Source organism: Limanda limanda, chromosome 9 (assembly GCF_963576545.1).
Source record: "Limanda limanda chromosome 9, fLimLim1.1, whole genome shotgun sequence".
Classification (NCBI taxonomy): domain Eukaryota; kingdom Metazoa; phylum Chordata; class Actinopteri; order Pleuronectiformes; family Pleuronectidae; genus Limanda; species Limanda limanda.
The window spans coordinates 23,705,153-23,761,845 of record NC_083644.1 but is presented as its reverse complement, the minus strand read 5'-3'; the positions used below and the strand labels follow the sequence as shown (position 1 = coordinate 23,761,845).

Genomic DNA, 56,693 nt, shown 5'->3' with positions numbered 1-56,693 from the left:
CAGTGGACACCGAACCTCCTTGGGTCCACAGCAACACACTCACTGGGGTTGAAGGCAATCAGATGAGCAGCTGTCGTGAAATCAAAGGACAGATAGATAGAGAGAAGTATAGAAAGACCAAATTTCAAACTATTCCCTTAAGTGAAAGGAGATCAATGAGTGGTTTATGTATTTGATCTGGGTCATACATTACGACTGTATTAACCTTCACATGTCAATGCTTAAGGTTTCAGAGGTTGTACAGTTAGAGAAGAAATATTGTGTAATGTGCAGATATAAAAATTGGAGTTGTGTGTGGAGTCTGTTGACTGCGTTGTTTCACAGTTAAAGATGAAACACCCTCAGAACAAAGGCAGCCAAGCACATTATTCAACTGTTATTTTTCCTAGATGCCACACATGTTCATGACATGTATGCATGTTGCACAGCAGCTTTGGCAGAGCTCTTAGCACATTAAAGTGAATATACATAGAATAGAGTTTTCTGCTTTCAGCTCTTAAACTAACAAAAACTCTACGGTTTTAAAACACAGTTGCTGAATAGGACACTCAAATTACATATAATGGGTGTTATTTCTGCATCAACTCAGGCAGAAATATAATACTCCTATTCATCTCTGCTTGGCTGTTGACTCTTGTTTGCATGCAATAGACAAGTATCCATTACCATTCATTAAGCTCTAATACATCCAGAGACAGATGTATAGTTTTAATGAGTTTTCCTGATTTAAATTCCCTGTGTTTAGACTTGGCATTAGCAACCGTTGAACTGCCTTAGCGTAGCCTGTCCACAGCCGAGACGAGCAGCAGACATTTACCTCTCATAAGAACCTCAGCATGGTGAAGACCTCACTTCAGCGAAGGCCACTTCTTTGCCTTGGGCAGAATACATAAGTAGAACTTTTTATACCCCCATTTTTTAGCTCTTTTATTTGTATGATTAGATTAGCTATTTACGTGCCAAATACTGGACTAGTGCCCACTAACGCATTTATTTTTCAGGAATGTTTCAACAACCCCTTAAAAAACTTAAACTAATGTTTTTATATTGATCACACAGAAAAGTATGGCAAGGCAAGAAAAGAAATACATGTGTGTGTACGTACGCTCAATATTTCCACATGGAGAAGGACAGTACACTCTGTTGGCTCTGCTGTAAAGTGTTTATTTTCTTTTGTGCCACAAACTGGACATTCATGGGCCTTTTCTCATCTCTCTATCTTTATTCGAGAGCGGGTGTTTTGTTCGAGAGCAGGACTCATTGATTTCAGCATTTTATATTGCTCTCACTCAAATCCCTGCACTCACACTCAAATACACCCGGCTTGTGTTAAGATTTCCTGTGGCCCTGCTTCAGCTCTTCTCCTTGACCTCCATCTGGTTCTGTACGCAAGTGAAACATATGCTCTCAGATTTTTTATTCTTCTCTTTGATTTTTTTCTTCCTCTCTAGGATTTATCTGTGCAGCAAATCTTTCAAAATTCATCAAACAATAGATAGACAGATGTAGTGTTGACAAGTGAAATTGTCCCGCCCTCATTGTGGGTGTGTCTTGGCGAGTCCCTTATGATCAGTGATTTAAACCAGGTTCATGCACTCCTGCCCTTCACAGCGTTCACCAGCTTCTTGTTGGTGTCCTGTAGATTGCTGGTCAATGTGGAGCAGCAAAAAATGCACGCAACTATTAAAACAAAAATACATACTTTTGGTTTTCCACTTGTATTTTATGGAAAAAAAGTACCAACAGAAAAAGTAACCAAAAGGAAGTTGGGGTAGTTTAATTTGCATCACTGCACCTGGATATTGAACAGACTTGTTGCACAAAAACCTGTGAGAGCAGAATAAGAAGTCTGAGAGCAGAGGTTTCACACATGCTCAGAAGCAGTGTGAGGATAAGAGCTGAAGCTGGAGCAAAAGAAAATCGAAACACAAGCAGCGATATTTGAGTGAGGGCGCAGGGTTTTGAGTGAGAGCATTATAAAATCTGAATGTGAAATCAGAGTCCTGCTCTCAAACTGAAAGACCAAACTGTTTAATAATGATTAGGGAAAATATAAATAGACGTTAATGTAACCACAAAAGTCAAACTCCCGCATGTGAAATTTTTTTGGCCATGACGTGAAAACTGCAAATGTTCTGACTCCCTCCTGCTGACAGATAATGGCGATGCAATAAGGTGTTCTGAGTGGTGCTGTACTTTACAATAACTTTCGCATTCTCCAAAAACATACACTGTGTTTGTGGCACATTTGCTTTTGTGAAAGAGCTGAGGCGTAAACTGTCGGGCTGCTCCATCGTAGACTAACTCACGCTGCATAGCATTCATCCATAAGTCTGTGTTCTGCCAAATGGACCCTGACTGTTAAAATCACACCGAGTGTCAAATAAAGTCGTTCTGGTCTCACTCTGTATTATCAGGCAATACTGTCGAAATACACAACACGAACAGACACAAGAAGGATCCTGTAACAATTAATAAAAATAAAAAGATAAAGTTGTTTATAGAGTCATTGTGAACATGGCTCCAGATGGTTGGTTGTATGGAAGTGTTCAAAAGTTCATTATTATCTAATGTTCTGTACAATTTTTATTGATACTACTTTGAATAGGATTTTGTCATTTGTTAGTTAAGGGATTCACATGGGACGTAGGTCCACCCCCTTGTCCAATATTGTCAAATACAGAATTCTGAGTGTGGGTTACTTACTTTTCATGTAAGGGATTTACATCGAACACTCATGAAACCCCATGAGATACAAAGCTTGATACATTTCGACAAAATAAATTCAATGTGCCTCCAATGTGTTAAATTGACACATTGGTTTTTTGATCATCTCATCTGCCCCCGCTGTGTTATTCCTAACCTCCTCTCTGTATTCACGCTTAATTTCAAGCATCATGTTTCTCCAGCTGGACCGTTGACATTTCGGGGAATTATCTTTCCAGACACCGTGACAGAAGAGAGGGTAAACACTGCAGGGAGGGATTTGATCTCAGGCTGTAGTGTGGCCCTGTGTGTGGCTGCAGACTGATGCAGTGAACCAGCTCTGGACGCCGTGTTGTCTGTGGAAAGGATCAGCGGGATTTATGGAGATGGGGGGGGGGGGGGTTGTTCCGTGTTAACCCCTTGCTAAGAAAGTTGTGTGTTGTGTGATCGGGGAAGTTTTGTCATTTAAACGGAAAGTGTTAGTGGAATTTGTGTAAACTTCAAGAACAATAAACGCAGTGCAAGGACAGCACTGGTTCTAAGCCACATTCAGCATCAAGCTGTTTTCAGACATGAACTGTGGAAAATGTACAGAGTTTAGCATATTCGTCTTGGACCTCTACGTGTATGGCTGCACTTTTTCATCCAGAGATATATGCTTTTTTGGGTTGTTTTTTTTTACGTCTGTCACGTGTTTGAGACTTTATCAACTTGCTTGCAGAAGATCCCCTGCTGTGTTCTCTTTGGGACATTCTCCTGAGGGGGGCTGGCAGGAGAAACTCAGCAGGAAGTCCAGAGGCTCCCACTCGGACGTTTGCGTTCTCACATACAACCCCTCCGGAGAATCTCTGGAGTTCAGTGCATGTCTGAAAGCAGCTTCACTGTGATGAATAAGCCAAAGACATTTTTCTGTGCCAGTTTTTACTTTGATAGATGGGGAATTGTTGTTTATTGATTTTTTTTCAGGCTTCAGTTTCCACATATTCAGTGCTGTACTGTGAAGTGTCCTTTATCTGCAAACTATGAGCGTAACAGAAATAATTAGCCTAGAAGTGCTTGAAGATGGTTTTTGTCATTTCATCCGCTGTTGTTTCATTTGTGGCTCACTGACAGCTGTAGTGTGTTTCTACCACAAGCTTTCATTCTGTTGCCAAACAGTGTGTTTCCACAGTGCTGAGTCATATTTCGGTTGACATGTATTATCTCCTATCTAACCTGCTGTGTACACAATACTCAACTGTACGACCTTTTCTGGTTTGTGTTTACATATTAGTGGCTTCAGTGTGACTTAGATATGTTTCTCAATGGTAATGGTAAAGTCCAGTGCAAGTGTTAAGATTGTACTCCTCAACAGAGTAGTGTCCTGTGAGTGGGGTTATTATATTGTCATTATATTTTGAAGATGTTGCTTTTTCACCTCCATTGTCTACATTTCAACCCTGATGACCATGCTATTTTCATACCTATTGTTTCTTTTATATCTGAAATGTGCATTACTACCAAGGACCAGAAAATATGAAATAAAGATTTGCTTTTTCAGAAATGTACATCAGTGCAATTTTGCACGTTTAGTGTCATTTGTTTAAAAGGAATTCACCTTGAAGCTATTGTGGTAGTTGGACTGAATTGTTTTATTAGTAAATGTGCCTGACAGACAATGTCTTAACTGAGCTTCTCTTTGTACAGCTCCAGAGCTTTGTCAAAATAAATTTGGGACCAGATGAAATGAATAATATGAACTATTATGGAACTGCTGTATTCATAAACCACTTACAACCTGCATGAGAGAAATTAAATCACTGCTGATCTCCAGAGTTGCACCTGAGCAAAATATTTGAACCATTTATCGGCTGCAGGTTATTGCCCTGTTAGAGGAAAGGAGCGGAATATATTTTTCACATATAAAATCTAAACTAATTGGGCCTGAGTCCCTCTTCAAATTCAATTTTACGTGTCCGAAATTCAATAAAGGATGTTCACCTAAAGGCAAAGACAAGTAACATGATTGGGTTTCCCTTCTGAAAACTGTTTGCCCACAACCATAAATAAATGATGCGATTGTGTTTGTCCTTTCACCACAGAGGCAAAACACAAGTCTCTTCACTGAACATGCACTGTAAGACACATTTTAACATATCCAACACAATCAGGGTTGTGAGTGTGAAACACATGAGCATAACACATCCCTAAAGAGGCTCTAAATGAAGTGTAAACACATCAGTTCTTGATGTTGTTCTCATGAAAATTGGCAACAGTTATATGCACAGTAGAAGGAGAGACCAGCCTTCTGCTGCAAAAGTGCTGACCCTGCAGAAGGTTTAAAGATGTGGGTCTGTTTACAAATATTGTCGGCCAACAAATCAAGTTAAACTAATCCTGAAGTCGACACAGTGCAGTTCACCTTATCGACCTGACACAAGTCACACAGTCTGCAGTCGTGAGTTCATGAGTGACTGATGACACATGGTACACCAATTTGACTTTCCTCAAATTTGAAAATGATCAGTTGGACTCACAGATGAACTGATTAGAACGTGTTGGTCAAACTTCAGCTTCACAGAACATGTTATTGGTCTTGTGAACACAAGATCTCAGTAAGACCCAGAGGGAATTTGTTCAAATTTGGTACAAACATGCACCTGGATTCAAGGATAAACTGAATACAATTTGGAGGTAAAAAACACAATACTTTTTTCACTTGGAGTTGAGGTTTATGAATTTAAAATTGGGTGGTCAAAAGTCAAAGGACAAGGTCACAGTGGCCACACACCATATTTTTGGAATCTTGAACACATGAATCTCAACTCCTCGAGAGATTCCTTACAAATTTGGCACAAATTTACTTAGAAGCACAGACTAAATGATGAGATTTTGGTGGTCAAAGGTCAAGGTCATGGTGGTCTCACAAAACATGTTTTTGTTCCTCTTAATCATGATATCTCAATTCTGTCTTTAGGAGATTTCTTGAAAATTTTGACCACTTGCCACTTGGACTCAATGATGAACTGATTAGATTTCAGTGGTCAAAGGTTAAAGGTCACGGAAAATGTGTGTAGACTGAAACTGCGCTGATAGGCAGAGGCACACAACTACTGCGGTATTTCTAGTTCAAGTAAGACTAATCTGAAGCTTAAGCAGGCGAAAAAGATACCGTACAACTTGTGGTAAGTTCAAAGATTAGTTAACTTTTTAAAGGACTATGTAAAGTTTTTTAATTGCAATAACCAAAGTTCGAATAAAGCGCCTTTTAAAGTCGAGAAACAATGCTAGCAAGTTCATCACATTGCTCTTCAGTGATGGAAAGTTTTAAGTCTTGTTTTGCTTCTAAGAATAAACAGATAAAACCAGGGGCAGGGATCAGGTGCAGGCACCTCTAAACCATGAGTTTATCTTCCAGGTCCTCATTGAAAACTCTGCAGTCGCTCTCTCTAAATTTGATAAGTAGCGGCTGCAGCTTTAGTCAGGTAATGCTTTGGAAAAATACACTAAAGTAGATTATCACATTGATGATCACCACTGTTTGGTGTGTGAGCTAACATGCCAGCACTGTACTACACATCACTGGCTTCCATGGTAACAGTGTTTCTTCTGACAAAATGATGCGTAACTACAGTCTGATGGCAGGCAGCATGTCTGATCCGCAGTTTTCTTAAGTACATAATTCACACACTCACTCGTGATACAACTGAATGGGCTCACTGTGTCGCCTTCGAAATATTAGAGATATACTGTACTGTATGATATGTTACAAACTTTTTCAAGCTTAATATATTATGCAATATTGCATTTCCCTGCTTTATTAAATCAACTAACCCACACCGTATTTTCACATCCAGAAAGTGGAGGTCAGACAGAAGCTGCACATAAATATTATTTTTCCCAGAGCTTTTGTCATTACAAATTTCAAGGTAGTATTTCTACATTTACCTCCTTGATCTTCGACTGTGAACGTCATTTTATGATCCATTGTTTTATTGTGACTGCCAGCACAGTGCTGCAGCTATGGCTGTCCATTCCACTTTGCAGCACAATCACCTTCTGCTGCTTTCAGAAAGGAGGATGTTGTTCTGTTAACCACAGTGATTGCACATGTGTTTCCTTGGTTTCTGCCAGCTGGGAGCAGGTGAAGACGATGAGGGAGAGGCTGTAGGATGAAGAGCGTGAGCTGCTGGAATAATCCTTTTCTGGCCTTGTACTGTTTCCCACAGATGCTCTCACTCCACACAAAGAGCTGGAGGCTGCTTCTATATGAAAGCTCCCACCAATCAGTAGTTCTCAGAAATCACAGAACATCATCTCTCTCTGTATCTAGATATTCATATGGTATACTATTTTGATTATAAAGTGTAAATGATGGGTTGTGCAAAACAATCACAGATTTCTTTTTTTTCTTGTGGGATAATTAGCAAGGGAGGGAAAGTTGTAGAGGGCAGACCCCCCAACCTCCTGTCCAACTGAGATGTAAGATCATCACTGCCTGCTCAGTAGCGTATTTTTATGCTTGAACTTGTGATAAGTTATAAGTTTCATTACCTCCACCAATAAGATATTGTTTTCATCTGAATATTAGATGGATTTTCCAAAAAACTTGTTGGAAGGATATGGTGTTGGTCAGAAAAGAACCCGTTCAATTTTAATGCGGCTCCGTAACAGGGGGTGGATTCAAGAAGTTTTTTTTCACTTTCTTTAACATTGCGAGAACCATTCAAACGTGGTGCAGATCCAAATTAAAATCTGGATCTAGTGAATTAAAATGTGGTTTCATAAGGGGACTGTTTGACCTTGGTACAGGTATGTGCTCTGACAGTCAAATAAAATAGAGTACGAATAGTTTACTGTTCATTTTAAAATATCTTTTGCCTTTATGTCAGGGTTAACTGGCCGTTGCCTGGAGACAGAGCTCTTTCAGTAAAATAATTTTTAGCAAATTTCACAACTTATAAATAAGACATGATTCATATCCAACGCTTGAACAGAAAGTAAATAAGACTATTCTAAGGATCAAAGTATTGCTTAAAAATCTTTTACATTTGACTGCAACAGATGAAGTTTTTTCAACTCAGCATATCAATAGTTAGGTTTAAGATACATTGCATAATGTTGCAATTTCTGATGAAAATTGGTGTAGCACAGGATTATACAAAAGCATTGTATTGGCCTGATCCTAGACCTGGATCAGGGCACAGTATGTATTGTTTATCCAATGCTGTCTGACTTTCCATGAGCTCACTGATCCAGGTCTAGGCGGAGATCCACCAGGACACCATCCGCCGACTCATCAGGAGCATGCCCGGACGCTGTCTGGAGTGCACACAGGCACAGGCAGGCCCTACACACTGAGTCCCATTATGAGTGGCCTTGATGAAATTAACGCAAGTTGGATCAGCCTGTGATTTCAATTTTTTAAATTTTATTTTCGGTGTAGTCTTGAATACAGCCCTAAATGGGTTGATGATTTTGGTTTCCATTGATCGTTACATCATTTTGTTCTCAACAAATTATACAATGTACATTAATAAAGATGTTATACTTGAATAATGTTTTCATCAAAATCTGATGTGTGATTTAAGTGTTCCCTTAAGTTTTCGATCAGTGTATTAGTCGACACAAGCAAATTAAAATAACATCTTTCAGCACGGATGTTATGTCAAGTTCTGCCTTCCCGCCGGTAATTGCTTACACAGAATAAATGTCTATCACAACCACAGCAGTAAATAAAAAATCTCCACATTGCAACAAGGAGAAGTGCGTGACATCCCTTTTCCCCCCTCGCACTCAAAGTTCCCACACAGAGTTTGAGCATTGATTTTCTACCCACCCTTTTCTTTTGATCAGAAAACGGTCCATCGCTCACAAGCTAGCCTCATATGCACAAGCTCCGCCCCCACTCACCACACCCACTCACCACACAGGATACAATCCTGGGATTTAGCTCGCAGACTGGGAGCGAGCCTCCGTATGTCCATAACTGGTCTTTAATATTTATATATTTATAATCAAAAATAGGTATAGAGCCTATAGGCTTGTGGCAGTATAGCCCAACTTAGGCCTGGTGTAGTAATGGCTTGCTCACACCTGTAGATTTATCTCAGGTTGTTTGAATAAGCACAAAGTTTGTTGAAAGTTGAACCCTGCATGGATCGTGACTTCAGCCCTCAAACCCAAAGTTGATTTCTTCACGCACACAAAGGCCAGATAAGAAATCCAATTAAGTCAGTGCCATGCGGTCTTATTTCCCAATTTCTGCAATCACCTCGTACATGTTTATAAACAAAGAGCCATTGAGAGCATTATGCATTCTCCATCATAGATATGCAAATGGAGCTCCATTATGAGGGAATGGAACAGTAACAAGGCGAGTGAGTTCAAATCAGCTGTGATCACATCTCAGGCTCAAGCACAGTGAGGCACGGCAGCTTTTGCTCTTTCAAACCTCTTGTCTTTTGGTCTGAAAAGAAAATAATAGGCCTTTGACAACTTCTGTTGGCTGTGACAGATAATTATCACAAATAACTTCAATATGGTGGCGAGTTGGGCTCTGTGTGCTCAGGCTGCATCCGGGCTATGAAGCCTTCAGGGTCTGAGAGTGTGCACGGCTACACTCCAACATGATTCACTAGGTTGTTCATATCTGGTCAAACTTGTTCTTATCTAGCCAAATAATAGGGCTTTGATTTTGAAAAGAACAGTAATAAATCAATGTAAGTTTTATTTTATGAAAAACATTGACAATAAAATCTTCATTGCACATAAACTAGGTAGGATGAAGACAAAGTTTTCTAACATCACTGCCCCATAGACACAAAGTCCAACACACAAACAATAAAAAGTGACAGTATATTGTAGAACTGTTTGAGGAGGACTCACTAATGACAGGAAATAATTCTGAAGTAGCTCCAGAGCTTTGACACAGGACAAGAGAACAGAACATTCCAAATTGGCAGGTAAAAAAAAAGACCACGACAGGGATTTTAGATGTTTTATTCCTGCAACTAAACATTGCATGTATTGTCTTCATTGTTTGCATCTTTCAATACACCATGAATTCTATTTCCATTTTATACCTCCCATTAATTCCACTATACGATGGAACAAAACTTTTAGCATGGTGTTCCAATTACTCTGTCGAATCAAGCGAAAGTTAAAAGTACAAATTCTAAAGAAACAATTTTGTGTTTTTCAACAAATCTACTCGTAATTTCAGTACCATCAAACAGTTCTCATCTATGTGTGAGTTAAGAATCGATTAAACTTCAATGTCATTTAGGGAAATTAAAACCTGTTTTTAAATTAACCTGTTACGAACCAGCAATCTGCAGTCTGGAACAAATTCACAATTTCAATCAACTTTACTGATGAAATTAAATCCTTTTCACATCAACCTGCAGAATTTGAATCTCAAAAAACAACATCAGATCTGCACACAGCAGAAACATATCTTGTTTTGGTTTTTGATTGATTTCAAAAACTTGATTGATTTGATTTTTATTAAAAGTCTGATGTAAAAAACATCCCGGACTTAACACAAAGAAACTTCACATTGGTGATGTCAGTTTTAATTCAGCATCAAGCCAGATAACACAACATTAAGGGTTAAAGCAGCACATACAGTAATCATAAAGCTGCAGTAATCTATTTTTCAACATCACTGGATGGATCAATTGACTTTAATGACTGTAATGTGAAGGATATTGTTCATAATCACAAAGACACAGATAAATAGCAGCATCTTTCAGCTCACTCTTCATTTCAGCAGCAGCAGCCAGCAAATTTGGAGAAAAGCCTTATTTGGCAGAATTTAGAAGCTAGAATGTTCCTTCAGGACTTTGAGACCGAAAACACAGCAAAAAAAGCAGGATAAACAAATGATCACGGTCCTCAGAAGACCTCATCTGATTTGACCTAGAGTGCTATCAGGAAGTTCACAAATGGTTTCAATACAAGGTTTCTAAGTAGCAAGACCCAAATACAGACGAAGGTGTTAAAGGATATTTAATTACAGACCTTGGTGTCAGGTAGACAGAGTGAAAACGCAAGAACCCAAAACACAAAAACACAGGCAGCAGAAACATCAGCAGACACTCAGGATGGACGGGAAACACAAGGGAACCCAGCAAGGAACTAAGTGTGCAATTCAACATGACTGAACAGACAAACCAACAATTAGGCGCAACACACCAGGGCGGAGCAGCCAACCACAAAGGAGGGAACCTAGACAGAAGAAGTAAGCAAAGCAAGGGACAGACACAACAGACGCTATGAAGTAAAACAGGAAGTAATAAACTCAAAGTGCAAACAATTGATCCAAAAACCAAAGACAATGAAGAAACAAGGCCAAAGTCCATGAGTACAAATAAAGTCCAAAGATCAAATAAACAAAAGACATGCTGAAATAAGATGGTGGAATATAAGCATCATAGCATTGTTAATATCATGTTAGGATCAGTTCAAAGCGGTGTGGCTGCACACTCTTGTTCAAAGGCATACTTATAAACACAACTGATCACAACCATGCAAAACTATTTCAAATTTCTAACTCAGTGATTTCACAGTTTCACAGTAAAATCCAAAACAGGTTTGTGCTTTACTGAGAATATACGGCGGCTCTCACAGCTGCATGACAAATCACTGTGCAGCTTGTTCAGCACAGCACTGTGCATCTGAGGAATCTCTGCCCTCTATTTATAGCTGCGTGAACATTATCATCCATCCACTGTCAAGTATTATTATTTATTTGTTCTATGTCGTCCCTTGTTTTCAAATCTGAAGTTCGTTTTAGTTCTCTTACCCTGTAAAAACATTTTGAATATCTACAGCAACTGTTGCATACTCCAGATTTTCACAAGAGGTAGAGATTAATTTGATATCTGATGAGAACACAGCAGGGGATCCCCGCCTGGACTCACCGTGAGTGAGTGCAGATGCAAAAATAAAAATAAACAAAAAGTCAAAACGAAATCATATATCTCCAAATAAAAAAAGCATTGACACACATAGAAGTCACCAACAAACATGTCTAGAGAGAGTCTAGTTGTCTAGATGTGCATGTGTGAAAGGGAAAGTGCAAGTAGCAATTCACAGGATTTTACCCCCAGGTCATGGGTGATGAAAGGAGAACATTTTCATTTCAGATCTTATTGTATCACTTCTTGTAACAAGAGTATCCACGTGTTTTTTATTACTAGCCTTTAAAGGGAATCCTCTTAAGCTCCCTCACTCCACTTCCTAATTACAGAGGGCAGAACATGTTTAATCCCTTCCTGATGAATAGGAGCATTAGTCCTGGAAAGAGGAGGCTTCTTAGAGGAAATCGAATGAATTCTCATTGAAGCGGTATAATTAATTAGTTCATATGGTCAGAGAAGCAAGAGTGCCACACGCACACACGACTCAGATACAACATGATCCGCTTTAACCACACCACGCTCTGGACTAATTATGTGCATGAGCAGTTTTCTTACCACTTTCTTTTCATTTCAACTATGGCATAACAAGTGGTCAGTGAGAGCTGATCGCTGAAAATCTGTATTAAAATCTGGGCTATTTCTCTGAGTCATAACTCAAATTACATGTAAACAATCACTTTTAAGTCATAGAAAAAACAAAAACTTTAAACTCAACAATTTTCTTCAGTTTAAATGTAACCCAGTAAAGTTGTCAGTATTCTTCCATGGGTACATCACAAACAGGAACTGTTGCCAGTTATCTAAAATATGGACAAATTCAAGTTTCACCAATATCTTAAGCCTGACAGTGAAAATACACCGTATATACCAAATGTTTGTTTTGGAACATATGGTATCAAAAGCTTTTCTCTGTGTATAAGTACATTACTACTACAGGGTTTCAACCTGCAGCCATAAATTACCTCAAGTCCTGCAACAAATTAAATGTATCAATGATGTATAACAGTGTGGAATTGTCTATAATTAATTAGTTGCTAATGAACACTGTGATCCAGACCACAGCTCTCTAATGGCAACAAAGTGCACGACACAAACAGATTCCCAATTCACAACAACTTTGTGCCTCCGGGGGGTTTTAATTTGAAACAACAGACCTATAGGAGGTGCAGACATCAATCTGTGTAGTTTGGTTCTATTTGGCCCACAGTCAATCTCATTAAAGGCAACATGAAAGTCACTTTGACTCTCAGTTGCTGCCAATAAACGTTAAGAGTAGAACTGCAGGAGAACAACACTGTGACTTAAAGGAAATACTGTACAACACAGCATCAAATGAGAACTCAGTTCATGTAGATGCTGTATCACCAAAAGTTTTTCTATCACAGCATTGCAGTTTTGTACCTGATTACCTCACCTGCTACACATCTGTTGATTTCTCTCATTGGGTGGATGTGAAGATTGAATCTAAAGTGGGAAAGTGTCAGTGGACAGAGCAATGACGAGTGTGACTAAAGAACAGGCAAGATAACAGCAGATTTCACTCATATCAAGTGGAGAAGAATGTGAGAGTGACAGGCCTTAGACACAACAGGTCTCAGTGTCATTAATCATCTGTGGATGAAATATCTAAAAGGACAGAAACCATATTTAAGAAAAATCTATTTAACATGTACTTTTAATTTTAGTTTGTCTCATGTCTCGTCAATTAAGATAGAAGAGGCAGGGTTTATGACATATACTGCAGCCTGCCACACAAGGAATCAAGACCCTTCAGATTCAGTTTTAGGGAGCAGTCATGTTATCCATCTTAAAATACAATCTGTGGTAAATTACCATTTCTTTTAAACTCCATTTCCCCACTTTCAAAAGCAAAGTTTAAGTCTTCAAACTCAGTCTGAGAAAAGCCTGATGATCATCAAAAGCCTGATGTAATCAGGATAATGTTCTCAGACTGAAGTCCCAAAATCCACAAAGGACTAAGTAACTGTTCCTTCAGGCTAAAGGCTCTTTTATACTACTACGTGTCCGTTTCTCGGAGAGGTCTCAGCGGGAGACAAAGAGTCTTTTTGATTTTTACTTCTCCGTCAGTCTACGTCCGGAAAAAATTCACCGCCAAACCCATAGGTGGCGCAACGGAAGACGAGCTCAGAGAAGCCTACCCCATTTGGGAAGAAGAAGTCCACGTGTCTCTGTTTACATGTTAGCTTGCGTCCCACACACTGAACCATGGCAACTAACAGAACCAAATAAAGTGACACCCAGCGGGTCAAGATGCTGATGTAATCGTTTCTTAGCGCAGGGGTTCCCCGGTCTTGTTTCCGAACTGTGTTGCTGATTCAACAGCTTGAATCTGCTTGAGGCTACATGTAGCTAGAAGCTACACGGACCTAGCTCCCCCCAGCTTCCACACACAGTCAGCAGGGACTCCCGGCACTAACTACTACTATCCAGTGTTTGCTTCTAACCTGACGGTATTATAGAAACAGTGTCATGATAGAAGTGGAATTAAAGTCGTGACGGCGGGTTCTTGCACTGTTACAACCGCAGTTAGCATGGTGGCTAGCCTAGCCCGCTAGCCTAGCCTGCTAGCGCCGTTTTGAAAGCTCGTTATAACCGTATGTGACCGTGCACACATGCCCTCAGTGCTCTAACGAGCCACCGTCAGCCGGACAACTCCGCTGGCTTAACACACACGTCACATTAATCGTAGAATCATAGTTGTGTTCGTGTTTGTTGCTACAAGTAAACAGAAAGTTTGAGGTCCGGAAATACGGAAATGACGTCATACGGAAATGATGTCGTTCGCGGACCAATCACAGCCAAGATCGGTCCGTCGGGTCTCCAACATGAAGACGGATAGTTAGAAAAATCAGACGTGTACGAAAAGCTGTCCGAAGCCCTCGGAGAGGACGTTTCACGACGGATAGGGCGGTCTTATCTGTCCGTAATAGAAAAAACGGAGAGGCATAAATTGGCCTTAAGTATCACTTCTTATAAGAATCAGACAAAATCATTCAGAGCCAAATAAAATCCAGAAACATCACAAACTTTATTCATGTTGATCTTTTTCTGAACATTCTGAAAGTTTCCAGGACATTCAGGCAGGGCAGTGCGATAAATAGTTTAACTGGAAGGGCTACAAAGTTGTTGCCTGTTTCATGTGACACTATTTACACGATTAAACTGCTTCTACATGGTTAACTGAAATAAATCAATGAGGTTACATGAGATCATTGTGTACACAGTACAATATATAGTATACAGAGTTTAGATCTATACCTGTGTTATTTCATCTGTAATTAAATAATCAGTCAAATGTCTTTGATTTTAATTGTTCAGACTCAGTCACAGACCACTGAGATTTCTGAAACCAACAAAGTACTATTTGACACAAACCTTTATAAAATCCCTTTCAGTTGGTCTTGTGGTTCCATTAAAATACGAACATTATACACTTGGTGAACTGAGGGTGAATAAATCATGACCTGTGTTCTACGTCTCTAAGAGAAAATCAGTGTGATACTAGTCAACAGAGATCATTGCTGTGGTTGTAAACAGAGCACATGAATTTAGAAAATGACAAAAAGTCTGACATCAGAGGCGACTGGACTGGATGACTTACACCAGTTGTACCCACTGAGGCAGTAGCACCATTTTCAGCATTGTGGATTTTTTGAGCCGTTTTTGTCAGTAAAAACTCTTTTTTTGGTCAAAGCTCCGTTAAGTCCGGTCCCTGATGGTCTGCACTTTACTCAAAGACCCATTTACGTAAAAAATATAATATGGCTACAATGTTTCAAACAGAGCCTGTAATCTGATCACGCAATAGGGCTACACATCACATTAGAGTGAGCAGTGAGGTGTTGGTCACATGTATGAGCACACTAGAGGCGGCCTGAGCTTCAAACAGGTCCCGTCCTCCAAAGGGCCATAGTGAGGATATCATTTCAAACATAAACATTGAAAAGATTGTGGAGTTAATTTACTGCTGGAGTTATTGAAAGCACACTGGCTAGTATTCTCTGACACTGACTGCAGGACACACTCTGGGTTCAGCCTCACCTGACACTGAAGCTGTGAGGTGCGCTTTGGATTCTCTTTCATCCATTTACAAATGTGACTGAGGTGTCCCCCTTCGTCTGTAGTGTATTCTTCCTGTCAATCACTGTCTTTATGATCAAGTTGGTCTGATTCACACTCACCAATCTCTCTGTTTTTCATTTCAAGTTATATTAAAATACCAATAGACATAAATGTTTTTATCGTTGCCTGTGTTTTTACTCACAAAATGGGCTGTTCTGTATTTGTGACTGTTTTTTAGTAGCCTATTGTTCTCTAGCTTATTTTGAACAAGACAAACACCCTGTAGGTGATGTGAAACCCTAACATAATAAATAAGAAATTAGTAAAATATTGTGCTTATGAACAAAATCACGTGGCAAACTATAACTTATATAAAACAATATGTTGGAGAAAGAACTTGAATACTGTTATTAACTGTGAACAGATCTAGCCAACACTGTCGGTAACTATCACTAGGCTGTAGCTACCATCTAACCAACCTGATACTGTACAGATAGGATTCACTGTATTGTTCTATAGATGTGGTGACAGGGCCCTGTGGACTACCGAAGCTGTGACATCCTTGTTCTACCGCAGTGTTGCCTTTACGGTAAATTTAATTTGAGTATTACTTTTTTGTAATAGTACTATTCTGTACAGAATAGATGCTCCAGAGAAGAGAGAGGCTTCTCCGCATTCCATATGCTTTTTTCTACAAAAAAACCCACATCTACAGCAACACTTTGTTACTTTAACTGAGCCTCTGCAGCCACAAGTGGATATTCATTCCGTTTGCCTGTTTATCTGAGCAGTTAGGCAGTTTTCATGGCAGAAAACAAAGCCTATCAGTTGCTTAACCACTCACTGGAGGAAAATGTATCAATGTTTTTTGATGCATCGATCCAGCTGGGACGACTCTGCAGCGATGCCACGCATGTAGTTAATCTGCTACACACAACAGGAGATGCTCACAGCCAGGACATCAGGGTTTAAGTGACCGAAATGATCTCAGTTTCTCTTCCGACATCATCGATTAATAACTTAATACATGTGGTTTTCAGTTTGTCACCTCGATGCTGCAAGGGGAGGCCAGACGGACCACCCAGATACAGTAAAGGCTAAAAAGGCTTAAAGTGAATGAACGTCAAATCAATGTGGAGAACATAGACCCCTGTTATAAACTGTTGTCATCTGATTTTTGAATTGAAAAGCTAATTTTGGAACTTACTGCACACATGTTATAACAGTGTAAAATACTTTTTAAAGCACAAATCATGATGCTAGTGAAGATACACAGCTCTATTGAATTGTGAGTCGCATAGAGATTCCCACCCCTACCACTCACTGAACAGAAATAGAGCCAAACTTTGTATATTCCTCAAGATCATAAAAAACACGCAAAACTCTAGGAATTCTTGATAAGTGTCCTCTGTGAATATCAGAGATGAACGTTGGTTTTGAATGACTTCTCTATATAACTGATCTAAAGTTTAACATAACTCTTGAACATTCTTGGACTGATTCCTTCAGGTTAAGCTTCTGATGCTTCTCGTCGGAGATCATGTCCACTAACTAAAGTTACATATAGTGCAGGAGGAGGCGTTCATGGGGCAGAGTGAGGATGAAAGAAGCACCGGACACCCTATGATAAACCATCACAATTATTTTGATCCTGTGATTTTAAGGGAAATGTTATGATCATTTCTAGCTTATTCTGAAAGTGCACATAATGCATATAAATCAGAAAATATACCTAGAGAACCAACGGGAATCCTTGCATTGTTTCCTCATAATGTTGTTTTATGGGGGTAAGGCCCCGAGATGCCTAAGGCCGCCTCTGGCACACAGGTGAAGATACCAGGTGTGGATTACATGTTCCATCCAAATCCGACGATGGTAGCCAGCAGGTAGCACATGCCAATCATACATGTCATTATCATCATGGGGAATCCTAACCTGTGAGACAAATTAAAAGAACAAAAATTTCATTAATCAACATTTTATTCTTACTGAGATTGTTTTAGAAATCATAAGAAATAACCAATACAGGTGTAAATTATGAATTTAGGGAGAGAAACAGTTAAAATGTCAGTCCAGCAATTTAGAGTCTCCAATCAACCTGAACCCAATCCGTACGTCTTTAGACTGTTGGAGGAAGTTGGAGAAAACCCACACAAACTCAAGTAGAACTCCAAACAGAAACCCGGATTCAAACCGGGAACATTCTTGTTGTGAGGCGACAGTGCAAACCACTGTACCACCGTGCCTTCTCGTCTAACTAACAATCTGAATTTGTGCGCGTCTGACAGGGAAGAGTTTAGGATATTGTGATATATATCAACAGCAGGAATGTAAATAGCTTCATGGTGCAACAGCAATGATCACAGCCGTTTCAGTAGAAGCAAGTAGACTACAAGCCAGCCCATGCTACCAGTTTTCAATCCTAAATTAGTATCATCAATTTCAAATGTGTACTTAGATGACTCCAAAACTGCAGATGGTTTGTCCTTTGGATGTGTACCATGCCCTATATGGACACATGGCTGCTCTGAGGGACAGATAACTGTTTGCCCCCAGTCTGTGACACAGATCAGTTTCACAGGACCAAGGCAGAAGCAGAAAATACATGTAGAGTTAGTGTGCCAGCAATTCATCTCTGTCAAAGCAGCCAAGGACTAATTAAAACTATAGTGCCCCGACTGAAAAATGAAGTGCAGCGTATCGTTAAAATACTATTTAGAGCAGATTTGTAACAGTACAGTTTGAGATGTGAGGCACAGACTAAATGTATAATTCAGCCCCAAATAAAGCAGAACATACCTACTGCTGCCATTTAAAGACTCTCATCACTGTTTATTAGGTTATCTTCCTATTGAAATTAATGGAAATAACAGCTTGTTATTACTAATGAATGACCAACTGTAATGGTGATGAAGCATGGGTCAGTTGGTCTAAATGCAGTTGTGTTTTCCAGCAGTATGCACCCATTAGCCTGATGTGCACTTCAATAAAACAAACCATTGCTGCTCACACACTCAGGTTAGGGAGAACGTCACAGAAAAATATATGGAAGGTTGACTGTTCAAGAAATTAAGACCACATGTCTCTTTGTTGTGTGTTTTCCAAGAATGATCCCTTCTCAGAATCCCAGGCCTGTGATGACTATTATAATTCATTTAGCACTGATGCTCAGTTTTGGATGGGCAGCAAGTCATAGATAATTGCTTTGTTTTGTACTTTCCCATCTGCAATTTACCTTTTATGTTAATATTTTGGAGGCTGGATCTGTTGTATTTGTCTGATTTACTGGCTTTCATTAAAGTTATCATCTGTGTATGAAATCATGTGCTTTATAAATAAAACTGCCTTGCCTTGCCTACCTTGTGGGTCATTAGCAGACGCTTAATAGAGCTATTGGCAAATGTAAAAACGTTTGCAATGATTGTGTGATTGTTGACTGACTTGCGTATATGCAACATGCTAAGGGAAAATATGTCAATAAACAAAACATAGCAAGTTTAACATTTTTTAAGCGTGAGCAACCACTTCAAGTTTGGGCAGCGGTGAGCATTAAATGGAGTATAATTTTGTCTAAATAATAGATATTTTCAACAGCTGGCCAAATCAAATGTTTGGATAATGTTCTTATTATCATCCTTTGTTACACTGCATCATATACAACTACAGCAAAGAACAACGGGTTTAGTAAATGCACACAGAAAATAAAAAAATAAAATGCTCATCCTCAGAAATACAAACAAATGGTCGACACTCCATAACAGTGCAGACCGTAATCTGCTAAAAAGCAATTCATGTGCAGTATGTACTTTTTATTCAGAAATTGAAAAGAGATAGCAGTTCTTGACCTATTCTATATTTTTTATACTTGTTTAAGTTATTTTCAATCGGGAGCAACCATTTTAAAATTACCTTTCACAATGTTCCCATTCATTGGATCCTCTGCACTGAAGAAGACAACAAAGTCAGGGGGACCCTAAATTCAAGTGTAAGTGGTTTATGTGTGAGTGTCTTTAGTGCCGCTACATTTTCTGTGTTCACATGCAGATAATTAAACAGTTTTAATATGCATGTGGAAATGTCAAATTCGTATTTGAACTAAGGATTAATGAGGCTATTCAAGCACTCAAACTCATTAATAATGATATCAGTGTCGCGTGGTGGTGCATTTAAATTGCAAGTGTCAAACTTTTTCAGTAGACAGTTGAACCGAGTCTCAAAGGTCAGGGTAATTATCATTTCTTATTTACACATCAAAGGTTTAATCAGGAGCTGAGGAAAACCTTCAACAAATGTCTGCTGGCTAAACAAAGACTGAACCTGAGCCTTTTCTTCTTGCCTGTTGTTCAATCACAAAAACATCTGCTGAACATATTAAACTTGATTCTGAATAAACCTGATGGATTATTTGAAATGAACTCCCAGTTATTGCAATAATTCCATAGACTCGCAAAGTCAAGCTTATGTGGAAGTGCTATCTTCAAACCTTAAAGAAAACTTGTGCTGGCTCCCTGCACCACACCGGATTAGTTTATTTGGTATTAATTAACTGTAAACTAAGCCTCTGCTCCCCTTAGTTACTGTTGCTATGTCTTCCGAGCTCTCCATTGTTGCACAGACCAGATTAACCATTGAAAACTCTTTCATTATGTTTGAAAGAATGAGTTCCTTATTTCAGAGGCATAAGGAAGTAGATTAACACTTCGAACTGGCGTCCATATATTTTTTCGGCTAAAGTGATGCTGTTACCAACAGATGGTTTTATAGATGTTTTGAAAATGCACTTGATGCCAAAAGTCATCATCCTCACCAGCTAATGATCCGTGTAAAATATGTAGAATTAAAGCTACATTTGAATATTTCATTCTGTGTGGCTGCTTTGCAGACACACTTGAATAGGTAAGATAGAACTGCGTCCCATGAAGAGACACATTCAATTTTTAAAAAACTTCTTCCAGGTCTGGCTCATGAGGGGAAATGATGGAAGCACGCTCCTGTTCTAAAATGTTGTTTTTTTTAACCCATTTTCACCCAAATTATTGGACCTTTTTGCAAAGTGGTGTTCCTGAAAATTAAACATCAGACCATTGAACCATTCAGCTCACCCTATGGCAAACAAAGCCTATAAAACACCGTCTCCTGAGAGTAATGTAGCATTCAGCAGTATAGACGGAGGGTCACCACATCTTACTGGTTTATATTGAATATAAATCTGTAGTGAAGAAATTCAGTTTATATTATGCCTGTTGCTTACTATTTCCTCCAATGTCATATATAACGGCTTTTAAATTGCACTCTAAATAAATATGGTTTCACAAGGTTAAATCATTTAATGGTGCAATGAGAGATTCATAGTGGAGAGTGAGTCTCATTGTGAAGTGAATGTTCACTCAAGACGGATGGAGTAAGGAATCTCTAAACTGTTATCTTAGACAGACAAAGTGAGGTCAGTTTTCTGCTGATTTCCCCATCAGGGGTTCAGCATGAAGGGACAGAGGACGGATGTAAAAGTTGCCACAATGCAGCATAGAAAGAAAACAAGGTCAACCTTATCTAAAAAAAAATCCCATCCTACAATCCTACCATGTGATCTCATACATCGATATAATTGCATATGATGGGAGCTCTTTGAAAGTCTAGATGCAATTTCAAAGAAGCTCTTTAGATAAACAGGGGGCGCACCTCTGTCAATGTAGAGGCTGCTTGACACTGGACAGCACTGCTCCATGTATGACAATACCTTTACTTGTGTGTAGTTGTAGAGAGGTATACTATATACTACCATTATTTCGAAAAATATACTGGATTTTTTTGTGTGCATGTTAGATTTCATGCAAATGAAGAAAGCGCGAGTGTCGCTCTAGTGCAGGGGACAATTGTCAAAGGTCTCTTTTGAAGATGCAAAGAACTGACCGAATGGGAATATAATTTGATAATAAAATTAACAATACATTTTGCACACCTAAATACACCTTAAATAAACAATTTATATAGTTAAAGTAAATAAATTCAACATATGTGACATTAGAGTAGTTAAAAGGTTAAAATCAATTAATTACATGAAGAAACATAATAATGGTCTACTGTACTTTTAAATCAGCTCAAATCGTTATTTGATTTGGAGCCTGTTTGTTTACTGTACCTGTTGGTTAATGCACAGTCGAGTGGGAGCTTTACCAAAGTAGAAATATATAACTGAAATGTGGTACATTCTGGTTATTAAGTTTTCGATCAGGACTCTGTAGTGATTTTCTTTGTGCTCAACACACAAGTCTTTCAAAAATCCAGACAGACACCCTTGTTTCAGTGTGTTGTCCTGTCTCTGCCCCAGTAACCTGCAGCAAAACAACCTCATCACAGTTTAAATTCCATTAACACACACCTTGCAATTTGATTTAATAATTCCTTTTTGTGCTGCTTTACCAATATCTATCAACGTACACACATTCCACTGGGAATTACTGCTCTTAGCACTCCACTGCAGTTATTCAGTAGTAAGTATTACTACAGAATTAAGATTAAGCTTTACATTGGAACATTGTAAAAGATTTCAAAACAATTTGCTCCAAATGTCTTTGGTTTAGGGCTTTAAACTATTTAGCAGATACAACTTCTTCTACTCTAACCAGCTTAAAGAACCAACTGCTGCTTATATGAGCCACATGGGTCATTATTTCTGCATTTTTTCAATTGAAGGACTTTATTCTACTTAAATTGTTTTAACTAAGGCAGTGCCTGTGCAAAATGTGTCCATACAAGCAAATTATTCAGCTTATTCGGCTTGAGGAACTCTTTTCAGGCTGTTGTGTGAGGTTAGTGCGTGTGTGTGTCAGTCTTGTTTGATACAGCTGGAGTTTGCTGCTCCACTCTGAAAGTGGCCTAATCCCAATTCCCTCACCTTAGCCCCTTTGTCTAGTTTTGAAGTTTCCTTTTAGAGTTTTTAGAACTCCATATGAGTGGTAGAAGTAGTTACAGTGGCTGTTTCTGTACTGAACATGTGAACAATAGCAATGACTCATACCCTCCAGGTGGACAATGCCTTATATACAAAAGAGAAAGTGCTTTTGCCGTGATCCCCAGGTTAATTGTCTTAGGAGAAGAAAGATGATAATGACCTTAGAGGCATGAAAGAAGAAAGAAAGATCATACCAACTTATTTCTGAGCTATTCGGGGTTTCTCATTTTCCTTTGTGATGGTCTGTCAGAAGAGAATTGTGGACTAATCAGGGGCCTGGATTTAATCGCTTGTTAAAGCACTAGTCTTTCCCAGCCGCCTAAAGTCACATACTAACACTTCTTTCACCCTCACCTGTTTCTCTGAACAACTGTGACCCTTGCCATAGACAGCCAATTACAGACAACGCTACAGCTAAAAGCAATGCATCTATCCAATAACTGTGAAGACACTAGTACAGTGTGTGTGAGCGAGAGCAGAGCTGACAGAATGCAACTGTTTGCAGATGGACAATCCTGAGTCTTTCCAGGGCATCAACACAATTGTCGATGTACAATAACAGTGATGACATTCTCCAGCAATTATTTTATTGACCTTTAGTGGCACTTCACAGCAGAATGAGAAGGTAAGAAGAAACAAACAATAAACAGGTAATTGTGATATCCTTTCTTAATGCCAGATGTCACCTATTGTTATTCTTTTCCACAACCAGCCACAATTGCTCCACAAGTAATCCCACTAATGCTCATCTTGGGCGACACCAAAGCATCAGTACACTATAAGACCCTCAAGTAAGAGCTACAAGCTAAATCTGTTTAATAAGACCAAGAGTTGAAGTTTAGTGGAAGAAATGTATCAAAATGCAAAGTTACATGTTAAAATGTCAGAACCGTTAGGAGAGGAGGCATTCTGAGAAGAGATAAGTCCTTAAAAATATATTCTTAAAAGAAGAGTGGGACATCCCTACACTGATACCATTTGTTAGTTAATTTCACTATTGGGGAATCACAAACAAGAACAGTCTGAACCGTGACTGCGCTGTGTGCAGGGGTGGCCGATCCAAACAACATTTCTTGGAAGAACAGAGAGAGCGAGAAGGAGCATAAGTCAAAGGGTTTTAAAGTGCTGGAAGGTTGACATAACAATGGCTTGTACCACTAGTAGGGAGTAATACTGATTTGGGACAGGTCCGATTTTTCTTACATTGTACAATACAAAGCTGCCATGCTGTGAGACAGATGCAACATGGTCAGAAAAGGATAGCTCGTCATCAAAAAGAACACCCAAGATTCCCGTGACTTTAGCTGGGGTTTGAAGAAAGAGATTTGATCTTCATATTATGATAGAGATTCAGTGGCCAGGATGACTTAGAGTCTCCAAGATGTTTAGTTGAAGTTGGTCCTCATCTATATAGATATGCCTGCGAGACAAGCGGAGAATTATGCCCATACCATGAGGAAGAACATTTGAATTGGTGTTACCTGTGTAGCAGTGATATGAGAAGCCATGTGAGCAGATAATTGGACCCAAGGCAGTAATGTATATTCTAAAACGAAGGGGCCCCAACACAGAGTCTTGGGGAACCCCTGTGGGTATGGGATATGGTGGTTTGCCCTTGCCATGAACATTTAAAGAACACCCGGTGACATATGAGTCAAATCTTAAAAGCACTTAGCCTGAGATGCCCATATTGGAGAGAACAGATGGTGAACGGTATCAGCGGCTACTGATAGGTCCAGAAAGAAAATAACCAGAAACTGAGCTGCATCTTACCTACCCTTACGGCTTCTGTCACAGATAATAGAGGCCCTCTTAAAGTGTAATGAGACAGCTACCAGTCAGGAGTCTGATGCACCTATGACGTTCAGGATTCATCGTCTGGGCACCATGACCAAATTTCATTGCAAACCATTCAAATGTCATTGATTTATTTTTGATCTGTCAGTCATTCATAAGTGGTAAACCAGTGCACCAGCGTTACCGCAGAGCTTTCCTGCTAGCATGGATAGAAAAGCTAGGAATATAAACAGCTCACAAAACACTTAAATGTCCAGAGAATGGCAAAATTGCGGACAAATGCCTCCAACATTCTTTGTCACTAGATCAAGATGAAAAGTTTTTTGGGAACCATCAAAGTATTGGCAGAGACAAAGCCTTAAATTAAAGTAGTGTATGGTGGCACTGCTGCCAAAAACCTGTACATAAAGAAGTTTCATGCTACCCAAACTGAAAACACACAAATCACCAACTCAAATAATATCTACAGAGCAAAATCTAAAAAAGGAAATGACCTGACACTTCCTCTTTTCTTGTGTAGACATTCCTTTCAGTATCCCAGTGAGTCAAATGATATTCCACGTCCAAGTGATGCATATCAAGACTAATCAGACTTATATTCAACCTTCTTTCAATAACACTGACGTATCCACTTCTCAAACAAAGCAAATTGCAAAGTATATCAGGCTGTTGCGTAACCAGAATTGAGATTATTGGTCAGCAGGGGGCAACCTGGCAGCCAGCCTTATTACCACCATTCTTGAAATACAATGGAGTATTTTGGCCATTCACTCAGGTTTCAGACACCAGAGAGTCAAATCAGGTCTGAGTCTTTCACTCAGTATCAGGTCAACCAATCACCAAACACTTTTAATGTTTATGCTTTTTGATTGAGTCTACCAAACTGTCGACCATGAACACATATTTCTGCAGTTTGAATTTCCAACACCCAATATTGTAAAACTTGTTCAGTGCCCTTACAGTGTCAGTGGAGAGGACACAAACTAGAATTACTGCCCAGAACAGATGACATCATCCAATGTCTGCCAGGTTGTTTCCAAGAGTTATTTAACTGACAGAAGGGTACAATGCTCTATATATCCCAAGCAAGGTCAGGTGGAAATATCTTAGTTTCGACAAATAAACTACATGTAGCAGTGCCGAGAGTAATCTCACTGCCCCCCCCCCCACAAGCAGAACAACATGCAAAATAACGCAAGTACATGCACAAACACAATTCAAGTCACTGTTTTACAACACTGAGAGCTGCAATATAGAAATTATGATTATGTGTGGAAATATTTAACAATGGTCAAATTCAATGTGCAGAAAATAACAACAACTTTTGTATGAACATGTTTAATGTGTATAGGCAAATGATTTGATTTCTAGGGGAGGTTATGTAAATTCAAATTATGATAAAATGTATTGAAACATATTGATATTTATGCCATTTAGGTTGAAAGTTGTAGCACATAGCTAAATATATATATATGCAACCTATATAAAGACAGTAGATTATTTGACTCAAACATTTGATAAATTTAAGCCCTGAACTCTAATTCTTGAGGCTGTTTTAAAATATTCTGAGGCAACTCAGTTCACATTGCTGGCATCTACTATTGCAGCATATGACCGATATTAATGTGTAAGCACCACTTCGGGCAAAATAGCCTATGGTACAGAATCCACAGTAATGAACAAGTCTGACATTACCCAATCAGATAAATTATCAATAAAACCTTTGCAAGCCACATCTTGAAATATGGTGTTTATGACTAATTTCTAACTTCAGATTGCATAATGTGTTGTGTAAATGCTGTTGAGGGAGAAAGAGCTCACCTGAAGAACTCCATAAAAGAGAAGCCGTAGCCATGCTGCTCAGCAATTCCTGCGCACACAACGTTGGCTGATGCTCCTATTAATGTTCCATTTCCTAAACAGGCAGGACAAAAAAAATTCAATAACATTGTTTAATGTTTTTATTTACAACAAAATATTGTGTTTTCAGTTCATTGTCACATAAAACACATCGTTCAACAAGGGCACAAGGATACACTGATATTAAAATACTGGTAATCATGATCATCTTTTGGCATTCTCTGTGTATTTTCTGCCTTAATAATAATCTATAAAGTTTTACTATTTTATCTACTGTCGACAGCATTTTGACAGTCAGGGTGTGTATCCGCCCTGCCGCTCGATAACGCTCACATCTCAAAAGGTGTCAGAGTGGGGATGGAGCTGGGCAGTGGCAACATCATGATGCAGATCGATAGGGACCTGTCACAGCGCAGTTGATTAAACTGAACATTAAGACTCTCTCTCTCTCTCTCTCTCTCTCACTCTCGCTCTCTCTCTCTCTCTCTCTCTCTCTCTCTCTCTCTCTCTCTCTCTCTCTCTATCTCTCTCTCTCAAAGTGCTTCACAAAATATATGGCAAAAAAATAAATTCATGAATAAAAATAAAAGGTATTCAATATCAGACGCCACCACCCGTTTAATTTAAGACCCAAATCATTAAGGTTGAGAACTTAAAATTCAAATAGAAACTCAACAGGTCCCCCAATGAGTAAGTACTTTGGCGACTGTGGAGAGAAAAACTCCCTCAATAACTGGAAGAAACCTCAAATAGAACCACTCAGTGGTCTGCTTTGACCGGTTGGGGTGAGCGGAGAAAAATGGGGAGAAGAAGAGAGGTGGATGGCAAAAAGATGAGACAAGGGGGGGGGGGGGGGGGGGGGGGGGGGCACAAACCGTTGTGTAACCATCATATTTATGTATGATGTCCACTTCTGGCAGAGGCCATCGATAAAGATCCACACCCTTCAAACGGGGATGGAATATAAAGTCCCTGGTGTCTTAACTCTGGGAGGTTTTTGTGTGTTAAGCCCGAAACAAAACTGTCTCATACCATATTGTAGTACATTTTACTTTATTACATGAAGCAGATAAAATGACAGGCTTACCCCCGAGACAGGCTCCCATTGCCAAAGCATAGATGAGAGGTTTTACTGGTAGGTTCACATCTGCATCCTGACTCAAGTTGATGAGAACTGGAATCTGTGAGTAAAGACAAATTGGAAATTATAAAAAAGAAACACAAATTGATTTTTGTTTAACACCCTAAAGCCTTGTTTCAATCAAAAAGCCTGCCCTTGGTTGGAAAAGCAATCCCTCACTGAGCATTTACAAGGAATATCAAATCAAAAACAAATATATTCGGATATACTGTATCCTAATGACAAATTGCAGTTTAATGGCTGGTTATCACACACTTGTTTGTGCTTAAGGACATAAAGATTCAAGAGATACAGTTGATGCTTCTGCTAAATATGGTTCACATGGCTTAGCACAGACCAAGGAAATTAACTTATTCACTTTCTTGACAATAGACAAGATAATTGATACCATTCATGTCTTTAAAGCAAATAATACGCAGAATCCAGCAGCTATTTTAGTTGTCTTAGCATAAAAACTGAAACAGAGGAACAACAGCTAACCTGGCTGTAAACAAGGATAACATTTGTCAAACACATTGGTTTTTACATGAATCCAATGAAAAGCCAGCTTTAGCTTAATAAAGCAATACAGACATGAGTAGAAATAACCTTCTTGTTTAACTCTGGTCAAGAAGGTGAGTAAGCAAAATGGATGTTTTTTTATATAATTTGTTCTTGTCAGAATGGGGACCATTTCTCTTTCTAAACTCAGTCTATTGTGATAATTGGTACATAAACAAGTTTGAAGTTGAACAAAATTTGCATGGGACTGGAAAGTGAAAAACTATCGGAAGAACTATACTTCAAAGTCACTGGATACATTTGTACCGAGCTGACGAGTCAAAAATCTGATGGTTTCATTCTCGCCAGCAGCGTCTCATCCTGTCTGTATGACAACATCTTTTCCTTTTCTCTGTCATTTTAATTGAGCACACTGGCGGACGCCTCAGCAAAACATTGATTTCTGTCCAGTCTTTTCATTTTCAGCCAAACAGACAAAGGAGTGAGGTGGCAGTTGTTCTGATACTTGAGAATGGTATTTGCATTTGGACCAACATTGTTTCCTCGGCTTCTTATTTGTAACTAATTCATCAAATTGGGGCATTGATCCCACACATTTAGTTTGAAAATACCATGGTCTGCTCTAGCTGTCTACTGGAGAATTATACATGTTTTATTTCCATATCACTTAAAACATGAGAATAGCTCATATATAATAATACAGCTAGGAGTTATCAACATATAATAAATTATGTTCTAAATCACATATATTATGTCAAGGCAGAAAAGTTTATCTCAGTACTGCATCAAGATAAGTAGTTCTAAAACCAAGATAGCACTTTGTAATATTCACTTCTAAGTCTATAAATTTGTTCCTGTGTGGTACTTTAAGTATAGGAAGAAATTAAACCTATCCAACATATATGACTCACTGTAATCCAGTCAATGCACCAAGAGGCAATTTGTGGTAAAATCTATTTGTTATTTATATGATATTTATTTAGTTTAGCTCTCCCTAACTCTACCGCCGCAGCCAACACATCTCGCAGCTCAAATCTTTAACTTTGAAGGCGAGCGGTCTCTGTTTCCGTCTCTGAATTTCCTTGTTCAATTTTAATTTTGGGAAAATGGGATAATGGAAGAAGTTGACTCTGAGTTGTGCTGAAGTGCATTGGACATCTTCCGTCGATGCAACAACAGTGCAGGGAAATACTGCAGCCTGACATCAAAACTTCCATCTGATGCTTCTCACCATGGTGGCAGTGAAGGGAATGTTGTCAATGAGAGAAGAAGCCAGAGCCGAGATCCACATCACCAGGATAATGGCTATGGCCAAGCGCTGATCTTCTGGCACCGCCTGAGGGGAGAGATAATAAAAACGATAGATAACTGCAACTTTCGTCGTCACTCAAATGCACATGCCAACCTCAGCCCATCACTGAGTAAGTCTTTGACAATGAACCTTTCTTTGGCGAGCAGACGCTGGGACGATGAAGCTGTCTGAGGGTGTGACACGACCTTGGATGGTGGCTTCTGATATTTTTACCTCTAAGGTGTGGCCTACGCACATAGCGAGGCCAATTCACTGCATGTGACAAGCATGACGTTGTTTGAACCCCCCCCTGATTGTTTCCTCTTAGATATGCATGGCCCAGTTAATAGAGACAATATCTAATCCGTTCACCTGTCCTCTACCTGCATCAAGAGAGAAAGGCCATGCTTCTGTACCCAGCATGTTATCCATTGTTTGGGGATGCTGAGCAGGTCAGAAGGCATGAATAGCACGCCACCTGTCATGTGTGATTATTAAACTTATACAGCCCAACAGTGTAAACACAAGCTGACGTATCTATTACTGGTGCAATTCTCTTCTTGCTCACAATACACATTGGCAAGAATATGGGTGAGAACGACCCCAGGCCTCTTTCAGCTGCTGGCAGGTATCAGAAGTAAACAAAATAATTGAATTCAGAGCTGTGCTGAGCAAAAGGATTACTATGCATGAAATGCAGCATCATGTCACCTGTGCCCACTTATCAATTACGCCAGTCGCACTGAGCCCCTGAGAAACGACTGTTACGGTTGAGAAACCAAGGAATAAACTCACTTTTATAAGCAGCGCTGTCTGTTCTCCAATATAGTCGATAAGCTGTAGCTGGGCTAAAGCCTGAAAAATGAAGAGAAGATTAATTTTAAAAAATGTGAAGAGAATACGATATATGTGGGATTACACAAAGGGAAGAAAAGCTAATAATAGACAAATAGACAAAGACAAATATATTCTTGTTATAGTTGTTGACACAGAAAACAAAAAGGGCCATTTCTTATTGTTACTGCTCTATGAGATTGTACACTGATTAACGTTATTTTACTCCTTTCAATTGTGGATTCATGCACAAAGAAATAGATACTTTTCACGTTGTAACATGCTGATGGATTTTCTGTCATTATCCAGTGTACTGTCAATAGATCCAAGCACTGATACTGTTTTCCTATAGTTTTTCATGAGGATTCTCAGAGAGGTGTCGCTAACCCTACGTCTTCCCCAGTTTTTGTTTTTTATAATTACAATATGTAGAAGTTGTTGTTTGGCATGCAGCTGTAGTTTTCACTGTCTGGAGGTTGAGATTTCCATTAAACTACAAAAAATATTATAGTAAATACCTCCATCAAAACAAAGAGGCCGGCAAAAAAGAGTAGTGTGGCCCACTCCACCCGGTGCAAGATGATCTCAAAATCCTGGATGTCAGCCAGAACCAAAAGCCACAGTGAGCCCAGGATAGCAATCCAACCTGAGAGAGAGAACAAGAGACTCCATGTGACATCTACGTTTATACACACAGATAAACATTCAGAAGAAACATAAGTCAGTCAGGAAAATTAAAATAAGTTTTTCATTAAGAAACAAGGCAAAAAAGCTTCACTGAGTATGTGTATGTTCACTATGTATATTTTTAAGGATCAAACACACATAAAATAGGAGCATATCTGTTCCAAGCCTCATAGGATGGAGGAGAGGGCGACTTCCAACAAAGTAATATTTATCGTCCAGCCAATAGAGTCATGAAGGTCACAAAATCTGCTTAAGTTTTAGGCAGGACCACTGTGTCCGAGTGCTGTTGATGCAACTGGATTAAAGGGCACCTAGAGGACCCCTGAAAGAGTTTTAAAAATATTGGACCAATAATGCTAGAGAGATGGACATGACCAAAGCATGTACATCAGTGAGGCAGGAGATTAGGTCTACGCCTGTCGCAGATAGGGAAGGTATCGGGATAAATCTGAGAGAGTCTGAGTTTCATCCATTGGGTGCGATGTACGATCTTACATTGGATTAGACCATGTTTGGCACATATAGATGATGAGTGGACCCGTATGAGAATATCATTCCATTTCATGTAAAATGTCTTCGCCTATATCCCACTCCCATGATGTTTTAATAGCCAACAGTGAGGAACTCTTAAGAGAGAAAATTCTTTGACATCCACACGAGATGACACCTTTCTAAATAGGGGGTGGTAATAGAAAAGCATCAATGAAAGGGATTACAGACTGAGAGGGAAATTGGGGGATTGTGTGCCAGGTAAAGCTTTGAACCTGTAAATATATATATATATTTTAAATAAATTCTTTGGGACATCAAATTTAGTAGAGTACTGTTGAAAGGATGCAAAAATGCCCTCGATATACAAATCTCTAAATTACTTTATGCCAAGATTTGACCACATGGAAAAAGCTCCATCTGTTAGAGAAGGACAAAAAGCATATTTTTTTAAGCCTGCAGTGAAAAAGTTTGCAATCTAAGATGGCGTATAAATTGATTCAAGATTTTAAGAGTTGATTGACTAATATGTTTCTGAGGAGGTTGAACCGCTAGGTGTGTAGACCAAAGCAACCAGTGAAGATGGCAAAGAGGAAGATGCTTCCAACCTCAACCAAGCTGGGGCATTATGCAAGCTGTCCGCATGCAACCAATATTGGAGAATGCAGAAGTTGGCCCCCCAATAGTAGAAGTTAAAGTTTGGTTAAGCCTTGACCCCCAACCTCTTCGGCCCCTGTATGTATAATCTGCAAATTCTTGGAATATTTTTATCCAAAATAAACCTTGTAATGATCCCATCAAGTATTTGTATTGTTAGTATTTTAGTCTGTGTTTATCCGAAAACAGTACTGACAGGACAGAGGCACTTCAGGGGCCAATCCGATTTCAAAATCCAAATACACAAACAAAGTCCCAATGCATGGAGATTCTGAGTCCATAACTCCAGAAATGCCAAACACAAAAGTGTTTAATCCACAGGAGTTGTTATTAGACAGAACAAATGTGACAAATAGTTTTTTTCTAGTTTTCATTTCTTCACAAGTGAGGTTGTCTGAAGCTGCTTCGTTAACAGGGCCAAGCACAGGCAGCATATAACAAACATAGAGAGCTCTCCAATCAAAAAGAGCTTTCGGGCAAATATGAACACTTTATGAGAGACTATCTCTTACACCTGAGAAAACAGTGCCTGAGACAGGAAATGTGCTGTGAAAAATGTCTCGTCACTGTTGTCTTTAAAGTATACAGCACAAAGCAAATGAACATGAGGCTAAAGTCAGAAGATAAAGAGATATGTGCTCTAGCAGAATGTCATGTTGACTCATAAACATTTGATTAGACAAGGGACTGTGAAGTCTCTGCAGAAATAATCTGTTAAATGATAAATAATAGCATTACAAATTGCTAAAAGTAAAATGTATTATCCATTTTTACAATATACACAAGTTTTTAGAAATTATCAACCAGGATCAATAAGGATTCATCCAAACCACAGTTGTAACAACACAGCCGCTCACACAGACACATTAGAGAGATCAAATGACCAGGTAAGAATCAGGCTTAGATTCAATTTTACTGTGTAAAGTTAATTACAATTTAATGAGCTTCTAGTTTGGAAAACTCGTGTGAATAAATAGGGTGTGCTTGCAGCAGTAAGTCAGCCCTGACTGTGACCTGCATGCATTGATGAGAGCCGTGTTTGGACAGACGCCTGTCCCTGCACAGAGACAGCAAACACACCACTGTGGGGTCATTCCCATTTAATAAATGTCACCGAGAGGTAACTCGAGAAGCACCTTTAATTAACCGAGCACGTTTAGTGAATGAGTGGCCTCCGCAGCGAGGGGAGAGAAGATATGGTGCGTATGAAGACAGACATCTTCATTTTTGGGATAGTGCTGGCATTAATGAGTCGCTGTGAAGGACATCAGCCAAACACTTATCCCAGACATCACAGTCTGACTCGTCAGATTGACAAGATGTGACCTCAGCCTAAACCACATGACCTGATTTTACAACATGTCTGAAATATGTATGCTCAGAACCTTTTGGATATTTCCAGGGAGGAAACTTGTTGCATCTGCTAATGAAAAAATAATCTGTCAAAAGATCTGTGTGCTAATTTGACCGTGACGAAGATTTCCAGTGAATTGAAATGCTACTCTAAAAATCTTTTACCGTATTTTGACTTTATTACGATTTTGTAACCAAATTTCCTATTTTTTTTTCTGGGTGTGTCTGCTCAACAACCTGTTTCTCTTATGAACTGACTGGTGACATCCCATCATAGTCATGCTGTACATGTATATTATCCCCTTTTGCCAATATGGCAACACAACATGTTTGCATACAGTTTATAATGAGTTCAGCAGACATAAAGCAATGCAAGTCTTAATTTGGAATTTCTGTTTGTATCCATCCAGGGAAATACAGTAGATTTTACTTTAACTTCAATTTAGTCTGTCTGCCTTTGGTTACCGGGCAGGTGGTGTACAGTGGGTTTTGAGATCTCTTTCATTGAAAACAGACAAGGTAAATCATCGACATGTTTGTTAACGTATTATGTGTAAAGTGCTTGGAAACCAGGTTGTTGCAACCTGATGTTTCCATATGTACTTTGTCTGTTATTTGGAGTTACTGCTGCTGATCTTTGCCAAAAAAATTTTTCAGAATCTTAGGTCACATATTGTCTGAAAGTGCCTTGTGCAGTTTCGCTGGAACATTACTGGCCAACACAGGTTTGAACTAGCAGCAGATGAATAGACATAATTTGATTGGTCTAAATTCAGCTCAGTATCCATGTAATTTGCTGAGTAGATTTTCTACTTGCCCATTATTTGGGCTCATTTCAAATGCAAGGACATAGGAAGCTCTGTTTCATAATTACATGACAGGACCTATAACCACCATGTGGGGCCTGTACAAGCAGCTTGGTAATGAGATGGTGTGGTACTTACCCAGCTCTAGATGAATGCTGGGAACAAAGGAGTTGATAAAGAACATGAAGATCACCACGCCAAGGACGGACACGCACTTCACCAGGAGAAGTGTGTCAGTTATTCTGTGCTGTGGAGGACAAAAACATATTCTTTATGAATGGGGGGGGAAAAGCAGATTTTATCATGAAACTGACAGGATTTGGCTAAAGTGAACTCTGAAAGACTGGGCCAACTTCATTACTGAGATAACATCAGTGCACCACAGTGGATGAGGAGTGTGTCTGAGATGATGAACTGTATGAAAGCTTACCTTCTTTTGCAATTCCTGAATGTTTTGCTCCCAGTTCTTATCCTCCTGAGAAATTTGTCTGTTCAGACAAAGCGACATTTCAATCCCATATTCATCTTAAATCATGCTATCAAGTGTGAATAGACAGTAAAAAAACATTCAATTAAAGAGTGATCACTTTGTCAACAGCTTGAAATGTTAGGTACATCATAGAAAATTGCATTGTATTATTATCGAATTGTATTAATGGATTTATGAAAAATAATCTAAAATAAAGTCAGTTAAATTGGACAGTGTGTTTTTCTTTCAACAACAATATAATAAATATTGAATTATCTCATCTACACAATAAGCATTCATCATATCATCAGGTCACCTGGATGAGGGTGACAACAAACTACAACACTGATGATGTGTCAGAAGATGTGTCAGAAATCTTTTATCACATGTGTGAAAATCATGTGTGTAGAAACACACAAAGATAAATCTACAAAAGAGAAACATGTTTTACGAGGTGAGGAAAGCATTCAGATAATCGTCTCTCAGTGCTTTTGTTCTTACTTTTGGAAGGTTTTCATCATTTTGCGGTGAAGATTTTCCAGGTTAAGGACTTTTTGCATCAGGAGGCATTTCACAGCTGTTTCCTCTCGGCTGGCAGGGTTAATGCGCTGAGCCGTCTGCCTCCAAACCAGGATCTCATGCTTGAGCTCTGTAGGAACAGGAAGTAGAGAGCAGGAGAGTTATATATTTCTGTTGTGCATGGACTACATAGTCATCACGCTGGTGAAGCTGTGTAGCAGTACGGAGCATTTTATAGTGAGGGATTTGGTTGCTAATAGCTACAGCTGAGGATGACTAAGAGGATATTAAGATGTTTTGGGCAATATGCTGGGAGCTCCCATAGAGGGACTAATGCATCCAGGCGATGGACACATTGACCAGCTGAGGAGCAGGCAATGCTGAAGCAGAGATGGACCCTGAGGGAGCTGGACACCTGTGTCGATACCAGTAGGCCCCCTTCTCTTTTCATTGAGGTTGCTAGGTGACCCTAATAGGATCTAACTGGCACAGGAAAAAACGTTCCTATAAGCAAATCAGCACAATTATGATAGGGGCTTTGTGCTGATTTTGCTGCTCTCTGGGCCAGGTTGGCGGGAGTGGCGGAAACTCCACAGGCTGGGATTTTCAGATAGGCTATTGAACCACAGTTACACAGTTGTCACCACAGTTTTCGGTTGTGGCTTCCTTCACTCTGCCCTGCGGCTCAGTGGGACAAAATTCCGCTGCAAACAGTGCGTCTTTCTCGCTCCTGGAATCGGAGCAACTCAATAACAGTGGTCCGTGTTAATTTTCCCCAGCCGAGGCTCTCCCATATGGGGTGCCGTTTGTCAAGCAGCTCACGCTGAAAATAACAGCAACATTTTGTCACATTTAGCTTCAAACCATGTTTAAAAAACTGGTGTGAATTTTTGAGAGTCACTTTTTTGCACATTTACAACAATATTTGTCAACTTGGAGATATTTTAAATATTTAAATCCAAATGTTAAATGTAACACTTAAATGTTAAATCTAAATGCTAAATCTAAATCTAAATGTTAAATCTAAATCTAAATGTTAAATTTAAATCTAAATGTTAAATATAAATATAAATGTTAAATTTAAATTTAAATATAAATGTTAAATATAAATGTTAAATTTAAATCTAATTGTTAAATTTAAATATAAATGTTAAATCTGAATCTAAATATAAATGTTAAATCTAAATGTTAAATCTAAATATAAATGTTAAATCTAAATTTAAATCTAAATGTTTAATCTAAATGTTAAATTTAAATCTAAATGTTAAATATAAATATAAATATAAATGTTAAATATAAATATAAATGTTAAATCTAAATGTTTCGGGTGAAACTAAATATTTAGCTAATATGCAAATTAAAATGCCGGTTACAGGAAGTAGTAACAAAATAAAAGCTCGAGGAAGTCTTAGCGATGTCCTGTGTGTGTCTGTGTCTGCTTCCTCCTCACGTCCCTCTGTCCCCCGCTCACTTTACACTTTAACAATAAACACCAGCGCTGATCACAAGTTATTAGGACACCTACAGGACTGATTTTATGATCTCATACTATCTCATAATAATGAGATACTGACTGCATGGTCTGTCATGGGAGACTGTGTGTGTGTGTGTGTGTGTGTGTGTGTGTGTGTGTGTGTGGGCTGTGTGCGTGTGTGTGTGGGCTGTGTGTGTGTGTGTGTGTTGGGGGGGGGGGGGGGGGGTGTATGCTTGTCTCTGTTCCTCTTCACTAAAACTGAAAATCACATGTATTTTTTAGTTATTATCCGATGATGACTGATCATGACTTCTGATCGCTCCGTCACTTTAACGCTGTCAGTCCTGACTGTGCGCGTCACGTTCTGCTCGTGTTGTGTGGAGCGGGGGACTACGTGCACACGGTGTTTAAACATGTGGTTCATGAGCTCAAACAAACACAAAGTAAACATCAGTCCTGTAGGTGTCCTAATAACTTGTAATCAGCGCTGATGTTTATTGTTAAAGTGTAAAGCGAGCGCGGGACAGAGGGAAGTGAGGCGGAAGCAGACACAGACACACACAGGACAACCGGACTTTTAATGAGCGTCTGTTCTGATGCTGGAGCAGCGCTGGTTATAATGATTCAGCGGCAGCACATCGCTAAGACAATGAACGGAGCAGAAAACATGGATCGATCCTGTTACGTCTCTGTATCGATGCACAGTCGCCCACTTCCGCGAGTAGGGAGGCTGTCCCCGCAGCCGCTCAGCCCTGCTCTGTGCCGCCCCGCCCACAACCCGTATCTCATAATAATGACTTAATATGTCATTATTATGAGATACCCGGATGTACATTGTCCTAAACTTTCTCGGGATCTCGCAAAAGTCATTTTGCTGTCCTCATTTCCCCCCGTGTCCCCTGGGGGGCTCCGTAATAAACACACTCTGACTTCCTCGAGCTTTTATTTTGTTACTACTTCCTGTAACCGGCATTTTAATTTGCATATTAGCTAAATATTTAGTTTCACCCGAAACATTTAGATTTAACATTTATATTTATATTTATATTTATATTTAACATTTATATTTAAATTTAACATTTACATTTAAATTTAACATTTAGATTAAACATTTAGATTTAAATTTAGATTTAACATTTATATTTAGATTTAACATTTAGATTTAACATTTATATTTAGATTCAGATTTAACATTTATATTTAAATTTAACAATTAGATTTAAATTTAACATTTATATTTAACATTTATATTTAAATTTAAATTTAACATTTATATTTATATTTAACATTTAGATTTAAATTTAACATTTAGATTTAGATTTAACATTTAGATTTAGCATTTAGATTTAACATTTAACATTTAAGTGTTACATTTAACATTTGGATTTAAATATTTAAAATATCTCCAAGTTGACAAATATTGTTGTAAATGTGCAAAAAAGTGACTCTCAAAAATTCACACCAGTTTTTTAAACATGGTTTGAAGCTAAATGTGACAAAATGTTGCTGTTATTTTCAGCGTGAGCTGCTTGACAAACGGCACCCCATAAAGGAGGGGGGCAGTATAGAGGTAAACACTGATAAGAGGTGACTGCGGGAAAATTGTTAGCAAGTCATAAATATCCATGTTTTATTAGTTCTGCCTTAATACATCCACAATGTCTCATATATAAAAATTAACAGTGACACCGAATCGATGGAGGACATAGCTACTGTCCGAAATAAATGCAACCTTTTATTCTTTGTTAATTATCTATTATATGTTAACCCTACTCTGGATGATTTTCCAAGAGTTGAATAAAAGCTAAATAAAAATGTTCTCCTCAGTTAATGTATCTACAAAAGCATAATTATAAAATAAACTAGGCAGCTGTCTGACCAAGTAAATCTGTTCACTGCCAACTGGTCAAGCAAACAGTGGGTTTCTGAGATGAGCCATGTGGTGTCTGGGACAATTGGTGAGTCTCTGGACTTGTGCGAGCTGAGCTTTGAAAGTTCTCCTCCCCAGTTAATGTTTTTTAAACAAATTAGATAAAATCAGATCTAAACATTAGATAAGGTCATTTTATAAGGATAATGTAAATGGAACACCATGGGAATTACCTGAGGCAGAGGGGGCATAGTCTTCAATTATCGGCAGATTTTCTTAGGGTGTTAATGGTTAGTTCAGTGATAATCATAAAACAATAAATTAAGATTCCGCTGCATCTGCAGCTTTACCATAATTAAGATTTTATTTCGATGACAACAAGATAATATTCCTGTCTGATAGCATCCATCATCACTTCAAACAATCATCAACTGTCTAGAAATATATTAGGGGAAAAATGCATCAAAAAGTTTGAAAAAGCATTTGAACTCACCAACAATTTCAATTGACTCTTTGTTGTAAAGTTTTTTGTTCCAGTAGAGCATCCGCAGGATAGGAAACGAGGAGAAAAGGACGAGGACTATCCCTAGGGACATGTAGCCTGTGAAACTGGCAAAATCAATCCCCTGAAAGACACAATAATAAACAGAGTTTTAAAAATCTAAAATCTTTTCATACATAAGTATTTGTGCTATGACATCAGTTATGGTTAATGATTGTAAAAAGTGCTTGCTGCTTAAAAGTGTCCTCTGTAGTTCTGTAGATTTAAGGCTGAAAGAATCCTGAACCATCCCTCAGTTATAGACCTTGACTAATGGGGTGAATCCCATGATTCATTGAGCATTCTTTATCATACCTTGAGGTTATGCATGTTGTAATTTGGTGCTATACAAATAAAAAAGAATTGAACTATAGCACAGACAAAGTGTGAAAAGTCAGTCTTCTGAGAAAGCAATAGCATCCACTGAGAATTAGGTTCACATGGTTCAAAGAAACTTTTGAAAGGTTGAAAGTGGCATGTTTGAAAAATAGAGGTGTTAAAACATGGTATGATTAATCAATGACAGTCTATACATGAGAAAACAACATAAAAGATTGGTGATGATGGATCCTTTTTTCATCTGTCTATTTTTCAGATCCACATTCCTCTAGTTTGGCATGAATCTCTCTTCCTGAATTAGTAAGAAAGGACATCCTATTCAGAACATATAATTTCAAATTGATATCATCTGGTCTTAAGCCTCTCAGTAGGTGTGAGTGGTTCATATATAACATCTTCACTAGAGTTTAAAGTAATAAACTGATATCAAACAGATATTGAGTGACAACAGTGGTTACTAGTGACCTCTGCAGGATTTGCAATTTAAAATTGCAACAGAGGGGAGAGGAGGGTTGGTATATAGCCACACTTGCAGAATCAATCAGCACTTGGCAAAGACAATGAGGTTGTCAAACATGATGAGCTAAATTATTTGGAATATTACATATTAGTATCCAGTACTAAGTATGAACTTTGATGTGAGGAGTCCTGTAGGAGGTCTGTCACATCTTCAGCATCACAAATTAGAGTAATTACTAATAATTATTTAATGCAACGCTTCCCTTCACGTCACATAACTATCTAATTACGTCAGTATGTCACCTCCTTGCCTCACTCACACAGTATTAGTCAGACTATTCCTTTATTCATGCCTCTAGAGACCTGGTCTCTCACTCTGCTGTGGCGCTCAGGGCGCTCTTTCTTCTGGGATGAGGCCAGCTGCTCCTGCTAAATGTAGATGACAATCCTTGTTTTTCCTTTAAGCCTACTGTAAGTTACAAACTGGATTAGAGAAAAAATGTAATGCCTTGTTTCTGTGTCTATGTCCGACAAAGATCTGGAACAGAGGGACACAAGACAGTAAAGCTGAGAGCTAAAGAGTGGAGGTTTTTGTCCTTGCTGCCACCGGATTTCTGTTTTCAGCTGCTGTGACCCAGGTGTGTCTGTATTTCAGACCCCATGTCTAGGAATGGTCTGCCTGATTGGAGGAGATCCCTTTGGCAGAGTCCCTCAATAAAATAACACAGAACGGAGGTTTTAATGCACCATGCTACTTTGCTCTGTAACCAATCAAACACAAAGACTCTGATGACTGGCAGAATAACCAAAACACAAACTACACATCTGCGCCATTGTTTTCTATCTCTGGAGCTCTCCCCCGAAAATCCTCTCCACACAAACAAGCGAACATGCAAACAGACAAACAAACCATGCATGTACATACAAGCTATCCTTATCAGGGGGCAGACATGACTGAATGAGCCCGCCGCTTCCGCTGAGTCCCTGTGGTGCTGTCACCCGGGAAATGGAGCCAAGACAAACTGGACAGCGGGTTGCTGGCTGCGGGATACTGGTTTGGTACAAGCTACTGTATACTGGGGAGACAACATTCTGTTGCACCCATAAAAGCTAAAATGTCACACACGGTGAACAGATGCCACATCAAGCAGCTAGGAAAATGTCATGTCCTCTAGTGATGTAACATTATGCCCCTCTGAGCGTAAGAAGAGTGAAGGTCACAAGACGAGCCTACAAGTCATTGTCCTTTTCAGAAAGCAACAGGCTGCTCTCATTAACACAGTAAAATGTCCCTACAAGTTTTACTGACTTGTCACAATCTGTACATGAGAGGACAAGTTATCACTTAATGGGTTTCCAGAATAACAGGTGATAGAGAAGAACAATGTGTATTAAGTGAGTCAATGAAACTAACATCTAATTTGATCGACTTCACACATGGCAAGTGTATTCTTGCTGATCCTGGGAAGTACAGATGCTTTGGTGCGGTTTGGACTTACAATTTATTTAATAATGATAAAAGGGCGCTGATTTCCATCGTTGCAACAACATATAAAGAATCACTTCCTATTAAAGAGCAATGTTCGTTCTGTTGCTTTGATGATTTATATAGAGCTGAATTACAGAGCTTTTATTTTGAAAAGCGAAATTGGGTATGAAGATTGTGTCGCTTGCTTAACACACTTCTGAAATAGCCAAAATGTAGTGTATGTCAAAAATAACACCAGTTCAGTTAATCATTCAAACTTATTTACAAGCAACACATACATTAATAGTAATAAAGCAAATTCTGTTTCATTTTATGGAAACAATGGCCATAAAATTGTCACAGCAGATAAACCATGTGGAAGAACACAAAGTTTTCCAACTTCACTCTGCACCATAGACTGCACATAATGTCCAGCACACAAATAATAAAAAGTGACAGTATATTGTAGAACTGTTGGAGGAGGACTCACTAATGACAAGGAATAATTCTGAAGTAGCTGCAGAGCTTTGACACAGGACAAGAGAACAGAATCTTCCAGTCGCAGCAGAGCTGTTTCGTATGATAACTGACACCACTGTTTCTCAATAAGCATATTAAATGCAGCCATTGTAGTGAAACCCTCTTTCCAACACCCAGCCATAACATGATATTTTCAAAACAGTAGCCCTAAACATTATATATTGTATATAACACAACGGTGTGCTCTTTCGTGAAGAATTCAGAGAAAAATAGGTTATTAAACCTGTGTTTTGTGTAATGACAAGACATCTACACTGCCCCCTGATGTGTGAGGGGCCCTTCATTTCAGAATGCAGCTTTGATGGTATAAAGGGATCCCGCACACTTAGATGTGTTTTTTTGGCTTGAAACTATTTTATATGACCATTCAAACTGCAGGTAGGTAGGCATCTCAGCCTCGTCTCCTAAGACTGCCTTCACAAGGGAATCTTTAAACTAAATCGTGTTGTACAAAAGTGCTGTACTGTTTGTATGGCTGAACATTCTTATTAGTTAGTTACACTCAATTTAAGAAGAGGATTATGTTGTGTCCTACTAAGCATCTGGTTCATGTGTCAGATTACACCAAGTTTGAACGGTTACAGTATATTAGTGCAAATGTAGGTAGAAAGCTGTAAAAGTGCCTACCTCTTTGCGCAGGTCCTGATTTGATACAATAATCACATTTGGTGGATCTCCGACAGCTGTGGCGGCCCCTCCAATGTTGGTGAAGATTACTTCTGCAATCAGGACATGTCTGGGGTCTAGATTAAGCACCTCACACAACCTGCAAAATCAGATAGAGTCAGAAAAGCCCTTTAGCCCTGATTAGATTGCAAACGGGTGAGAGAAATAAATACACGAATATGAAAGGATATTGAAAGATAAAACGCATTGGTCCTTTAACACTGTGGCTGAACAGAATACCCACCATGTTGGCCTGCTGAGATATTAGAGCACAGCTTTTAGCAAACATCTTAATTATTGTGTATCAGGTGTCTATTTTCAGTCAAGTCCAAATTTTGGCTCGGTTTGGAACATCTGGTATCAAAAGTAATTTTAAGAGCTTAATAATTTTCATCATACATAGGTGGGTGGTTAATAGGTCATTTGTAAGACATCACACTGTGGTAAATTATAGCTTCTGTGTAATAGTTCTGTATATAGAAATATAATGTGGGTTTATATGAGTAGAAGTGGTGGTGATCCATCAGCTGATGAGACTATTTGAGGGTGACTACATACAATTATTTTATTTGATTGTCTCTTCTCATTATGTAAACTGTTAAGTGCAAACTGCAAACAATCATCAGAGAGAACGAATATCTACAGAAAAATCTCCGTAGTCACTCTCTGACAGGGACAAAGATATGATATCATATTTTATATCATATTTGTTTAATCTGATAAAGAATTAAAATACAACAATTCACCATTTTACTACCAGACTAGAGGTAGTTCAGCTGTTTCTAGTTGCTTGCAGTAGCTTCATATTTACTATCAGGCCAAAGTGGTTGTGGGTCAAAGTGATGTCATACTGAGATTTGCATCTTCGCTCACACAGATTCAAAATCAATGGGAGGCGAAGGTTTAACCACTGCAGTCACATGTTTGACTATGTGCCTTCAGAGTGTTTAGAATAGTATCTGTCATATCATCAACATCACATGAGATATATTAATTAATTAATTTGACAAAATATAAAACCACTCCATAAAGACAGTCGATTGATTCATAAAACAAATGCTTGTATAAATTATATAAATTTCAATTGACTACACTGTACCTTATGGTGACAGGGGTGAAAAGCATCATAGTGGTCACATTGTCCAGAAAAGCAGAGAGAATGGCAGCAATGAGACAGAGGATGATGATCATAGGCCACACTCTTCCTCTGGATAACTGGTAAGCCTACAGAGAAAAGTAACATGAAGAAGCAGTGTTAATGGACCTGATCAACCCATTAAGTGGATGTGATGATTGGTGCCATTGCAGGAAGTATAAAGTAAACCAACTAAGCCAAAGCAGTTTTGGTTTTGTATCATGCTGAACATCAGTGCTGACACTTCTGAGACAGGTTTCAGGCATCCGACACGTCAACAATGTCATAGTGAAACATCATGAATGAGTATCTGAATGCTTGATTTCTATTAGCATTTCAGGAGCACAGCTTTTATAAACGGACAAGCCACTTAAAAAGGCCTTGAAATATATTCAAATTAAACATAAAGAAGACACATAGCCTGACCCCCAAAATGGCAAATTCCTGTTTACTAAAACAGGAAACATATCATTCAACAGTTATTCAAACATCATCCATAAACTGCTACCTGGTGATGAAGTAGCACTCTCTATTAAGTTGTTAAGAAGCTGGCGTCATGAATCCTTACTTATGCATAGTGAAGGTAGAACTTGTGGGGAAAAGCACATAAAAGGTGCTAATTGTACGTTTTCTCGGTCTCTGAACATGGCTTGGAACAAGTGGTAGTGACACAAAGAGCTTCAGCCATTTGATAGCATTTGCAAGACAAGCCCTCTGAGCAAATATAATTATTCAGGGCCGACTGGACTGTATAGCAACTCGATATCGCAAAGTGGCCAGGCTGGGGCCAACTGGTTATCTTGCTATAATGGGACACAAAGGCCGCTTTTGGGAAGTAAACTAATATATTCTGATGCTGAACTTGCAACCTTTGTGACAGATAGGTGCGTGAATAGCTGTTAATGCTAACATTAACGTCACAATAGCAAGAACACATCTGGGGCAGGGTCATCTTAAAGTGGCTTTAATTAGATTAGTCTGTTAACTGCCAGGCGGCATTGCCAAGATGGCTGCCTGCCGAGTGATGTGTGCCTTTCAGGACCGAAAGACGAAGTATACTCAGATTCACACTCAATACTATCCTGCAGAGGTCCGAAGTCTTAAAAGTTGATATACCAGTCTTAATTCCATGGCAGAGGCTAAGCATTTTTTTTCAATTTTAAGTGCCTGCCCTTGTCCAACTAACACTTAAAATTCATGAGCCTGCATAATGACCCTGCTCTCCAGGTCTGAGTGCTTCTGCACCTGAAGGACAAAGGCATCGCCCTTCTACACCATCGACAGAGAAAATTCTGGATTAAACTTCAACAACACCGAGCTTTTTTTCTGATGGAAAGACTCCTTGACCTTGTAGATGAAGTATTCATCTTCTGCCATGAGTAATAAATTGAGAATGTTCAATGATTTATCATTTGTTCATCCACCTTTAAGCTTTGATTGCTTTTAACTACTTCAGTCCAGGTCAAGAAAATACCCTGTGATTTCAGTAAAATATATTTTTTACTTTTCTTAATGAACGTGGATTATTTTAAATAGTGTAAATGTTGACCTAATTTAACCGATAAATTCCCATAAAATTGAAGAAATAAAAAAAAATGTGTAAAGCTAGGTATTAAAAAGTAATCGACTAACTTCTATTCCAAAATCATCAAGAATAATGGTTGTGTGAAAAAATAAATTGTTGGCCTGTTGTGTATCAGTGCTAATTTCAGAAACAGCTCAAAGTCTGTTGCTGTAGAGACACAATACCAAGGAGCAGTTTCTTTCATAGACCTGCCACTCTATATGTTAAAGGTAAAAATTCAAGGGTACATTACCTAATTAAGAAAATAACTTCAACAACTGCTACAGACCTTTGAAGTGATTCTATTGATTTTGTTATTTTCTGTGTCCGAACATAATTGTTTCTATAAAAACAGTCAACTCACCTTCACAGCACAATAATCAAAGAAGCCCGTGTCTGAAAAAATGGCCACCAGTACCATCTGTAAGAAACAGGACAATTAAAAACATTTCCTATTATATGGCACGATTACATGTTAATCCGACATTCCAAATATAGTCACCACAGGCAACAAGGTAAGAGAGGAGATTGTGGTTTGTAAGAGAACTATTTCTAGCATGATCAACTTTTTTCTTTATTATAATATCAATAACAGTATTACAGAAACTGACATCAGACAATGAGTCTCAAAATGCAAAATGACATGACATCATTTGTTTAATACAGTAATATGTGATACTTGTATCTCACATGTATTGCATGTACTGCACGTGATTATTATGTATTATTAAAATGAATTGTCTTCAGATTTGGAGAAGTCTGAATGAGATTAAAGCTGTTAAAGGCATAGTGGTGAGTAGATAATGAGTGAATTTCCATTTTTCTGTGAACTATCCCTTTAAGTTGTGCAAAGGAAGCCACCATGTGTGATCATGCATCAAAATAAAATTGAGCTATCACTGATTGAGCAGCATTATATTTTATGTTAAAATTGAGAATTTAATATTGTTATGGATCAGATCTGTCATGAAGCCATAACAATAATAATGTATTATTGTATTATTAATGCTTTAAATATAATGCAGCCTAAATAGAAACATGTACATTTTAAACCAAGCTTGAAAGGAAATGCTTGTTTCCATGGAGATAATATTCTATTATCTGTTTCACTGGCTTACCCAGCAACAGGTTTTACTGTCTGTAGCTGGACAAGGTGTTTGAAAGGAAGTTAATGGAAGATAAAATGTCAGATCTTAATGTAAAAAGTTTTAGGAATATTAAACAAAGATTTGATCTGATTTGATTTGATTTGAATGGATTGCAAACCACAGTGTCCCTAAAGAAATTAATAAATTAACCCATGAAGAACATCTTTGATTGAAGGTCTCACCATGCCAAACAGAAGAGACAGGGTCTCATAATCGATCCACTCCACCACAGTAACCAGACTGGGTCGCTGTGGAAGAGACAAAGACAAGCATTAACATTTTACAATATTTTAAAGGATTTACTTGGCAGTTATTTTGATTCACTTGTGTTGGGAAACTATGGAGCTCTGGAGAGAAGACGTAAAGCAAGGTCATGTTTTATTAAGACACATACCCATGATTACATTCATTAGTTTTATAGGAGAATTGTATTTATATAGAGACCCAGACAAGCCTTTCTCCTTGAAGCAACCAGCCAGCCTTTGAAAGTGCTTCATTTCTCAAACTTCAGGTACATTGCTCCATAATGTCTGGACAGAAATGGCTGATCTGTGTTTAGGTCAACTCTGAGTATATATATATTATATATTATATAATAGAAAATTAAGCCTTTTAACTGTACGAATTGAAAAAAAATCCTGAAGTGAAAGTCCCATATTTGTTCCTTGAAATACTTGTAAAATCTTAAATTTGAGAAAGGTATATTCAATGGATAAGATTAGCAGCTCTAGGAATTATAATTATTTTACAGCTCACAAAATAAAATGAGGAAGGGACTTACGTCACCGATGATAGCCAGAGCAGCCAAGGCAGCAAAAGATCCCAACATGGCAGCCAGAGTGCGGTGCACAATCTGAAAATTAAACAATAACAAGAACAAAATGTAATGCCTTTAAAAAATATTTAAACATTAAATGACATAGATTTATAGTTATTGCTGCAGAGCTATGGGGTTCCTATTCATCTGTCAATTCTACACTATGTTTTAAGTGGTATGAATTATTTATTTTGCATCGATACCTTTTCTTTTTAATACCTAACACATCACCCCAGTGTTGTACCTGTTGTACCAGTTATCAGAAAAGCCTGATGGCAGGTATTTCATCTCAAACTGTATTGAACAGATGAGTCAAATATATCTTGTTGGGACTTGTTCTCAACCAGGTCTATTATGATGTGTCATTTTCTTCTGAAAAAGCAACAAGAAACTCTGAGATGCGACTGACAAATCAACGGTGCTGTTGATAGTTGCTCTCCCCCACCAGGCTCCATCCCTACTCTCAAGTATGATGCCATCTATTATTAAAAATTGAGCCCTGAGATTAGCACAGACGTGTTATCAGGATGCATCGCAGCTCCTTTGACATTTATGCCTCCACAATAAATTGCAGGAAAGTAGGTCGCTTTACGTACACTATGGTAGCAAATGCTGCGGCTGACGAAGACAAGCTTATCAAGGGTAAAAAAACTAATTCAATGTCATCATACTGTCTAAAGAAACTTTATTGGCAGGCTTTTTCTGCTGAATGAATTGTTACATGTTAATTCTGCCAAAACAGTTATTACCCTGTAAGAATATTGGTTTCCAAATGATAACACTGACAAATTCCTTTGTTCGAACAGAAAATCAAAACATCTTAGATGTGAGAGGAACATTCTGTGCTCACTCGTTAAGAGGCATGAGACTAGTTAAACAAATCTTCTCAAATGGAGCCGGGACAAAGCTGACGTTAGGCGACATGCATTTTAATGTGTGTTCTTATCCTTTTGAGACGATCCCTCACGCTTTCAATTACAGCCTCAGAGAGAGGACCTGTCACTACCGCAGATTACACATGAGGGTGTGTTTGCAGCGTAGACATGTTGTCATCTCTTGTGCCCCTCTGTTGACTCTCACATGATAGTATTGGCCACTGAGTTCACACCTTGACGGGAATGAATGAAAATTACAGATGTATGTGAAGCAGCTCAAATCCTAATGATTGGGTGTAAAGTAAGACGCCAGATCACAATACATCAAAGTAATGGTGGCTAATGTGTGGAAAATGTGTGATTTATCTGATATTGAATTAGTCATCAATCTACTGAATCATCAATTAACAGCTAATTGACAATAAATCAGGGACTTGTTGCATGTATAGAGAGTAAAGAGAGAAGAAGGCACTTTCTTCATTTCTAGTCAATGTCTAATCCTTTGCAGTTTTTCAGTTGATGCATTTTTTTGAAAAATATTTTTTGAATCGTTAGCTAACTATTATAATACTTAAACAGACAACGAACAAAAAAAATACCTGAATTAATTTAGCTTGCAAACTTGAACAAATATATAAATGACTATCTACAATAATGATACATCTACTTATCATTATTGATCTGTATTTTTAAATTGATGAAGTCTATGAACTGATGATCATTGCAGAAGTAAAAAAATTCATTCATTCACCTATTTGGCCACCATCATATTAACCTGTCAGTTAATCTAACACATTTACAGATATGTTGATTTATATGCATTGTACTTTCCAAAACAAATTATTTTTGGTATTTAAGACTGAGTAGACATATGAATCTATCTTAAATCTGTGAAGAACAGTGTGATCACCACAGGTCATTTACCTCAAAGATGATGAGAACATAGACCCCAGTCAAGATGATTCCAGCGATGGCCACCTGTGTCTCCGCATTGACGTAGAGGGACTGGTGGGTCATGGACAGGGGCACCACCTCATTGTCCCGCAGGAAGGACTGAATCGTGATGATGATGGGTTCACTGTGTGGGGAAAGCGGCAAGGGCTATTGGGATGTTTATATTTCACGACATATTATCTCTAATAAACAGTGTTCGGTCATGCAATGTTTGTAATTTTTTTTAATCTACACACCATTAACACCCCTGTAATGTTTTCTAAGAAAAGACCATGCCCAAAAACGATGGCACATCATATGAAATTACGCAGCAAAAAATTTACCAAGATTTTCAAAGCATGGGGACAGAAAATGTAATATAAGCTTAAAGAGAAAGTAAGTTTGCTCCAAAGAGAGGCGTGTGGATATACACACTTCAGTCTCTATCACTAGGGGGCCTCAATGATGTGTTATCCTAGCCTGGGTGGTGTTATCCCCCCTTCCTTCCGAATAATATAGTCCTTATAGTCACAGTGTTTTGAGTACCTGCTGAGCATCTCAAAAGTTTTGGTCACCAGCATCTGGTCACTTCGTTCACTGTGCACCGGGATGGTCCAGTTGTAAATCACCTGTTTGTACACATGACAACATGATGAACGACCTCGCTTTTCACTGATGATGCAACAGAGAAGCAAGACGCCTCACATACCTGCTGAGCTCTCCTCCTTCGTTGTCCCGGCTGCTCTGTCTGCTCCACCTGGATCAGGATGTACTCTTGGCTGGTGATGTCGACCATCCCTCCTGTGAAAGGCCCCCCCACCTGGAGCTTCAGCAAAGCGTTGTCCCTGAAATCTGTCAGGTTCATTGCTGTGGGACGCGGGTCGTCAAGATAAAAAAATCAGGTGTGTTTGATACCAGAGGAGAATACTTTTTCTGGAGCAGATTTTTGGTTCTGATTTAATAACCGATAAATAATCGTATAAACTGCACAGTGTTCCTCTCCGTGTTGAATATGACACAAAGATTGGCATGCACAGTGAAACACAACAGTAAAGACCATTTGTTTGCTAAAATCCCTTATTTCAGATTTGCTTTCTCTCCCCATTTTTTCCTGCAGCATTCCCTCTGATTGCAGCCTGTTGAAAACCCTTGTGAATTGAAGACATTTCTTAAGAAATCTATCAGAGTTGTTTTTTTCTCTCTGCCTATATACCTCAGCAGGCAGCATGCTCAAAGAAAAACACAGCTGCATCGCGTCCCAGGTCTCTCCTCACGACTGTGTTGATTGAAGGCCTGCTGGGCCATTTAGAAACCCATTTTTTAACATAGTATTAAGTGGCAGTGTGCATCAACAGTAATGCAGCAGGGAAGGATACAGAAACTGTCTGTGGAGGAGACGGCCAACATCCTCCAGGGGTTGTCTCGGTCTGGATACATGCTAAAGAACAGCTAAAACCAGAATGCATTCAACTCATTATACATTCAACATGCTGTATTATTCATTCAGTCAGTCCAAGCAGTTCCTACCAGAGGCATTGAGATGCAGAGGAAAAGCAGAATACAGTGTGTGTCTGCTGGACAGTTCATTTAACATATGGAATGCAGAAAAACCTGGGTTGCTCAAAACACAATTAATAACAGTCAATTATATGGTGGTAAATATTACTTGAATTCTGAGCTGTGGTAAGTTTACTGTAAGTGCTGGAGTTCAGTTAACACTATCGTTATCTAAAAACAGTACCTGTGAGAGAGCTCTAACTCACTGCTAAGGATATTCAGGTGTTATAGAGTCCCCCTTGAGAGACTTCCTGTTTAGGGTTTCCTGTTTTATTTAGAAATGTCCTTTTTTCCTTCTATTGCTTTACTTCCTTTACATACAGAATACCTGCTCCACTGTGTGTCTTGTTAGCTCCGCCCTGTACGGGAGGTTTAGTTCTTCATTCTCTGTCACTTCACCTGTTCTTATCCTCTGTGTTAACTCATGTGTAAACTGTGTTAACTCACTCAGGGCACTTGTGTTTCCCTGTGTCTCTGGAGAAAGGATTTCCTTCTGTAAGCTTTTTAGCTAATCCACTCCTTAATCCAGCTTTATGTTTTTTGCTTTGTTTTACACTTAGGGATGAGAATATTGATATCACTCTGATATGTGTGCAGACTGGTATCAGTCTTATATTATAGAGTAAACATGTTTTTCAAAATGTTGACCCAATTTAATATTTAGGAATAAAAAATAATGCAACAAAGTAGGTAAAAAGTAATTCAACACATCTAAGGTATGTTAGACCTACTTACACTGCAAAGAACAACAATGGTGAACATGGTGGCAATTTTGGAGACTGTGAAGCAGCATCTGGAACAAAATAAATCAAATTGTAAACAAATGAAATATATTGACAACAGAATTGTGTTAAGTATGATAGTACACCTATGTTTTAACCTATGGCAGAGGTCAGAATTCCCACAAGGGGCCACAAGATGAACCTGAAACGATTCTCTACTTGACTTTAATCAAATCTTTTGTGTCTTTTTCAACTTGAATGAAGTTTTACCTCAAACAATAATTGAATGAAGCCCCCAGAAGGGAAAATAATGTTTTGGATTAATTGAAATTGGATCCCATCCTTCATTTCATAAAACTGGACACAAATGAATACATTTTAAATAGTTGGAGCTGTTGGGGTCACACCAGTATATGTCTTTACAATAAGCTATGCAGTTCTCATGGACCTGTGCTGCATCTTAATCCTCCTGACACTCTGGGTGGCTATAGCATTTCAGATAAGGCTGTGTTAAAATGCACATGAAGTTGAAATATAAAAAAAAAATTATTTGATACAAACCAATTAGAATACTAGTAATTTATTCTCATATGTTAACCCTAACCCTAAAAAGATGGTCACATGGTGTGTGAGATTCATTAGATGCTATGGTAAATTGAGATGTCTCACTTCATACTACTTGTGAGTCTGAAGTTTATGTTGTCGCGAGATTCGCTCTTCTCTGTGGAGCTGGAGCGGGACAGGGACAGGCTGGTGACTTCGCTACCCAGTCGATATCTCTTCTCCTGGTCCAGGGAGCCGTTGTCCCAGAGCTCTTCCTCTCCGACAAAGCCGGGGTTGTGTAGGGACATGTAGGTCATACTGGAAGACAATAATCACGTCAGTTTTCTGGACATCAACCACAGCAGATTCAGGGACAGAGACCAACATGACATTGGATTTCAGGACACCAGCTGTGATGGAATATTTTTAACTGAAGATCTGATGATACTGAGCGGTAAAAGCATGTCTGTAGCAGGACGAGACCCAATCCCAATTTCATTAGCAGCCTTGTAGCAGTCAATTGAATCAATGTAAGAAGGGTTGAACAGTGATTTTACAAGTTGAGCCGTTTCATTAAATGACAGCTACAATATCATTCTGATTTATGACTAAAAACCAAAATGCATAATCCTTTTTCTCAGTAAAAAAGTAATATACCAGTCAGACAGTACTAGATAACCTGAATGGAAAACTGTTGTTTGTAAGCCTTGGTGAAGAAAATGAAACAATATATGTCAAATAAATTATGTGAATAATGTTTAAGATTGGTAAATCAGACAAAATATTATTCATGACATATAATTATTATTTTTACTAATCAAACTAAATATATCCAGCTAGATACATAAGCAACATTTCAAGCTACAAAGACTAAAACTAGAGAAAATGTGTCTTTGTTTTTTTTGTTTAAATTTCATTAGCCTGCTAGCTGCTGCCATTAACACTGGCCCTTCCCTTTGCGGAAAGTGCTAATCCAGGCTAACTAAGCAAACTAGCCAGGTAGCCCACTGGCTCAGTAGCATGTAGCCTTATTAAGCTAAATATCAGGAGAGGTTGGCGGGGGTTTATTCATAGCAGAAGTTTTTTGATAGGTTTATTCAAAATTAAGTTAGAATTGTGGTCACTGTAAGGAAAGAAAGCAAACAGGATAAATTTGGTTGGAGTTGTTTGCATGCTAGCTTAACCACTAGCTTAATAGAGGCTATAGGGACAGGCTATTTGCAGGAAGCTTAGAGTGTGTTAACTGACTCTGAGACCGTTAATTCATGGAATAATTATCAACAAATGATCGGTTGTTCATCAAAATATCATCATGTATTTCCTCCATAATGTCTTATCTGAGGGATGCACCTGTCGTCTTGAGCGAACCTCAGCAGAGGCGACTTCTCTGTCAGGTTGGCTGAGTTGGTTTTCCCTCTGAGGATATTAACCGCGCTGAAATTGTGCCTGGAAAAGAACACGCAATGGAGTACAGTGAGTCAAAAAAACAAGAAGAATAAGAAAGGAAATAAACAGATAGCAAAAATAAATAAATAACTGTGCTTTTCAAAAACTTTTATGACCTCTCACCCCAATAATGAAGCCCCCAGGTGAGGCCTCCCAGCTGCCAGTCAGCGGGAAAAGCCGCCTGTCTGGCTTTGTGGCCCACCGGTGGCTGAAAGGTGGGAGAGCAGCTGGTGCCTGGACACCCTGAGGCCGTCATTAAAGTGCCTTTTAGTCACCCTGCTGCTGCTCTGTGTCCCTGAGGCTGCCGCCCTCTGGAGCATCACAGCTGGGTTTCATCCAGTGCTCACATGCACACACGTTCTCCTGTCTCTCAAAGATGAGCCCACACTCACACAGTCCATATACATTTAGAGATGCTATTTAAAAAAAAATAATACTATTCCTCTGTTTCAGTCCCAACAATATATTCTAACACGTCATGCGATTGGTTTGTTAATAGAATACTAACCCACTGAGCCAAAACATTAAAGGCTGACCTTAGATTGTCCCATATTCTTGAGGGTTTTTACTCTTTGCTTGTTAAAATGGTTGTGTGCTTAAACACACTATTTATTTTCTTAACACAGCAGAAGGCATTTCATATGTGGTTAATTTACTTATTATGAATTGATGTATTTATTAGTTTTGTGTCAACCTTTTTTTTTTACATGGGTGATCATTCAATAACTGATAAGACCTTGCTATTGTTGCGTTTGTTATCTTTCAAGTCTTGCAGGTGTTACCAAACAGGTTGTAGACAGTGGGGTGCTTTGATTCCATGGATGTGGAAAGGGTGTTGGATAAAGGAGTAGATGACATTAGGGAAGTCGGCCTCATTAATCCTTTTCAATACTCTTATACAACTATAAAGAGATTTGCTGCATGTCTGCAAATGCTTTCTCTCCCTGACAAGACTCTGATCCTGTCCCCTGGATGGGACTTGGCAGGGAGATTGCACTTTACAGAGGATCCTTTAAAGGATGCTGAGCCCAGACAGAAGATAAAATACAGCTGAAATTAGAAGGGATTATTTACAGTGGTCTTTTTAGGACACACAATGTGAGAAATAATGACCAACAGAAAATAAGACAAGACTGCTACGTGTTCTCTTATATATATACATGAGTCTGCTAATTTCAGTTTTTGGTTATGCTGCCCTTTATTAAGATGCTATGTGAGGTTGTCTATAAAGTGTCTTTATATATAAAGAAAACAATAAAGAGAGTTCAGCTCACTCAGAACTCTGCTGCTCAGCTTTTAACCAGAAGGAGAGAACACATGAGTCCAGTTCTAGCTGCTCTGCACTGGTTGCCTGTTACACACAGGATTGATTTAAATCATGTCTGTAGGAAAGCTTAAAACATTTCTCTTTACTTCAGCCTTTAACTAGTTCTTGCACTTGCCCGCACTCCTGCATTTTTATATTTGTTATCACTTTCCTTCTTTTCTGTATTTATGCAATTTTTTATTAAATATATATATTTTTTTTATTTTAAATACAATTTTAACATGTCCTTGTGTTACTCAAATCTGTTCTCATATGAATAGCATTTTAAAATGTTTTTGTTTTATTAATATGTTTTTGTTTGTATTCATTATGTATGTAAAACACTATAATTATTATTATTATTATTATTATTATTATTATTATTATTATTATTATTATTATTGTTATTGTTATTATTATTATTATGAAGTGACTAAACTTGTTTGACTTGTTTTTGGGCCACTTGGGAGCAGCACAAAACTGACTTATTTTCACCCATAAAACTAAAATCAGTATCTTAACAAACATGCGTTTTACACATGCATCACATTTATTGGGAGCTGTGATTCTGGCTGCCTGGAGATTATGAATCCAATATTTTCTGCCTCATTGGAAGTGTCTTTTAATTTAACCATCATCTAGTTTTTCTAGTAGGATCAATATGTAATGTGACTGTTTTCTAACACGTCTTGTATATAGTAAAGTATTGTCCCTCTGTGTGCCAAAGGAACTCAACAATCTCATCACCTGATTGTCTACTAATAGTGTTACGTAAAATGTCCAATATGAATCAGCTAACAAGGCCCTGCAGAAGGCACACAAGAATCAGCTGTTATACACTCTGTCATGTGCAACTTTGACTTAGTTCATGAAGCAAAAACAATTCCTTAGTTTAATCCGAATGACGTCACAGCCACGGGCTTGAGATTAACACCCCCCCCTGAGTTGCTGAGATACACACCCACAGCCTGTGTGTGAGTGAGAGTGTTAGAAATTCAGGGTTTTCCACTCATGTTCATACATTCCAGGGAAGATTTGACCAATATGGCATCTGTAATGTGATTCTGCACGTGTGGTTCCGATTCTATCCAGTTGTTATGTCTCTACTCCAGGAAACCCGGTGATAAGAGAGAATGGGACATAATCTCTGTATAACTCTAGACTACGACACGAGGCTCCCAAGAGCAGTGAGAGTGAAACAGAGCAGTAAAGTCAAGTACTGTAAAACCAAAACAGTGAGCTTAAAGTCACTTAAACCCTCCATGGAGCTAAGTGGAAGAGTTGGGTGGTAATTTACTATTTGTCCACTGTTAATATGGACATATTGATCTTAATTGTTGTACATTGTGTTTCTCTAATTGGCAGAGAGGTCTGCAAAGATGTTTTACAAACTCCACACAACACATCACCACTATCATGGTTAGAATAACTTGTGCAATAGATGTTTTCTACAGAGTGTCTGCTTATTGTTATAGTTGACACAATCACTATGTTTGAAAATAATATATAACATATCACCAGCCATATCCATAAAGGGTCTTCCTCCTCTATGAACTTTATTTATTTCTGCTTCCATATTTTGCCACTTGGCTCCTATTTGGACTCTGCCCACTGACATTTGACTTTAACTTTTGAACCCCCTAATCATCTCTCCCTACAATAACAAAAACCACGACAACTAGCATAGAGCTGAGTTGCCAGTGAAGCACCATGAGAGAGCAGAAACCAGTTGTCATACCCATCCTCCTGTCGAACGGGGACAAAGCCCTCGGTGTGGATGACGCACTGTCCCGAAGGCAGAACTGCAGACTGCTGGAGCTTCTGGGTTTCCATCCTCTCTGAAATGTCCTGCAGCAGACGGAGCTCCCCGAAGTTCTCTGCGACGGCCTGCGGGGACCTCAGGCTGCTCATGCCCTGATGGCCTTGGGCGGTCGTCTGAGACATTTCAATCTCCAGGTTGCTTTTGTTCTCCAAATACATGGTGAGACCACTGGAGGAAACAGAAGTACATTGGACATCAGAATTATCAATACGATTTTTTCCAGCCACTTGGGGGCAGTAACATATTATCAGCTGCTACGTTGATATGGCTCAAACGTTAGCAAGCAAACGCAGCACACACAGAGAAACATCAATATTCGTTTGCAGTAGTTTCTGTCCACCCTGCAAACTTAAATCCAACATTTCCACAGCTTTTTTCTCCGTTTTGTTCTCCACACACCCCTGAGGAAAACTGTTT

The 56,693-nt window shown here is 38.7% G+C and overlaps 1 protein-coding gene across 1 annotated transcript; it reads right to left on the bottom strand.

Annotated features, from left to right (window-relative positions):
• Window positions 1–17,542: 17,542 nt before the first annotated feature.
• oca2 (oculocutaneous albinism II) lies at window positions 17,543–56,434 on the bottom strand. The gene is made up of 23 exons (XM_061078663.1): window positions 56,193–56,434; window positions 53,053–53,148; window positions 51,829–52,020; window positions 51,173–51,230; window positions 50,257–50,329; window positions 49,590–49,747; window positions 49,427–49,509; window positions 48,872–49,025; window positions 47,037–47,108; window positions 46,438–46,503; window positions 45,472–45,528; window positions 43,508–43,632; window positions 42,370–42,508; window positions 38,889–39,021; window positions 35,034–35,181; window positions 34,494–34,551; window positions 34,202–34,310; window positions 30,590–30,717; window positions 30,033–30,092; window positions 29,178–29,282; window positions 27,392–27,485; window positions 26,266–26,359; window positions 17,543–17,630 (listed from the first exon to the last, which is right to left on the bottom strand). The coding sequence occupies exons 1-23, from the start codon at window positions 56,432–56,434 to the stop codon at window positions 17,543–17,545; spliced, it is 2,532 nt and encodes an 843-aa protein (XP_060934646.1).
• Window positions 56,435–56,693: the final 259 nt, after the last annotated feature.

Coding starts and splice junctions, on each gene's coding strand:
- oca2 (XM_061078663.1), bottom strand. CDS start 56,434: ATGTATTTGGAGAACAAAAGCAACCTGGAGATTGAAATGTCTCAGACG. Junction 47,109..48,871: donor ATGTTCTCATCATCTTTGAG/GTAAATGACCTG, acceptor TTTAATTTTCAG/ATTGTGCACCGCACTCTGGC. Junction 17,631..26,265: donor TCTTTTATGGAGTTCTTCAG/GTGAGCTCTTTC, acceptor TTTGTCTCACAG/GTTAGGATTCCCCATGATGA.